Consider the following 63,419-nt stretch of genomic DNA (forward strand, 5'->3'; position numbering starts at 1 on the left):
TCCTGAGCATGGCTATTCCATTAGTCCCTTCTGCACACACAGTTGTGGTTGGTGCAAATTCATTTGGATGACAGGTTATTCCAAATAGCCTGAATTATGAACTGCTTTGCCGTGTGGCCTCTCTACTGTGTCTGTCACGGTTTGCATTTGTCTGCCGGTGTTTGGTAGACAGGAACGTGCACTTAAAAACACAGTACAAACACCTGAACTCTGCCCATCTAAAGTAAGGATGAAACTTACTTGGCCAGTATCACAGGGCTGTGTTGGGATTTGAGAATCTCATGTAAGAAAGAAAAAAAAAATCATACAAATCTCGCTAGAGAGCCCTAGGTAAAGATCCAGTAGTAGTAGTAGCACATGTCTACAGTCCCTTATCTAAAATTCTTGTGGCCAGAATTTTTTAGATTTTAGAGAGGTACTATGTTTTAAAGAACATCCATAGTCAGGTCTAGAACCTATGGTAAAAAAAAAAACACTTTTGTCCACCATAAAATGTATTCATATTTACACACATTCCAGGTCAGATATTGCTACTAAATGAGTTTGACAAAAAACTCAAGAAAAAACCTTAGATTTCAGAATTACACACTTACAGTAGCCTTCAAATTTTGCTAGCACTCACTTGGCAGCTGAGTCCAATTTCCTCTACTTTGCTAGGGAACTGGCAAGGAGACCTGTAAATAGAAAGCCAGACATAAACCAGCAGGTGTGTTTTGATATGTACACAGCTCCAGCAGAACCCTGCAGACCCTGGGACTTCTAAAGCACCAACAAGTACCCTGTAAATGAAGCAACTGGTGAGAAGAGCCTGCCAAAGTCCAGATGGGACCTGGAGCCTCCCACACAGTCCCCTCATTTCACAGAAGGGGAAAACCTAAGACCCAAAATGGAAAAGGGATTTGTCTGACAACCTCAAACTCGGCTACTTAGGCAAAGTCCAATTCCTCTGTTCTTTTCCTCCATGGTACTTACTAGTTTATAATTCTGTATTCATGGCTAGAGCTGGGGCTTGACCCTTGAGCTCAACCCCTGAGCTTGAGCACTGGCCCATCAGTCCCTGTGACCATGAAAGTGAATTACTACCCACCCTTTAGCCAACCCATCATCGTGGCTAGGGAAGTGGCTGTCAAAAGGCAGCAGCTCTTTTGGGATTCATTTGGCTTCAGCAGTTGGGGAAGAGGCATTTCTTCAAAAGGAGCATGTGTTGATCACAGAGAAAGATTCGTTTAGGAGCGAAAACAAGTCTACTGCGAGTAATATCATATGCCATTAATTAATAATTCTTGTTACATGCACTGTGCTAAACACTCATTATAAACCAATCTTCACAACATTACAGATTTTTACGAATGGGGAAACTCAACTTCTTGGGAAGTTGAAAGACACACTTTCCAAAGGTCTGCATTTGTTCACCTAGTTACCTAAGTTTGATCTTTGTGTTCAGGGAAGGTGTGTGTGGCGTGGCAGAAAGCAGATGCTATTTGCAGACAACCTGTTCTGCCCTTTTTTCCAGTCAAGTCTGAAATCTGGAAAGGAGAAAGTCCCCCAAATTGGGAAAAACCTGGTCAGTAGGTTCTGAAGAATAGTTAGAATGTGAGTTCTTTCTCTAGCAAGACCTCAGAGGAATGGTTGCAGGGGGTGTAGGACATACTGGACTCCAGGCATTGAGACCTTCCGGTAGTAGCAAGCATCACTGTGCCAAAGTTTGGAATCTGCAATGCCACTTGCCTTCAAAGGATACCATGGAGATAGTCAATTAAGTTAGTACTTAAAAGCATTGACCATCAAGGACTAAAGAAGATCCCTCTTCTGTTTTCCAGGCACTGTGCAATTCCCTTGAATCTGGGTTAACCTTAGGGAAGGATCAGGATTGAATTACCTTCCAGGTGGTAAGATGGGGACTTAATCTAATTTAATTTAAAAGAATTGAGTAATTTGATGTCTCCTCCATACTCAAATATTACACTGCACTGCTTGTTCTAGAAGGTTCTACAGACTCAGAGCAAAAAGTAGGCCAGACAGGAAGGCAAACTTACATTCTGTTAAGAAAATACTTTTTCACAATGACCACTTGTTCAATAATGGAAATTTTCTGTGCCTGTTCCCTTACCTCTAAAATAAGGATAATAAAACTTAACTTTAAAGGAAGCTTTAAGGGATTAAAATGTATCCACATATGTAAGGTACTAAGAAAAAATTGCCTAGCTAGCAGGTAGCAAATGCTTAGTAAATTATTTTTACTGTGGCATAGCAAGTATTGTTTGCTATACTTCAAATAATACCTTTTTAGAAAACACTGGAAACCCAAGTTAAATACCTTTAAAATGTTCATCTTTGGTCTCCTGGAGTTCAGATAGTCAGTCTCCCTGAGTATCACAGACTTAGGCAAAAGGCAAATTCACCACAGCCTTAATTATAAACAAAAATTAGAAACTGATTGCATTATCACCGGTTAATTCTACCTCCCAAAATAACTCGATGTTTATTCTCTCTGCTTTCACAACTACACTTTAGGATCCATCATTTCTCAGCAATTTTCTGTAGCTGATGTATTGATCTAACAGTCCTCTGCCTTTCTTTTCCCCCTCCCCAACCTGACAGTCATCTGCACAGCATCTTCAGTGATCCTGTTAGTGTGCACATCTGACGTACAGCAGTTCCTTCGTTTAGGCACACCAACAGCCAGTAGGCCAAAGCTGCCTGGCAACTTTTTTCTTTTGTTCTAATTTGAATGCCTTTAAGCGCTGGGTACCACAGGTCCCACCACTAACTACTGTAAGTGTTGACTACATTCATTCAGATTCACACTTTTTACCTGCCTGTAAGATACGAATTTGTCAACTCCTGATCTGCAATCCCAGCACTGCAGCTGGCATGATCTTTCTAAAATGAAGACGAGGCCATATTTCTGCTGTGCTATGTTTACAAAATATAGCCATCAATCGGATACTCTTTGTCTAGATGTGTTCATTCAGTAAATATTTATGGTGTACCCGCAGTGTGCATAGCGCTGTTGTGCCAGGGATACTGCAGTGAACAGAACAGACCAACATCTGTGCCTCCACAAAGTTTAAATTTCATCAAAAGGGACATGTGCCACAGAGATAAAACACAAGAGAGGAATAGGGACAGCGGTGGGGTGCAATTTCAGATAAGCTGGTCGGGGAAGGCCCACAGACGTGAGGGCATCTGCTATAAAGACAAGGGGTTGCATCCCAGACAGAAGCAGATACAGTGGCTAGAATGCTAGAGGGCTGCCCCTTCCAGTATCTCCTCCGTTGAATACTAGCTGTCCTTCAGGAATCAGCTCAAATGTCATTTCTCCAAGGAACTTCTTTCTACCATTCTTGGGATAATAGTCTTTGTACACATTTTTATATCTCAGATAGTTTCATCATTCTGTCATTCATAGAAATTGTTCTCAAAAGAATACACTGGAAAAAATTATCTGAAGGATAAGCTCACATAATGAGGCATTCCTGATGACAATTCTCCTTTGGAATTCTAATATAGGGATGTTATCTGGGATTCTTTGGGAAGAAAAGATTTTAGAATTTAAGTCCATATTTAAACTTATCAGCTGAAGGAGGCTGCACAAATTCCTTAGCTCTGCCTAAACCACTATTTGTGCAATAGTAAAGTGTTGTAATTTGAAAAGACACTGTGAAGGTCTAACTCCATGAAAGAACACAGCAGACCCTCAGTAAATTGCTTTTCATGCAAACTGCTTTCCATCATCTGTTCCCCCAATGGCCACTGCTGCCACAAGAGGGCCCCATCAGTAAGGCTGGAAAGGCCTGTCTGCTTTACCTTTGCAGTTAACAAGCTACCCCAGCTCCTGTCCAAAGCGCTAAATCCATGGTGTATGAACTGTGAAGGAAGAATGGCATTCAAAAGGCATACAGGGATGATGAGTTTGGTACCACCAAGGCTATTACAGACAGACTTGGAAAGACAAGAATCTAGTGTGCTGGTGAAGACCAAAGGTGTTTCGAGCCCAGCTGACGGATTTGAATGTGGGTTTCACAACCACACTGGACAATTTACCTTACTCAGCTCCATCTGTTAAATACGGTTTTGCTGGGTCTCTGCTAGGGGCTGGCTGCCAGCCCCAGGAACTCAGTCTAGCTTGATGAATGGGTGAACAATTGCTGTGATGAGAGCTGTAGGGAAGTCCTGGGTATACCCAATAACTGCTCACCTGCCATGGACACATGAAGGTACCAGCTCTGTGCTCTGCTCCTCTCAGCAGTGCCTCTTGTCTGGTGCTCCCCAGTAATGTCAGGTTTGTGCGTGGAAGGCAAGGTGAGACGAGAATCCTCTGGCTGGATTCATCTGGAGCATTTATCTCACAAATTATAAAGTCAAATTCTACAAGGATTTTTAGAACTTGATTAAAACGTGCCTTAAAGGAAGTCTCTTCAGCAACGATGTCAGTAAAGCTACACACAAAAGAATGAAGTTGGACCCTTATACCATATACAAAAACTAAAAATGGATATAGGACTTCTATATAAGACATAAAATTACAAAACTCTTAGAAGAAAATATAGGGGGAAAACTTCGTGACAATGGGTTAGACCATTACCTCTTGGATATAACACCAACAAACACAAAAAAACATAAAACTGCACTACATCAAAATTTAAACCTGCATCAAAGGACACAAGGATGAAAATGCAACCTACAGAGTAGAAAAAAATACTCGCAGACAACGTATTTTATAAGGAGTTGAAACTCAGAACATATAAAGAATGACACATCAAGAAAAAAATCCAAGAATAAAATGGACTTGAATAGACATTTCTCCAGAGAAAGCATATAAATGGCCAACATGCATATGAAAAGATGCTCAGCGCCACTAATCATTAGGAAAATACAAGTCAAAACCCCCATATGATCACCTCACACACACTAGGCTGGCTACTTTCATAAGTCTTAACAAGGATGTGACGAAATTGGGACTGTTGTACACACTGGTTAAAATGTAAAATGCTGGGGGCACCTGGGTGGCTCAGTGGGTTAAGCCTCTGCCTTCGGCTCAGATCATGATCCTAGTGTCCTGGGATTGAGTCCTGAATCGGGCTCTCTGCTCGGCAGGGAGCCTGCTTCCTCCTCTCTCTCTCTCTCTCTCTGCCTACTTGTGACCTCTGTCAAATAAATAAAATCTTTAAAAAAAAATTTTTTTTAATGTAAAATGCTGCAACCATAATATAAGACAGTATGGCAGTTCCTCAAAAAAATAAAAATAGAATGACCAAATGACCCAGCAATTTCAAAAGAATTGAGAGTACCTCTGCACACACCACTACAGATTTTGTGTTCTCCCCACCTAAAATTTGTGTGTTAAAACCCTGTTCCCCAATGTGATGGTATTTGGAGGTGGGCCTTTGGGAGATAATTAGGTCATTAGGGTAGAGCCCTCATAAGATTAGTGTCTTTATAGGAACAGGCAAGACAAAACTTCCTCTCTGCTCTCCCATCAGGTGAGGATAAGAGAAGACAGATATCACACAAACCCGGAAGCAGGCTCTTACCAGACGCCAGATCTGCCAGCACCTTGATTTTGAACTTGCCAGCCTCTAGAACTGTGAGAATAAACGTTTGTTGTCTAAGCCACCCATTCTATAGTAATTTGTTACAGCAAACTGATTAAGACACCCAATGTTTGCAGTATTATTTACAATGCCAAGGGTGGAAGCAGTCCAGTGTGTCCATCGAGAGATGGAATGGATAAATGTGCTATATACATACAATGGAATATTATTCAGCCTTAAAAGGAAAAAATTGTAACAGCATGCTGCAACATGGCTGGACCTCAAGGACAATACGTTATGGGAAAGAAGCCAGGAGCAAAAAGACAACTACTGTATGATTTCACTTATATGAGGCTATCTAGAGTAGTCAAATTCATACACCGTAGAATCGTGGTTGCCAGGGCCTGGAAAGAAGGGGGACATGGGGAGCTGTTTAATGGGTATGAATTTCAATTTTCCAAGATGAAAAAGTTCTAGAGACTGGTTGTACAACAATGTGAATATACTTAATACTACTGAGCTGTACACTTAAAAATGATTAACATGGTAAATTTTATGCTTATAGATATTTTGCCAGTTTGTTTTTAAGCCTTAACATACTCCTAATTCTGTTGCGTTTGCCTGTACCAAAATGCCTCTCGAGTGTTGTTTTATTTTAGGGTTATTTCCTGGTCAAGCTACTTAGAGGCTTCGACACCTGATTAAGTAGATGAAATATTTTAGAAGTAGAAAGACTAGCATTTCTTTCCTTTGATTTTAGCACAAGTATGCCAGAGACACTGGGTATTTAATCCTATGTGCTACTGATACAAAATACTTGTATGGTTATAAAGGAAAAATTCCTCCTGTGTCTTCTCTCAGTACTATACTATGTACCAAGCAAATCCGTAACACCGGCTGCATCAGCTACAACCCAGTCCTGACACTGTGTGGCGTTAGCATCAGGTCCTGTAGTTCCCACAAGACCACAGGCTCAGTCTCACATGACTATTACCGCACGCCCCCCACTCCTTCTAAGTAAATCCCAAGTCCAGGTGGTTAACCTGAGCATCTGGCCAACCAGCTATCAACCAGAGGTTCCCAGGACCTGCTTAGGTTTGAATACTGAGTTCAAGGAGCTCACAGGACTCAGGAGAACAGTTTATGTATTAAATTATCTTATAAAAGGATATATCTCAGGAAGAGCCAGATGGAAGAGATGCACTGGGCAAGATGGGAAGGGGCGCGGAGCCTTCCGGCCCTATCTGGGAGCACCACCCTCCCAACACCTCCACACGTTCAGCAGCCTGGAATCTGTCCAAATCTTGTAGTTCAGGGATTTTTATGGAACCTTCCTTATGTTGACATGATTGATTAAATCACTGGCCATCAGTGACTGATTTAACCTCCAGTTCCTCTCCCCTTCACCTAGGAGGGTGGGGGAGCAGCCTGGAAGTTGCCAACACAAATCACTGTGGTTGGTTCCCCCCACTACCAGCTCCTGCCCATCCTTTCAGATTCTCCAAAGGTCATCTCATTAAAAATTCAGGTGCAGTTGGTTGAAAGAGACTCATTATGAATAACAAAAAACTCCCATTTCATCTTCATGGCTACGGAACTGTTTCAACTTTCAACAACTCAGAACAAAAATTTTAGCGCTATAGGAACATCTTTTGTTATAAAGCACAAGAGTTTTAGGAACTGCGTGCCAGGAACAGGGACGAAGGCCAGATACAAATTTCTCTCATAAATCACAGTTTCACGATGACAAACAGTATAACAAGGCTTCAGTCACCTGGATGCCATCCTTTTAGATGTGGGCAGATTTCTAGCTCCTTGCATGCTCTTAGAAAGGAATGTTAATACATGTGTTCAGGAAAAAGTATTTATTTGACACCTTTACAAAAATATTTAGGCACATAATTTTCATGTTTATGTCACCTGATTTACATATCTCAATCCTTAGTACCTTTTAAAACACTAAAATGGTCATTTCGTAAATAGGATCTGTAGTGAAAAATACTGTGATAAGCCAACATTTGTAGACAAAAATCAGTTGATCGGCATGAGAAAGAAATATTTATGAACAAAATAATCTCTAAAAACATTTTTGTGAGTTAATAAATCTAACCAGTAGATTTCTTTTTAAAAAGTAATTCAAAAAGAAAGTTTAAAAAAACCCACCAGTGAGTGTCTCTTCTTACCGTCACGAAGTGGCGCCCTCACGCAAGACCTAGCAGACCAGTTCAGAACACAGTCCTGGCGCCAGAGGCTCCCGAACCCCAACCACGGAGAGCTGCACCGACTCAGAGCGCAGAGCCACTGTGTTTCACTCGGAAAAAGGAAGAAGGAATGTCTGGCCTGTGGAGCCTGTAGAGGAGCTACACCTTAAGGAGACAAACTGGGAAAGCGTAACCAGCATCACCATTCTGAGGTGAAGACAGAAAATCAATTTTTCTTTTGAAATTCACCACCAAAAGAAAAGCAACTTTGTTCTTTTTTTTTTTAAAAAAAAAATAGGTGGAATGACCTGCATCACATAAGGGCCACAATTGTATCCAGTAGGTACTTTAAAAAAAAAAAAAAAAAGAACCTGTTATTTAAACACTCCAGAGGCAACAAAGTGCAGGATCAAGTTTTTCAAGACATATACCCACTGCCCAGGCCTCCAGCGTTTAAGGAGCAGAGATGAAGGACCTAGTTTGCCTACGGTCTCCCCATGATGTCATATGACATAATGACACTTGCTGGGCGCCTCATATGTATGAAGCATCGTGCTGAATAGTTTCACATCCGTTATCATTTATTGTGACTATTACTGTTTTCCCATCAATTACAGCCTTATTCAGAGGAGGAGCTGATACATTAAGTGTCCCCCTTTATTCACAGGGGATATGTTCCAAGATCCCTAGTGGATGCCTGAAGCCACAGAGAGTACTGAACCCTATACATGCTTTTTCCTAGATGTACATGATAAAGTTTAATTTATAAATTAGGCACAGTAAGGGATTAACAATAATAAAATAGAAAAGTTATGCTGTCATAAAAGTTACATGAGCGTGGAGTCTCTCAAAGTGTCTTATTGAACTGTATTCCCCTCACCCCGCGATGACGTAAGATGATAAAATGTCCACGTGATGAGATGGAGCCGGGTGAATGATGCAGACATTGTGACATAGCATTAAGCTACTACTGACCTTCTGACCTTATGTCAGGAGGATCATCTGCTTCCAGACCTCAGTTGACCACAGATAACTGAAACCGAGGGAAGGGAAACGGAGAAGGGGGGACCTCTGGACTACATAGTTATGGGGAACAAAGAATATGTGACATAGAGGGAGAGGAAGCCAGACTAGTCACAGATTCTAACCGCCGGACACTTCTCTCAGAACTAGAAGAGTAGCAGGTGTTGAAAAAGTCCTTTTAGATGAAGAAAACGCTTTGGCTCTATGGGTGGGTGGGACACCCGTAATCTGTGGTAACTGCCAACTGCTCTTCGTTACAAACAGCTGACTCCTTTTACCCTCTTCCTCTTAATATGCACCTGGCTAAAGAATTATACATTCTTTGAGAACAAGAACTGTCCTATTTACGGTGGTTTCCCCAGAGCTTGCCATAAGGCTCTGGCATAAAAAAGATGCTCAATAAATCTCTGTTCACCAATAAGACCACAATAACAAAAATAGGTCCAAAATACTAAAGCACTATTCCAAACCAGTCAAATATGAAACTCTGCTAGTATTTCCGTGAAAAACACATTTCAGTGTTACTGACCCGAACTTTCCATGGATTCTTGATACAATAGGACTACAGAAAACTTGCAGATACGTGTTTTTTTAAACCAACTTGCAAGTTGGAGCCTAGCAATGACTGACTTATAAATCAACACCCATATGAAGCAATTACAAATCACCTGACACGCTGACAATGAACAGTCTGGTCAGCTAGGGTTCTCTGAATCAATCTGGCACAGACTAAAAAGCAGGATGGCCAAAGAGGACTTTGGTTTTCGTTGACTCAAGAAGAGAAGCCACTAGTCAGAATTTCGTTTTCAAAATTTGCACCACAGCTTATCTGTCTCCAAGGGCAAATGAAGGGTTTAACTATAAAGCTGCCTCTCTTTCCCCCAGGAGGTAGTTAGTAGTTCACAGAATCTTTGCCTTGTAAAATATCAACCTTGGGGCAAAATCCAGACATTCTGGGCGATGTCAGAGCACCAGGTAAACCTCTAGTTCATTAAAACCAAGCCTGCATATAATTGAAAAACTCCAAAAACAGTTGGCCAGTCTCTTCAGTCCTAACTTTCCCAGGCTGCTTTCCCTTATCTTGACATGTTGGTGGAAGTCGAAGGGGGGAATCTAGGAAGCAGAACCTGGACAAGGCAGAAGATGAAACTCTCTCTGCTGTTTCTGGGCAGTCAGCAAGTTCAGCACGGGCTGGGGGGGTGGGAGGGGATGCCAAGGTCATGTGCATTCAGTGAGGCTGTAATGAGACACTATTTTCTCAAACCTAGAGAAATGACAGATCTTCAAGAACCTGACCCCCAAGAAGCAGTTTGACCCCTCCTGGGGTACTAGCCTAACAGCTCTAGACACATCCAAAGGCCTTCCATGACAAGAAATTCTACAACACAAATTATCTCTAAAGTCAAAGTTCCCTCCATGTGCCTCAATAGAAGGAACAGAATCACTAAAATTAACTCTCACAATGCCTTTCCACCTTATCCAGGCAAAACCAGGCAGGGGCAGGCAACATTCACAGCCAGAGTTTATAGCAACTGAGGCCAGCCTGGAAATGAGACAGAAGCTCTGGCATCACTGTCCTCTCTCTGCAAAGCCTATCCTCTCTGAGTCCAAATTCAACCAAGCACTTGCCTCCTTTGAAGATCTCAAGCTAACCCAGCATCTTCATTTCCTCACTCTCAGAGGAAAAGGAAAGTTTATCAATGGCAGCATGGTATAACAGAAGAAACATGAATTTTTACTTCTTAACAAGTCACCTACTTCCTGGGAGTCTTGTCTTGTTTTGGTAAAACAGAGACCAGAAAAACCATCTTACAATAAGAAAATATCCTATGTACCCCCCCACACCCCCCGCAAATTTTCTCAGATCAGATAACCCTGAAAAAAGGGAGCCTTGGGAGCTTTTAGCTTGGAAGTTGGCCATGGGGCTAATTCTAGGGACCCAATACCACTGGTCTGGCTTTACTAAAGACAAATCCAAATACAGGAAACACATGGATATGAAAATGACCTCCATTTTTTAAAAATAAAAAGAAATCAAAACCTTCCAGGCCTCCTGTTAAGTAAGCCACCAAAATACTAATTGTTTGGATCAGTAGAGCCCTGTGGATTCCAAACCCAGTGAAAGAGAAGTTAGTGTGGACCAGTGCAAAAGTACCCAGCCTCTTCTGCACTGACTGCACAACCGGCCTGTGCAAACACTCAGACCCAAAGTCAGTGGATGTCTCTGAGCCGGCTCACAGAGCTGTGTGTGAGCGAAGCCCCTTCCCATCCACAGAGACAGCGCAGGCACCGCCTATTCACAGCTGCTCTCCCAAGATGCAGCAGAAGTCTTGTGAGAAGCTGCCACGCCCAAGGGGTAGGGGCTGTAGGTGACAGTACCTGAGGAGACCAATATGCTCCTGCCGTGTAAACTCTAAGTGGGGACTGCCACACAGAGACTATGCCTGGACAACACGGAGACATCTCAGCAGGCCTGCCCTCAAACCAGCACACTCAGGAATGGAAGACCTAGCTGCAGCAATTCAAAGAGGAGTGAAAAGAATAGCAACCAAACCCAGAAGAGGGAAGCACAGCAAAGAGATGGGGGCCACCTTACGGGCCGGCCATTCTCCCTCAGAGAAGAAGGGCTGGGCTGCATGGTTTCCAAAATGCAGCTCTTCATATGACTCTTGATCTTGGGGTCAGGAGTTCAAGCTCCACATCGGGCACAGAGTTTACTTTAAAAAAAAAATTAGAATGAAACAACTGTTTAAATAAATAAAATGCAGCTCTTCACATGCATGTCATCTCCTGTCGTAGCTTCTGGTTTCACCATTGTGGGGCAGACAGGGGCGGGTGCTTCTAAGCGCATTCACAGACTCACAGTAGCTAAGAGCTGAAAGAGTTCCTGTGGCTTGTTCAGGGTCACAGCATCTCCTGAATGGATTGTAAAGTTAAGTCTCCTCTCTTAACCCTCAGTCACAATAACAGGAGTAAGATCATTCAGCTACCTCCAAAAACATCCCTGTACCCTCAGCACTTAACATAATGCCAGGTACATATTATATACCCGGTACCTTTGAGTTGAATCAATGAATCCTACAGATGAATAAATGAGAAAGGGGCCTACTTTCTCCATCCCTTCATTATCGCCATCCTACACAACAAAGAGGGAATATAGCATAACTTCAAGGAATGCACTGTGCCTGTCCCAGGAGTCCTCAGGGAAGCCAACGTGGAAACCCATACAACTTCAAAGCCCACATGATTTTTTTAGTGCCAAAGCTGTCATCTTAAGCAAATGCAGTGATACTACTACCCTTACGAAGGAAATGCAATTGTTAAGAAACAAAAGTCAAGAAGGAGAAATTGCAGATACTTGGCTGCATTTCCAGCAGAAGGCAGGCTAACCTGCCTCTCTGGCCGCAGCCATCCAACTGAGGCTCCAGCTGGGGCACTATGTAAATGCAGCTCTAAGGGACACCTGGATTTCAAACTACAGAACAATATTTTCAAAACACCGATGTTTCACTGTCGACATAAAAGAAATAAATTAAAAAGTCCGGTACATTTTCCAGTTTGATATAAATTATTTCCAACGGCATATTTAAAATAGAGTCAATTATAAGTTTCTCTCATAAAATTTTAAAAGGCAGCAATCAATCCTCAGATTGTACAAGTGCAAAGGAATGGTTATTTTCTCCATAATCAAGACACCTCAGTGTCTGTGTACAAATTGCCAGTGTTTTCAGTTGATCAAAAACTTGGGCCTACGTCATCGAAGCAATCCTCTGGTCATACTGCTCCTTTCCCCTTAATGTCCAGCTTGTTACTGGCCTCTGACTGTTTGCTCAGCTGCTCTTCAGAGAAAGTGATGTAGGAATACACCAGGCTCCCTGCAATGCTGCAAAACAGAAAACCACCATCAGGGAGGAAAGAAGGAAGGAATGGTGAAGGTATGGGGCACTAGCGTTGAGGGCTGGAGTTACCTTCATAAATCAACAGCATGTAAAATTAAAACATACAGTGTTTTCAGCTACCGAACAAGAGATGCTCCCTCACCATTGTATCACGCCCTGCTGCCGATGCTTTGAGGAAATAAGTGTTTCCATGTACCTGCTGGCAGGAGTGCCAATTTTATACCACCCTTCTGAAATACCATTTGTTGAAGTAAAAAAAAAAAAAAAAAAGACCTTAGGATTCTGCTTCTCCTTTGACTGAGCAATCTACTTCATGGAAGAATTGTATACCTCTCCATAGACTTACCAAGAAAGTGTCTGCCACAAAATTTATAATAGCAGAAAATTAGGTAAAGGATAAATGTCCCAAGAGAGAATTACATAAATGCATACATTAGAATATGATGTATTTCATAAAATAATATAAAACAAAAATAGGAATGACATCTTAAATGGAAAAATAATCTCACAAAACATGAAGTACTGTCTAATCCCATTATTTAAGTACACACATACACTAATAGGCATCAGAATGAAGTCTAGAGACAACACAAGAACATTTATGGTTTTTACATCTAGATGGTGAGATCATAGGTGATTTTTTAATTTCTATTTTCTGTATTTTCAAAAATAATCATTCAAGACAAAGAAATGTAATTTTTAAGGATAAAAAACATCTCAATTAGTAAGTAAACATGCAGACCCTGAGAAATTCATAGAGCTAGTTTCTCTCTGACTAGAATCAAGTTCACAGTGCAGAACCTCTCATCTGAGCCCTCTGCCTCTGAGCTGCTTTCTGGTACCCCTCACTTATCCACCCCACTGACCACCCGGAGGGAAGGCATGCGTGAGGGACAGCGATTACACTTGCCAATTCTCTGTAGTGACCTCAAATCCACTTGGGATACACAGCCCCCTGCCCCAGTCACCAACGGAAAGTAAACTGGGGGAGCTCATAGAGACACTAGAGACTCCTCTGCTAAGCCTGACACCTTTGACTCTCTTGGATCTCCAGTTGGCATCTTGGCCCCACTTCTGCTTTCAGATGTTCCTGTCCAGGATTTGGCTCCCCACCTTTTGCATGACCACTTGACTCATGAACTTCTTTGAAATTGGTTCTATTCTCGGGGCACCTGCATGGCTCAGTCAGCTGAGTGTCTGCCGGGTCGTGATCCCAGGTTCTGGAGATAGGACGTCCCACCTGGGGCTCCCTACTCAGTGGGAAATGACAGAAGCTCAACATTCTTTGAGATTCACATGTACATCTACAGGACAAAGTCCCCTTTGCCTCCAACCCTGCCCTCCCCTCCCCACAAAGTAGGACTGCTCCTTCTTCCTTTCATTCTTTCCTCTAGGGTCCTCCTTCCACAACAACCTCAAACATAACAACGGTTTCTTTATTTTTCCTGTCAAGACATTCTCTGATCTTTACATTAAGCTGATTTCACTTGGAGAGAAATAATAGAGCCGTGGAGGATTGAAGAAGACAAAGAATACCCTGGAAGTTCTTCTAAGCCTCATCCTTAAGATGACCCTGTACCCTACATCCCTAGCATACTTGGTGTAATGAAAAAACATGGACTTTGTGGAGTTAGGTCTTGAATATACTACTAGCTCTGTGTCCCTTGTTAATTTCTCTGAGATTCTATTTCTGTATTAATAAGAATAATACTCTCTATAAATAAGATCATATACATAAAGAACCCAGGCCTTGATCCTGGCACATGGTAAAACAATCAGGAAATATATATTCCTTCCCCGCCCTTCCCTGTCAGCCCCGCTCTTCAGACTAGAGGGGATACACCATTAACAAAGGTAGGGTGGTATCATAGGGAGACTTGACCTGATTCAAGAGGAGGGTACACTGTTGCTACAAAGCTGTTTGAACAACCAGAGCAAAACCAAAACACAGAGACTCCTATTCTAAACTCTGGAGAAAGGGCACAGACTTTTCAAATCCTTACACATTCCAACATGAGGCAATAATAAAAGATTTTTCACCTCATCTTTATTCCTGACTTTATCATTATCAAATATGCACATTTTCAGAAATGGTCATTTCCAAATGGTCTGAAGAGAACTAGTATCCATCCACAAGGATCCTGTGAGCCGAGCAGTGGGGAATGAATGCTTTGGAAAGGAATCTAAATTGCTTCATAGCAGCTTTGGGCATGTGAGCAAACTTCAAGGAGGGGGAAGAGGAGGGTGGAGAAAAGAAAGGGAAAAGCCCAAGTTGGGGGTGGGGGGTCTATGTGAATCTTTTTTTTTTTTTTTTAAAGATTTTATTTATTTGACAGAGATCACAAGTAGGGAGAGAGGCAGGCAGAGAGAAAGGAGGAAGCAGGCTCCCTGCCGAGCAAAGAGCCCGATGCGGGGCTCGATCCCAGGACTCTGGGACCATGACTGGAGCTGAAGGCAGAGTCTTTAACCCACTGAGCCACCCAGGTGCCCCTATATGAATCTTTATGCATCAATACCAAATGGCTGGGAATTTGGATCTTCTACAGATTCAAACAAAAAACTTCTCCATCTATTGGTTCTGTAAATGTTCACATTAAAGATAATGACTTCGGATACTCTGGACTTGTTATTTATATATTTGACCATCCTATATACTCATTTTTTTTTAAAAATCTCAAGCAATTTTCCCCGTGCCTAATACTCAGATCACGGTACTACCATCTCTGAATTCACTGAACCTGTGAGAGACACAGCCGGGAGCTGAACAGGAGAGAGAGACCAGGCTTCAGTTAGAATACTGCAAGACTGGGCCACTCCACCCGCTCTGACCTCATCTCATCTTCCCAGGCCAGGCAGACACAACCTACCTCTCCTAGATCCATAGCCACGGACCTATTTACCAGCCTCACTTAGATATCCATTCTACAAACAGATGCTGAAATGCCTTCGATATGGCAACTCCATGGTCAGGGAGCAAAAGTCTAAGATGCAGGCTGTCTCCATCTCCTCTCATAGCTGACATGTCTGCTCATGTCTAGCCAGGCAGCTCTGCCTCTCAGACTGGACTCTGCCTTCTGTATTTCATATGTAAAACATGTCAATCTATACCAAAACCTGTGACCCAGGGCAGTGTGACTTTTACTGCTATTTCCCAACATACAGTAATTCTGCCGTGGAACATCAACTGTACCTCTGGCTACATCCTTCCTATACCCCATCTTGACACCCCACACAGCAGCTGCTGGGAGCCTTCTTTCCTCTTTCTCACCAGCCAAAGAAAGCAGAGCTGTGTTACCTTTGTATATATAACCTTCCAAAGCTTTCCAATCTGAACAGAGAGAGGCACAGAGGTGAACAGGACTGACTGCTGACCTGGACATTCACAAAGCTCTATGATGGGGGACAAGTTACTTACCCTCTCAGAGCCTCAGCTCTGTGAAATGAACCCATTTGGGAAATGGCGATTAGAATACCACTCTTAGAGGACTGATTAAGGGCAAAGTAAATTATATAATTTATTTACATAACAAGAGGCTAAATAAAATTATGTGTTAATTTTAGAATTCAAATTCTATACTAAATTATATAATGGACAATAGATCATTTCGAAAAGCTAATTAGCATACAGTAAACATCAGTCAAAGTCAAAGTTGAAATGCCAAGGCACACCAGGAGCTAATACTGCCAAAAAGCAAACAGAAGTAACAGGTTTTGCCAACTGCGGCTTTTCTTTATCTTCATTTTCTGTTCACCCAGAAAATCCAGGAGTCCTAGGTGTAATAAGGCCTCTTGTCTTTGGTCATCCAAAGAGGCCTTACTTGTACTGAGTGAACAAGCTTTGACCTCACCTCTATGACCTGCAGTTGAGCAGTAACTCGCACAGTGTCTAGCCGAGTATTCCTCATTCCCGGGTTAGGAGACACTCAAGGCACCTCACACTTGGGGGCAGGTCTACACCACCCTTGTGAGGTCCCTTACTCCAGCCATCCCGGAGTACCTGTTGCCCATCCCCAGTCTCTCATCCAACATCTGCACGGCTGGCTCCGTGCTTTTGCTCATGCAGTACTCAATGACTGGAATAAGCCTCTTCTGTTTTCTGCCTCCTCAAATCCTACCTACTGCTCAAGGCTGCCCCGAAGGAGCCTTTCCTCTATGCAGCTTCCCAAGCACACTAGCACAGCCTGATGACAGGTACCAGTCTGGACAGCTACTTTGTGACACTTGTGTGATGACAGCTATGGAAAGGTCTCAAGAGAATGTAGGGAAGTACCTCATCATTGCTGTTGTTAAGGCCACACACATTCCTAATGTTGTAAGTGTTTTATGATTCCTACATGCATCAAAGCCATCACTGTTAACAAGCTTCACTCCTTCCCTCCTCCTTGCACCTCATCTCAACTGTGGGCAAAGGAGTCCTGCTAAAACTAAATCAGATCATGTCACCCCTTTATACAAAACCTCCCATCTTCCCCTCTCTTAAAAGCAGCCCCCAATCTGTCACCCCACCCCATGACACGTATGGCCCCATCTCATCTCATCCGTGCTACTCCCACCAGACTGGCCTCACTTATGCCCGGAACTCACCAGGCTACACTCCCACTTCAGGCTCTTTTCACTTGCTCTTCCCTCCAGAAATCCATGTGGTTCATTCCCTCCATTTTATAGGTATTTACAAGTATCCCCGTCCCCTGCAATATTCTCTAATCCCCTTCCTTGCTTTATTTTTCTGCATTTATCATCACAGCTAACACCGATTACCAGCAAATATTTCACTCATTTATCTCCATTCATGTTTTGGTCTCCTCTACTAGAAGGAAAACTCCATGAAGGGCAAGGGTTTTGACAGCAGCTCTATCCCCAGGGCCTAAAACAAAGTTTAGCAGGTATCAACCACATATTTGTTTATGAATAAATGAATCTTCCCAGCTAAATTACAAATTCCCTGAACAGAATTAGTCTATGGCTTTGTATACACTAAGTCATCACTTTAACATAGGCACAGACTGGGTTCAAGAATTCTGATTCTTACTCTGCCTACCAAAGGAGACAGGCGAATAGAGACCAATCAGTGGTAAGCAGGAGGTAAGCAAAGAGGCTCTGGGAACTTTTGAAAACAAAGGGCAGGCCATTTGATACCTTACCCACGTGGCCTCAAATGGCTAAATCACCGGGCCTATTTTTCTAGTCACTCAGGGTTAGAATCTCAGTTCTGCTTCTCACTGGGGCAGCTGTGTGCCCTTGGACAACTGACTTTACTGGAGTCTCCATTTCACTGTGCTGTGAACCAGAGACAACTAGATGAGACAGCGTGGAAAGACAGCATCACCACCTAGGTACTCGGCAAACACTGACTCCCTATCCGCTGCCTTCCCACAAGGGTATTTGTACCTTTCCACACCAGAGTAAGTGCTGGTCCGTGCACATACTTTATAAATAGAAGTACCTTAGTCACAGATGTCTGGCCAGGACGTGAACCATTCCATCTGCCTAAGAGTTTTAGGAATTTGCCCAGGAATAAATTTAGAAACAAATAAAAGGCTCCCAAATCCTGTTGTGATGTTGTTTGGAACTCAGAGACCGTGAAAAGGGTATCATTTGCCTTATTAACTGATATGAATGAATCAGGCAAACGCTCTAAGATCAGAATTCTGGGGAGGCCCCAGACAGTTAGATAGGTTTGTTGTTGTTGTTTTAAAAACAGCACTAGAGAAAAGTTACAGGAAAACAAAAAAGAATATAAGCCTAGAACTTGTTTTCTACCTAGTCTTATTGTTTAGTGTTGGTTTTTTGGAAAGGGAGATTCTCTTCCATATTCACAAAGAGCTTTTTGCTTTGTTTTGTTTTGTTTTCTCGACATCTCTGATACTGTTCCTCAACTTGGGGCTGAATCCAAACTACTTCAGCCCATCTACCATTTCTTACCCTACATCTGTACTTCTTTTGCTTTTCTGCCTCTTTAAAAAATTTAGGATGTGGGTGGAGGACTCCCATCAAAACTAAAAGGACAGCATATTTTCTGTATCTTCCATACCAGGAGGAAGTTCCTTCCAATGTCATAAGTCTCCTGTCATAAGTCTCCAGACCCCCTGAGCATGGGGCACAGTTTCTACAGGACTCCCACAAGGTGAAACAGAGAAGTTTAGTGGCAGAATTAGGATAGACAACTCGAGCTCAAAAACTGAGAGCAAAAAAAGCTGAGGTTGCAAAAGGTGAATTATAAATAGCTCGTGGCAGTCCTGCAACAGAACACAGATTTTTTGCCATTTCCATTTTGGTGATCTTCTGTCAGGAATTATGATATAACCAACAGCTAGCCAACCTCCCTAGATCCTATTCGAAGTTACTCAAGTGAGATAGCTGCCAGTTACATAATTCTATAAATAGCCTAGTGGAGATTACATCAGCAGCAACTAACTGGTAGCACAAAACATGTCCTTCTCTTTCTCCAAATGAGAGAATCACTAAGCAAAGGAAAAGCTTATGACCTTCAGGAGAAGTCTGGAACCAGAACAAAATCTACTAGGATGGAATTAGGCAGGAGGAAAAACAGTCTGAAAACCAGAAGCAACTCATCTAAGAGGCTAAGGAGTCCCAAATGAGGGAATGGTGCTGAGCAGAGTTAGCTAGACCAAAGGCCTCAGGAATCAGCTCTGAAACTACTCTAAGCTACACCATGTCCCATTCCAGAGACTGTGTAGACTGTCATGAGGCCTCAGAAGCTATAGTAAAATGAGTTTTGTGGCCCTAAAGGAGGCTGCCTTAAAGGTATGTAACCAGTATGATGCTGTATCATGAAGGGATTATGAAAATAAAATTAATCCATTCATCTACGCACTATTTACTAGACTGTGGTTAAGAATGAAAACCTGGAAGGCAAATCATGGATGGAATACTTTCCAGCTGGGTACTATGGTACAAGCTTTTCAGCCTGTACCATATGGAATAGCCACAGGATCTATCTCACAGGGCTGTTACAGAGATTAAGTATGGAGTACTCAGCACAATGCCCAGTACAAGTTCACATAAAAACTATTGGTTAAGGGACATCTGGGAGGCTCAATCGGTTAAGCGTCTCCCTTCAGCTCAGATCATAATCCCAGGGTCCTGGGATCGAGTCCTGCATTGGGCTCTGAGCAGGGAGCCTGCTTCTATCTCTGCCTGCAGCTCCCCTTGCTTGTGCTCGCTCTCTGACAAACAGAATTTTAAAAAAAAAGAAACTGGTTAGTATTTTGTTACTATTACCAATTGAATGCTTAGTATGGGTCAGGGGCTGATAAATACTGGCACAACTATAAATTAGACAAGTGATTTCTGCCTTCACTAGCCAAGATTCTAAAATGGTGATGGATACATAAACAGTTTACTAGGCTACAATGTAATTATTCAGTCATTTGCTGAATGAGGGTACATTAAGGAATGAGAACTTGGATTCTGGAGTCCAACCCATTTGGGTTAAAATCCTTGTGACATGACTTACTAATTGTGTGACATCAGCAGATCTAGGAAGGAATGAATGCACCATGTCCCCCTAGAACATAATGCCTGGCATACAAACACATGCTCAATGCATAACTTCAGAATGCACTCAACTTACTTAGCCTTTCTCTAGGCTCAACCTCCTCATAAACCTCCACTATAAAATAGTGATAATAAAAAAAAACTTCCAAAGAGTGTTACAAAGAATTAGGCAATTCAACAGAGAAAGAAGAGCATTCTCATTAAAAGGTTCTAGAACAACTGGATATCTATATTAAATACACACAATATAAAAAGAACTTTTTATCCCAATTTTAGACTATATAAAAATTAATCTAAAAATGGGCTATATACCTAATTGTAAAATAAAACTATAAAATGTCTAAAGGAACACATGAGAGACAATCTTTATAATCTGGTTTACACTGAAGCACAACTCAAAGAGGAAAAACTGATAAAGAAGTCTTAAAAGTTGTGCTCTTCAAAAGAGAGTACTAAGAAAATGACAAGACAAGCTACAGACTGGGAAATAATACCTGTAAATAATATAGCTAAAAAAGGACTTGCATCCACAATAAATAAGGAACTCTCAAAACTTAAGAAAGCAAAACAAAATTTAAAAAAACAGCGGGTGCTTGGCTAGCTCGGAAGAGCATGTGATTCTTGATCTCAGAGTAAAAAGTTCAAGCCTCAGGCTGGGTGTACAGATTACTTAAAAATAAAATCTTCCTGGGGTGCCTGGGTGGCTCAGTCATTAAGCATCTGCCTTCATTCAGCTCAAGTCATGATCCCAGGGTCCTGGGATCAAGCCCTGCAGGGGGCTCCCTTTTAGGCAGGAAACCTGCTTTTCCCTCTCACTCCCCCTCCTGTGCTCCCTCTCTGGTTGTGTGTCTCTCTAATAAATAAAATCTTAAAAAATAAAATAAAATTTTCCAAAAAAAAAAAAAAAAAAAACCAAAACCCAAATAACCCAATTTTTTAAAAATTGGGCAACATACTTGAACAGACTTTCTACCAAAGAATATATACAGATGGCAAATAAGCATGTGTAAAGATGTTCAACATCATGAATCATTAGGAAATTAAAACCACAGTAAGGGGTGCCTGGGTGGCGCAGTCAGTTAAGTGTCCCATGACTCAGGAAGTGATCTCACGGTCATGAGTTCAAGCCCTGTGTAGAGCTCCAGATTCAGCAGAATCTGCCTAAGTCTTTCTGTCCCTCTCCCTCTGTCCCCCCACCCACTCTTTCTCTCAAATAAATCTTAAAAAAAATAAAACTATAATGAGATACCACTATATATCTATTAGAATGTCTAGAATTTAAAAAACAAAAACTGACAATACCAATTGCTGGGATGTAGAGCAACCACTCATAGAATCATATGAGGCTGAGGGATATGCAAAATGGTACAGATATTTCTTGAAAATAGTTTGGCAATTTCTTATGAATTTAAACATACATTTACCAGACAACCTAGGAGTTCCACTTCTAGGTATTTACCCAAGTGAAACGAAAACTTATGTTCGGAGTCAAGATGGCGGAGAAGTAGCAGGCTGAGACTACTTCAGCTAGCAGGAGATCACCTAGATAGCTTATCTAAAGATTGCAAACACCTGCAAATCCATCGGCAGATCGAAGAAGAACAGCAATTCTGGAAACAGAAAAACAACCACTTTCTGAAAGGTAGGACCGGCAGAGAAGTGAATCCAAAGCGACGGGAAGATAGACCCCGGGGGGAGGGGCCGGCTCCCGGCAAACGGCGGAGCAATGGAGCACAAAATCAGGACATTTAAAAGTCTGTTCCACTGAGGGACATCGCTCCAGAGGCTAAACCGGGGCGAAGCCCACACGGGGTCAGCGTGGCCTCAGGTACCGCAGGGTGACAGAAGGATCGGGAGTGTTGCAGAGCTTGCGGGTATTGGAAAAAGGAAGCCGGCTACAGAGACAGAGGCGACAGTAAGATCACAGCTAGGGGTTACTTGAACCAGTCGCAGGCTCGGTGAGCTCGGAGCGCAACCGGTGTTCAGGCAGATGGGAGTTACTGGGCTCTGTTCTCTGAGGGCGCACTGAGGAGTGGGGCCCCAGGCTCTCAGCTCCTCCGGGCCGGAGACCAGGAGGCCGCCATTTGTATTCCCGTCCTCCGGAACTCTACGGAAAGCGCTCAGGGAAAAAAAGCTCCTGAAAGCAAAGCCGAGCAGATTACTCAGCCCCTGGTAAGGGTGGTACAATTCCGCCTGGGGCAAAGACACTTGAGAATCACTAACTACACCAGGCCCCTCCCCCAGAAGATCAACAAGAAATCCAGCCAAGACCAAGTTCACCTACCAAGGAGTGCGGTTTCAATACCAAGGAGAGCAGCAGAATTCCAGAGGAGGAGAAAGCAAAGCATGAAACTCACAGTTTTCTTCCTGTGATTTTTTAGTCTTGCAGTTAATTTAATTTTTTTCTTTTTCATTTTTTTCTCTTCTTCTGCTAAATTTTTTTAACTTTTACCCTTTTCTTTTTTAATGTTTTTTAAATAGTTTATTATTATATATATTTTTCTTTTTTATACTTTTCTTTATTCATTTTCTTTAATTCTTTTCTTTCTTTTTTTTTCTTTCGTTCTTTCTGAACCTCTTTTTATCCCCTTTCTCCCCCCTCACGATTTGGGATCTCTTCTGATTTGGTTAAAGCATATTTTCCTGGGGTTGTTGCCACCCTTTTAGTATTTTACTTGCTCATTCATATACTCTTATCTGGACAAAATGACAAGGCGGAAAAATTCACCACAAAAAAAAAGAACAAGAGGCAGTACCGAAGGCTAGGGACCTAATCAATACAGACATTGGTAATATGTCAGATCTAGAGTTCAGAATGACAATTCTCAAGGTTCTAGCCGGGCTCTAAAAAGGCATGGAAGATATTAGAGAAAGCCTCTCGGGAGATATAAAAGCCCTTTCTGGAGAAATAAAAGAATTAAAATCTAACCAAGTTGAAATCAAAAAAGCTATTAATGAGGTGCAATCAAAAGAGGCTCTCACTGCTAGGATAAATGAGGCAGAAGAAAGAATTTGCGATATAGAAGAGCAAATGCAGCGAATAAAGAAGCTGAGCAAAAGAGGGACAAACAGCTACTGGACCACGAGGGGAGAATTCGAGAGATAAGTGACACCATAAGATGAAACAACAATAGAATAATTGGGATTCCAGAAGAAGAAGAAAGAGAGAGGGGAGCAGAAGGTATACTGGAGAGAATTATTGGGGAGAATTTTCCCAATATGGCAAAGGGAACGAGCATCAAAATTCAGGAGGTTCAGAGAATGCCCCTCAAAATCAGTAAGAATAGGCCCACACCCTGTCACCTAATAGTAAAATTTACAAGTCTTAGTGACAACGAGAAAATCCTGAAAGCAGCCCGGGAAAAGAAGTCTGTAACATACAATGGTAAAAATATTAGATTGGCAGCTGACTTATCCACAGAGACCTTGCAGGCCAGAAAGAACTGGCATGATATTTTCAGAACACTAAACGAGAAAACACGCAGCCAAGAATACTATATCCAGCTAGGCTATCATTGAAATTAGAAGGAGAGATTAAAAGCTTCCAGGACAAACAAAAACTGAAAGAATTTGCAAACTCCAAACCAGGTCTACAGGAAATATTGAAAGGGGTCCTCTAAGCAAAGAAAGAGCCTACAAGTGGTAGATCAGAAAGGAACAGAGACCATATACAGTAACAGTCACCTTACAGGCAATACAATGGCACTAAATTCATATCTCTCAATAGTTACCCTGAATGTGAATGGGCTAAATGCCCCTGTCAAAAGACACAGGGTATCAGAATGGATAAAAAAACAAAACCCATCTATATGTTGCCTCCAAGAAACTCATTTTAAGCCCGAAGACACCTCCAGATTTAAAGTGAGGGGGTGGAAAAGAATTTACCATGCTAATGGACATCAGAAGAAAGCAGGAGTGGCAATCCTTATATCAGATCAATTAGATTTTAAGCCAAAGACTATAATAAGAGATGAGGAAGGACACTATATCATCCTCAAAGGGTCTGTCCAACAAGAAGATCTAACAATTTTAAATATCTATGCCCCCAATGTGGGAGCAGCCAGCTATATAAACCAATTAATAACAAAATCAAAGAAACACATCAACAATAATACAATAATAGCAAGGGACTTTAACACTCCCTTCACTGAAATGGATAGATCATCCAAGCAAAAGATCAACAAGGAAATAAAGACCTTAAATGACACACTAGACCAGATGGACATCACAGATATATTCAGAACATTTCATCCCAAAGCAACAGAATACACATTCTTCTCTAGTGCACATGGGAACATTCTCCAGAATAGATCACATCCTCGGTCCTAAATCAGGACTCAACCGGTATCAAAAGATTGGGATCATTCCCTGCATATTTTCAGACCACAATGCTCTGAAGCTGGAACTCAACCACAAGAGGAAGTTTGGAAAGAACCCAAATACATGGAGACTAAACAGCATCCTTCTAAAGAATGAATGGGTCAACCGGGAAATTAAAGAAGAATTGAAAAAAATCATGGAAACAAATGATAATGAAAATACGACGGTTCAAAATCTGTGGGACACAACAAAGGCAGTCCTGAGAGGAAAATATATAGCGGTACAAGCCTTTCTCAAGAAACAAGAAAGGTCTCAGGTACACAACCTAACCCTACACCTAAAGGAGCTGGAGAAAGAACAAGAAAGAAACCCTAAGCCCAGCAGGAGAAGAGAAATCATAAAGATCAGAGCAGAAATCAATGAAATAGAAACCAAAAAAACAATAGAACAAATCAACGAAACTAGGAGCTGGTTCTTTGAAAGAATTAATAAAATTGATAAACCCCTGGCCCGACTTATCAAAAAGAAAAGAGAAAGGACCCAAATAAATAAAATCATGAATGAAAGAGGAGAGATCACAACTAACACCAAAGAAATACAAACTATTATAAGAACATACTATGAGCAACTCTATGGCAATAAATTTGACAATCTGGAAGAAATGGATGCATTCCTAGAAACATATAAACTACCACAACTGAACCAGGAAGAAATAGAAAGCCTGAACAGACCCATAACCAGTAAGGAGATTGAAACAGTCATTAAAAATCTCCAAACAAACAAAAGCCCAGGGCCAGATGGCTTCCCGGGGGAATTCTACCAAACATTTAAAGAAGAACTAATTCCTCTTCTCCTGAAACTGTTCCAAAAAATAGAAATGGAGGGAAAACTTCCAAACTCATTTTATGAGGCCAGCATCACCTTGATCCCAAAACCAGACAAGGATCCCACCAAAAAAGAGAGCTATAGACCAATATCCTTGATGAACACAGATGTGAAAATTCTCACCAAAATACTAGCCAATAGGATTCAACAGTACATTAAAAGGATTATTCACCATGACCAAGTGGGATTTATTCCAGGGCTGCAAGGTTGGTTCAACATCCACCAATCAGTCAATGTGATACAACACATCAATAAAAGAAAGAACAAGAACCATATGATACTCTCAATAGATGCTGAAAAAGCATTTGACAAAGTACAGCATCCCTTCCTGATCAAAACTCTTCAAAGTGTAGGGATAGAGGGCACATACCTCAATATCATCAAAGCCATCTATGAAAAACCCACTGCAAATATCATTCTCAATGGAAAAAACTGAAAGCTTTTCCCCTAAGGTCAGGAACACAGCAGGGATGTGCATTATCACCACTGCTATTCAACATAGTACTAGAAGTCCTAGCCTCAGCAATCAGACAACAAAAAGAAATTAAAGGCATCCAAATCGGCAAAGAAGAAGTCAAATTATCACTCTTCGCAGATGATATGATACTATATGTGGAAAACCCAAAAGACTCCACTCCAAAACTGCTAGGACTTGTACAGGAATTCAGTAAAGTGTCAGGATATAAAATCAATGCACAGAAATCAGTTGCATTTCTCTACACCAACAACAAGAGAGAAGAAAGAGAAATTAAGGAGTCAATCCCATTTACAATTGCACCCAAAACCATAAGATACCTAGGAATAAACCTAACCAAAGAGGCTAAGAATCTATACTCAGAAAACTATAAAGTACTCATGAAAGAAATTGAGGAAGATACAAAGAAATGGAAAAATGTTCCATGCTCCTGGATTGGAAGAATAAATATTGTGAAAATGTCTATGCTACCTAAAGCAATCTACACATTTATTGCAATTCCTATCAAAGTACCATCCATCTTTTTCAAAGAAATGGAACAAATAATTCTAAAATTTATATGGAACCAGAAAAGACCTCGAATAGCCAAAGGGATATTGAAAAAGAAAGCTAAAGTTGGTGGCATCACAATTCCGGACTTCAAGCTCTATTAGAAAGCTGTCATCATCATTGGGGCACCTGGGTGGCTCAGTGGGTTAAGCCGCTGCCTTCGGCTCAGGTCATGATCTCGGGGTCCTGGGATTGAGTCCCGCATCGGGTTCTCTGCTCAGCAGAGAGCTCAACCACAGGGAGCCTGCTTCCCTCTCTCTCTCTGCTTGCTTCTCCATCTACTTGTGATTTCTCTCTGTCAAATAAATAAACAAAATCTTTAAAAAGAAAAAAAAAAGAAAGAAAGCTGTCATCATCAAGACAGCATGGTACTGGCACAAAAACAGACACATAGATCAATGGAACAGAATAGAGAGCCCAGAAATAGACCCTCAACTCTATGGTCTACTAATCTTCGACAAAGCAGGAAAGAATGTCCAATAGAAAAAAGACAGCCTCTTTAATAAATGGTGTTGGGAAAATTGGATAGCCACATGCAGAAAAATGAAATTGGATCATTTCCTTACACACACATAAAAATAGACTCAAAATGGATGAAGGACCTCAATGTGAGAAAGGAATCCATCAAAATTCTTGAGGAGAACACAGGCAGCAACCTCTTCGACCTCAGCCGAAGCAACATCTTCCTAGGAACATCGCCAAAGACAAGGGAAGCAAGGGCAAAAATGAACTATTGGGATTTCATCAAGATCAAAAGCTTTTGCACAGCAAAGGAAACAGTTAACAAAATCAAAAGACAACTGACAGAATGGGAGAAGATATTTGCAAACGACATATCAGATAAAGGACTAGTGTCCAAAATCTATAAAGAACTTAGCAAACTCAACACCCAAAGAACAAATAATCCAATCAAGAAATGGGCAGAGGACATGAACAGACATTTCTGCAAAGAAGACATCCAGATGGCCAACAGACACATGAAAAAGTGCTCCATATCACTCGGCATCAGGGAAATACAAATCAAAACCACAATGAGATATCACCTCACACCAGTCAGAATGGCTAAAATCAACAAGTCAGGAAATGACAGATGCTGGCGAGGATGCGGAGAAAGGGGAACCCTCCTACACTGTTGGTGGGAATGCAAGCTGGTGCAGCCACTCTGGAAAACAGCATGGAGGTTCCTCAAAATGTTGAAAACAGAACTGCCCTATGACCCAGCAATTGCACTACTGGTTATTTACCCTAAAGATATAAACGTAGTGATCCGAAGGGGTACGTGCACCCGAATGTTTATAGCAGCAATGTCCACAATAGCCAAACTATGGAAAGAACCTAGATGTCCATCAACAGATGAATGGATCAAGAAGATGTGGTATATATACACAATGGATACTATGCAGCCATCAAAAGAAATGAAATCTTGCCATTTGCGACAATATGGATGGAACTAGAGCGTATCATGCTTAGCGAAATAAGTCAAGCAGAGAAAGACAACTATCACATGATCTCCCTGATAAGAGGAAGTGGTGATGCAACATGGGGGCTTAAGTGGGTAGGAGAAGAATCAATGAAACAAGATGGGATTGGGAGGGAGACAAACCATAAGTGACTCTTAATCTCACAAAACAGACTGAGGGCTGCTGGGGGGAGGGGGGTTGGGAGAAGGGGGTGGGGTTATGGACATTGGGGAGGGTATGTGCTTTGGTGAGTGCTGTGAAGTGTGTAAACCTGGCGATTCACAGACCTGTACCCCTGGGGATAAAAATATATGTTTATAAAAAATAAAAAACTAAAAAAAATGAAAACTTATGTTCACAAACTTTTAAGCAAGTTTTTTAACAGCTAATATAAAACAGCTAAAAACTAGAAACTACCCAAACGTCTTTTATTTTTTAATTTTATTTATTCATTTGACAGACAGAAATCACAAGTAGGCAGAGAGGCAGGCAGAGAGAGAGGGGGAAGCAGGCTCCCTGCTGAGCAGAGAGCCCAATGCGGGACTCGATCCCAGGACCCCAAGGATCATGACCTGAGCCAAAGGCAGAGGCTTAACCCACTAAGCCACCCAGGTGCCCCAATACAATTTTTTTACATCATGAATGTGGTGGTGGTAGTTACATGACTGTAGGCATCTGTCAAAACTCACAGAACTTTACATGAAAGGGGGTGAATCTGACTGTACTTAAACCATATTTTTTTCTTTTTTTTTAATGGAAGGAAGAAAAGAATCACAGATGAAGATGAGTCTCAGAGATTCTAGGAATTCTAGCCTGGGCAGTTAAAGGATGATGATGTCATTATCTGGAAAAGTTACATTACTTAGGCCAAAGGCAAGGCCAAGTCCACCAACTGATGGAAGTACAGAAGCAGGCTCTTGTCACCACCATTTGCTAATCATTTCCTACTCTTGGCTGTTGCCCTTTTGGGCTGGGGTGAGCACTCACTAAGTGGCTACTGGAAAAAGGCATTTAGAAGACTTGAAGACAGCCAGGCTCTCAGCAGAGCCCTACTGAGGAAAAAAAAAAAAAAAAAAAAAAAAAAAAAAGCTGCCTAAATCACAGAATCAATGTGGATGAAGTCTGAGTAGCTCAGTACAAACTTCCTGCTTCTTGCACTTGAATCACAACAGAGAGAGGGCTACTTTTTTTTTTTTTTTTAAGATTTTATTTGACATAGAGACAGATCACAAGTAGGCAGAAAGGCAGACTGAGAGAGAGGGGGAAGCAGGCTCCCCACCGAACAAAGAGCCCGATGCGAGGCCTGATCCCGGGACCCTGAGGTCATGACATGAGCTGAAGGCAGAGGCTTAACCCACTGAGCCACCCAGGCGCCCTGAGAGAGGGCTACTTAAACTTTTCTTAAAACAACAAAGAGGGCACCTGGGTGGCTCAGTTGGTTGGGCGGCTGCCTTCGGCTCAGGTCATGGTCCTGGAGTCCTGGGGTCAAGTCCTCTGGCATGCTCCCTGCTTGGTGGGGAGTCTGCTTCTCCTGTTCACCTCTCTCCTCTCATGCATACTCCCTCTCTCATTCTTTCTCTCTCTCAAATAAGTAAATAAAATCCTTAAAAAACAAAACAAAACAAAGAATCTAGGCAGGGTGGAGGGAAGCTAGATGTATCTGGGTCTAATCACAGAATCTTTTTCTTTTTTTTTTTTTTAAGTAGGCTCCACATCCAAGGTGGAGCCCAGCATGGGGCCCACACTCACGACCCTGAGATCAAGACCTGAGCTGAGATCAAAAGTCAGATGCTTGGGACGCCTGGGTGTCTCAGGGGGTTAAAGCCTCTGTCTTCGGCTCAGGTCATGATCTTGGGGTCCTGGGATTGAGCCCCGCATCGGGCTCTCTGCTCCTCAGGGAGCCTGCTTGCCCCTCTCTCCCTGCCTGCCTCTCTGACTACTTGTGATCTCTGTCAAATAAATAGATAAAATCTTTACAAAAAAAAAAAAAAAAAAAAAAAAGCCAGATGCTTAACTAAGCAACGTAGGCGCCCCTCATCATAGATTCTTTTAAGAATACGGTTTAATTACTGATCTCCTTCAACGTGCAGTCAGCCAAAAATGCATTGACACCATTTCCAAAGTGAAATATGACAGCCACTTTACATTTGGTTTTTACATTAAAAAAAAAAAAGGAACGTCCACAACCTGTGAGTCTGCTTACTAATGAGTAAAAGAAGTAAAAAAATATAAATAATAAAACCATAATTTTCATTTTAAAGAAAGTAAAAAAAAATTAGTTAATATATACTTTTCTCTACAAACATTGAAAAGCATGCTGTAATGGAAACAGTATTCAAAAGGAAATTCACCTGGATTTTAATCCCAACTCTGCAACTAATTTGGCTGATTAAGTACATCAATTATTCTCCTCAGCCTTGTAATAAGAGAGATTAAAATGACAAGATATGTAAAATTTATTACAATAAAATGTGAAAGCAATTAGAAATTGTTAAAAATACTACCTAGGGACAGAGCACCAATGACTGTCATAATCATAATTACCACTATCAAGTAACATTGCTAGCAAAACGAGACTGTTCAACCAGAACTAAAATGCACTACCTGATGCAAAAAGAAATTCTACTGGAAGAATTTTCAAGATGTTGGATTTAATTATGTTAGACTGACATACTTCATAACATTGCAACATTTCATACACTTTAAAAGTTTTTTAAATAGCCTGCAATGTGAAAAAAGATACCTAAGGCTTCTGTAAGAACTTTGTTACTTTATGAGAGATTTGAACTGCAGAGATCTGAAAATGCAAACGGAAAATTATACTTCATTTTGGCTTTACAAGCCAAATAACCTTACAGGTTATTTATTTGAAGGGAACAAAGAGAAAACCAAAGCACCTCTGAGTCAGGTCTATATGATGCCATAGTGCTTCTTTAATCCAAATTTTTAGAAGTGAATGAAATGGAGTCAAAGTCAATGAATCCAAAGTCAAAACTGTTCCACCAGGTTGTTCCTTATATCCTGGCCCTTTCTCACAAATATTAATGAAAGAAACTGATATTTACTCAGCACAGATGTCAAACAGTGAATTGGGTACTTTATATTAGATTATTTCATGCTAACAACTCTAAAGAGATATGGATATCTTCATTCCCAACACGTAAGAAAACTGAAGCTCAGGAAAGATAAACAACTGGAGTTCAAGACAGGGTTCTGGCCCAAAAACAAATCTGAGAATTTTTAAGCATACATACAGCATTTAAAGCCATGAAATTAATTCTGGAACTAATAAGGATCTTTCATGCAAGTTACCCTCATCACTGATGAAGTCTGGACTAAAGCAATCCAGTGATATGTCCAGGGTCAGGCACATATACAGCAATTCTAATAGAGCTGCTCTTCTTTAGCCCTGAATTTACCCGAGAACAGTGTACTGCCATCTAGCATAATAAGTAAAAGACTGTCTTTGAAGGCGAGTAAGTAGAAAGGGTTTAACTTCCAGAAAAGATTCTCTAAATACTGTGCATAAATACGGAACCATCTTATCCCCATTTCTTAAAAAGCATTATGTGAAGACATTAAAAATACAGTATACTGTAGGTGTTCAATAATTGTTTAATAAATGAACAAATTTTCAATTAAATAGCCCCCTACTATGACACTATTTATGTATCCAAATCCCACTTGTCAAAGTGGTTACATTTAAATATTTTTACTTACCTGATATTTAAGCCAATGAAGTTTGTCCATGTGAAAATATAATCTCCACCAAAGACCATTCCAATATAAGTTATTAATATATTCTACAAAGAAAAATGGCAATATGCTGTAACACAGGTTTAACTGAGATTTTTCAATGTTCATATTAACTCATCCACAGAATGGCCCAAATACCTATCCTTAAAATACAAAATCAAATAAACAGACAATAACAAAAACCCACCAATCCTATAATGAGTGTAGTAGGAAATAAAAAATAAGAAAGGACATTAACCTCTTCTCAATCTAGCCCTCCAAAAGCTAAATGCTTTCATCAAGAATTATCACCAGATTATCAACTTCCTGTGTCCCGCGGTATGGGCTGACATTGTAAATCTAAACAGAGAAACACTGCTGTCTGTAGGGGTGGAAAGCACTAATGCATGTTTAGCAGTCTTAGACAAGAAGGCGTCTTCCTCTCACCGAAGTAACCATTGACTTTTGAGGCGAAAGTGAAGAAGAAAAACCTCACATATCAACATCTTTACCTCTTTTTTAGAAAGGAAAAAAGGGATGACAGGGAGTTTACCAACATGAACACTGTTTTTAGAGACATTCTTCTTTGTATTCTTAAAAAAAAAAAAAAAAAACATGAAAAGTCATCTCAAATTCCCATACTTAAAATTATTTCTCCTCACTCCCTTAAACTCCTAGGTGTAAACATCTGCTTATCTAGCTCCCTTTTATTTATCTTCAGGTCACAGAGGTGAAATAAACTTTCCCAAAGTTCAAGTTACTAGTCAATTCTTCCCTAACCTCCTCGCTTTTCACATTCAAAGACACCACCTCCCTCTCCGCTATGACAGCTGACAGAAATGGTAAATGTCACAAACATTTTTAGAACCTGGGCTCGCCTAGATCAGGTCTACGAAGCAGAAGTAAAGTGCCACAGTGTGGCTGAAAAGCCAAAAAGAAACTTCAGAATTATTTTTATAATGGGCGTGCCCTCTGAGAGAGCATTTGGAATTATGTCAGCCTCTTCTAGGTCTAAGGATGGAGACAGCAAGTTACCACGGAACAGATTTTCTTATTATTTTGAGGGGAAAAGGCAAAATTAAATACCATGCGACAGTAAACAAGACTAGTAGGTAACTTGGGAAAACGTGTGGATCAGTTCAGAGCACAGAGATGCAGAGATGGCAGGTTCATTTCCATGAAGTGCCCAGGAACTACAGAAAGGGAGAAGACTGACAGCCCAAATCCTGCCGTTCAAATCAGTCAGGAAAAGACAGTGATGCCCTGAGCAGAACCTACCAGCAAGCACAGAAGAGACCATACTAGTACCTCAAAATTCAGACTGTGATTCTCAAACGTTAATATACCTTGTTAGAAATGATGATTTCCAGGCTCTACTTGAGATTCTGATTTAGTGTATAAGAGGTGGGCCTAGGAATTGCTATTTGTAAGTAAGTATCCTCAGTAATTTTCCCACCATGCTTCAGAGAAACAAGAACCAGTGACAGCCCCTTGGGGAACAATGACTGAGCTAAAAGGGTTGTATCTGGGAGGCTAATGAAAGAAGCTGCACTGTGGACCATGAGACTCTGAACGGGCAAGAGCATCAGCGTACTCCCATCTGTCTGAAGACATCAGACAGCCTTCAACAGCAATGCCACGAGACAGTGAGAAGCAAGAGCAGCTGTAAACTAATCAGACAAACCGATTTTTTCCCGCTCTCTCTAGGGTTTGGAAGTAACATTGATCCCTTTGGACAGAATAAATCCAGAGGGCTGCATGGGGAGGAGGATATATCAAAAGAAAAGTACTGAACTTTCTGTTAATCTGACCATGATTATATTTGTACCCCATGCTCTTAAATATAAAGAAAGTACCCTATGAAATCCTAAGTAAATAGGTTATTAAAATTAAATAGTGGCCTTTGGGCAGTATCCTTTTTGGAAAAAACATGGTAACAACTGGCCCATCTTTCATGTTCTTGCTCTTCTTATTCTGAAGAGGCAAGCCATTCATTCACTTTGCTCTTGAAGCCTTTACTTCACAAAACCAAAACAGAGTGGAGAGCTAATTTGAGAGGCTAAACCTGTCTTAGCAAGCCCAGGCCTGAATGTAGATTAACCGCCTCTAGCCTTCATGGGAATTCACACAGCTAATTCTATTTACACCAAACACTCCAATTCCATGATTTGAAGTCACAGACCTGAAATTTTAACCCAAATCTAGTTTTTAAAGTGAGGGCAGGTGGACACCACTGATGGGGGTGCAAAGGGAAACAGAGCAAGGCAGTAAAAACTTTTCAATCCCTTCACTCACTATTGACAAATGGGGAAATCTGAAAGGAAGTCCCAAGGGCAGGCATTCTATTTCCCAAAGGATCACAGACCTATCTCTCTCTGTCTTACCTTTTTTTAGAAGGCAAGCCTACCCTGCTAATTCATTTGGAAATCAGGCATGCTGTGGCCTCTTGGATCTTAAAGCACTAGAAGCACAAAGTCAGATAAAGAGGCCTCAAGCATCAAGCCACTAACTTCAGCTCTATATTCAAGTCAACTTGGCTCCCCTGGCTGAAGACAAATGAGCCTCCCTCAAATAAAATGGATCAGGAGGAAATGACATCACTGGAAATGTCAGACACAGCTTTTAAAAGTGGGCCATTTAAGGTTTGGCTCATGCACTGGAAAACTCCCTTGATGAACTTCTGGCAGGCATCCTTTCCCTACAATAGCCAGAACTCAGTAAAGCAGCGAACAGAACAGTTTTCTTTGGGGGTTAAAGGGACAGGCCTATCACTCCCAAGCTAGCCACCTATCCTGTCTGAAACAAAACTAATTCCTCTTCCTCTACTCTAAGGTAACCCATTCTCCTTTTCCTATATTCCCCAGAGCCAAGTTGCCTGGAAGTAGAGATTATGTCCTCCCTGAGTTCTTGAAGATAGTTTTAGAAACCAGCACCACAATCTGTCAAACCAAGACAATCTGTGAGGAAAGAAGGATGAGGGATTTAGACCACAGCAAGATTTAGAGTCACAATTTTTAAATAAAGCAGGTACCCAAAAGATAACAGTATTTTTTCAACTCACTTTAATACAGCCAACTATTGTAGTTGTAAGGGCAGAATTATACTGCGTGCAGAGTACTGTGGCGTACATCAAGATAAACCTGGAACAGAGAAGGAAGAAGTTTAAGAACTGGTTGCTTACTTTAGAGCAATCTTCAGCCAAGAGAAACAGCATTGGCCATGCTAGCGCATTGCAGTCACTGACTCTGAGCTTTCCCCACCTCACCCCTGCTTGTACTGCAGCTTTAGATTTTTTTTTAATTTCATTAAAGAGAATCATGTGTCCATTTACTGACCAGGTGTTTTCCCCCAACTACCCTTACCAAAACCTTGCAACCATTCCTAATCATGAGTACTCATATTCCCACTAGTTCACCTAACCCTGAGAGAAAGCTGAGTTCACAGACCATGGCTCAGCAGTGCACCTCCCATGAGGTCAATGCAACCTCTGGACAGGAGGCAAGGGAGATTCTGAAAGATGGAAGAAACCCAAATTAGCACTACTTTGAGAGGGAACATAGGTTCACTTAACAACTAACTGGCAGCAGTTGGAACAGAGAGATTTACAACGAGGGCTCGGAGCTTGATTCAGTACCAAGGCACCGTGTTAATTTTCCTTTGAAGCACTCCCTCACTGGGCACCTAGCCTGTGCCTGATCTAGTCATAAATACTAACCAAACTAACTGGCTGAGGAAAACAATTCCTCATGGAAATATGAAGGTGAAGAGAAGAGGCACGTTAGCAGATACCCCTTTCTTACCTTCCACATATACTCTCCTAGGAGGAAGACAACCTTGTAGAGAGAGTCAGACAGCCTCAAAGTCAAAAGCTGCCAGTGCTAACTGTGCAAACTTAGACAACTTACTTGAGTTCCGGGACTGCTTCCACACAGGTAAGAGGACAAAAATATGTGTCAAATAATCAATGTAGAAATAAATAATGCATTTTGAAATATAACAGTGCTTATCACATACTAGGTTCCTATGTTAATAGTTTCTTGTCCCCATCCTTGGAAACATGACTTTGGAATTAGTTTAGTAGCCCTAAGGGTACATTCCCAAGGGCTATGAAACCACCTGAATCTGGAAGTTTAATCATCCTATGCAGACACACTCAAGAGACAGAACAGGATACTAAGAAGCAAAAGGACCCAAGAACAAACTTCTCTAGGAAAGCGATCTGCTAACAAGGCAACAAAGGCTTACCCCATCACACAAGAGAGGGTAAACTGCAGAAGAAAGAGGGTGTCGGCCCAGCCTTCAAAATCCATTGCCTGTAAGACACAAGAAAGTATCTGATTTTAGAGCAGGCCCTCAAAATCAGCTGTTCTGTTCTTTCATCAAAATCCTGGGTACTCACTCTCACCACACATACACGTGTATACATTCCCCTACATCACTCCCAGGATAGACAGCGATGTTTAAGAATCTCATATATATGGAGCTGAACCCAAAAAACAGTTCCAGAAGGCTTTCTCTTTCTAAAATGTAATGTGAGGAAGATTTTGTACCTCTCTCCTTGGGTTAGAAGAAACAGATATTTGCTTGAAGGCAGAAGCCATGTCTGGCTAATCTCAGAAGTTCACCCAGATGGCTAGATTAAAAGCTTTCTCAAACATTAAAACCTACTTCTTCCCCGTAACATGTGAAAGCTCAAGTGCACCCTTATTTACACAAATTCAGCTGAGGTCTACCCAGGGAGAATTACTCTTTAAAACAGTTGATGGTGAAAGCAAGGTTTTGGGGTTTTTTTAAGATTTTATTTATTTATTTAACACAGAGAGAGATCACAAGTAGGCAGAGAGACAGGCAGAGAGAGAGGAGGAAGCAGGCTTCCCGCCGAACAGAAAGCCCGATGCAGGGCTCAATCCCAGGACCCCGAGATCATGACCCGAGCCAAAGGCAGAGGCTTAACCCACTGAGCCACCCAGGTGCCCCGAAAGCAAGGTTTTGTTGCCATTTTGTTTTTAAGCCAAACGCAAAGGAAGGAAGAGAAATGAAAGGGTGCATTGATCACCTCATTTCCCATCCAGGATGGAGGATTTTTCTCTCAAGAACATAATTTCTGTTGCAATATCAGTTTGTTAAGCAAATATGAGAAACAGTCCACCTTTTGATCTTTCTGCCAACCTATCCAGCTTCAAGGGCAGGGGGTGGAAATTTTTTGACATGGTTCTTCTATTTCTTATTAATTTCTTATTAATTCTTACTAATATGGGGAATTACACTGATTTTCAAATGTTAAACTAACCTAATCCCTGATTGATAAACACAGCTTGGTCACATAGTGCCCTTTTTATATATTGCAGGATTTTTTTTTTTTTAACTATAATTTCCACCCCCTGCCCTTGAAATTTTTTTCAACTATCAGTACAGGGTATGCTGGCCTCATAAAAGTTGATTAGGAAGTATTCTCTTCTATATTCTGAAAGAATTTATGTAGAATTGGCATTATTTCTTCCTTAAACATTTTGTAGAATCATCCACTAAAGTGATCAAGGCCTGGAGTTTTCCTTTTGAGAAGATTTTCAACTAAAATTCAGTTTCTTTAACAGAGCTAAATAGCCCCATTATCTCTTTAACAGAGCTAATTAGCCCCAGGACTAATTCTTTAATTAAGTAGTGTTATTTAATATTTAGTAGAATGCAGCTATTCATGCTATTTCTTCTTGAATGAGTTTTTAGGTTTTTTTCAAGAATTTGTCCATTTCACAGATAGTTTTCCAGTTTATGGCATAATGTTCATAATATGCCATTATCCTTTTAGTATATGCAAGCTCTGTAATACCACTTTCATTCCTTCTATGATAATTTGTGCATTCTCACTTTTTGTCCCTATCAATTGGCAATGGTTGAGCAATTTTATTGATCTTTTATTGACCTCCAAGTTTTAGGTTCATTGATTTTTCTCTATTGCTTTTCTGTTTTCTATTTCATTGAATTCTGCTCTTAACTTCCTCATTTTTCGTTTGGGTTTAGCCTGCTCTTTTTTTTTCTACTTTCTTAAGGGAAAGGCTTATTAGGTCAATGATTTTTTATCTCTCTTTTTTTCTAATGTATGCATTTAATTAAGCTATAGAATTCCCTCTAAGCATTCCTTTAGCAGCAACCCAGAAATTTTGCTATGTGGTGTTCTGACTCTCATTCATTCTAAATGATTTCTAATCTTCTGCATGATTTTTTCTTGGAAGCAGGTGCTATTGAGAGGTGTGTTTATTTCCAAGTATTTGAAGATTTTTCCATAGATCTCTATGTTATTAATTTCTAGTTTAATTCTGTTCTGGCCAGGGAATATACTTTCTATTATTTCAATTATTTTAAACTATTAACACTTGTTTTATGACCCAGAATATAGTTTATCTTGGTAAATGTCCCATTTGCACTTGAAAAGAGATTTATTTACTGTTGTTGAGTGCTCCATAAATGTCAATTAGGTCATATTAGTTGATGATGGTGTTCAAGTGCTTTACATTCGGCTTCATGAGTTTTTGCTTCATATATTTTGAGGCTTTCTCATTAAGTACACATACATTCAGGATTGTTATGCTACTTGATATAACTCTTTCAGCATTAAAATTGTCCCTCTTTATGGTACTTTAACTTACCATTTTACTATAACTTACCATTTGTTGAGCCTTGTATGTGTGGATTTAGTTTTCATCAAATTTGGAAAGAAAATCTTCCATTAACTCCTCAAACCCTATCCCCACCCCTTGCTCAGGACAATAGTTACTCATATTACACCTCATAGTTATACCTCAGGACAATAGATCTACACATATGTTAGATCTATTGATACTACCCCATGTTACTAGTAATCTGTTCATTTGTTTTCAAGGCTTTTTTCTCCATGTGCTTCATCTTGGAAGCACTAGTTTCTATAGTATCTATTGCTATTTCTATTAGTTTCTATTGCTATTTCTTTAATTCACTGATCTTTTTTCTGCAGTGTCTAATCTGCTTGCTATTTAATACCTTCTGCTTTATTTTCAATTGAGATCATATTTTTCATCCCTAGAAGTTTAATTTGGTCTTTTTTTATATCCCTCTTTTCTCCTCTCATCCTTTCTCTTTCCACAATCCTTTACTACTTGTTGTCCAATGTCTGAAACCATTTTTCACATATATTCAGTATTCTAGTAGGTTAAGGCAAGAAGATAAAGCCTATCCCTATTATTCCATCATGGCTAGAAGCAAAAGTTCAAATTCAATCACTGACACGAATTATAAACCTATCTCTAACAATGCTTCCACTGGAAAGCTCTGCACAAAAACCCACAGTCACATCAGGCGTTCTCCTGCCAAACTGTCCAAAACACTAAGTGCTACTTTTATCACGGACACTGCATATATGTGACTAAGTACCTGCATGTACGTGACTCTCCGTACGTAGATCACCTAACCAGGCACTGTAAATGCCTTCAGGGTTTATCTCTGTAACCATCATGCTTAACGAAGTGACAGCAAATAGAAAGTGTTCCACAACTCGTTGATAGAGAACAAAGAATAAAGGAAAGAAGTCATGCAGAGCATTGTGCTATGCTCTTCCATACCTGTAAATATGGTATGATGAGAAACCATTAAAGCACAATAAAGCACAGGCCTAGAACTCAGGAGACTGCCTCTATCAGCAAGACTATCAATTCCTTGAGAGCAGGAACAATGTCAAATGTCACATCTGCCTTGCTCCCAAGTGTTTGTATGTTGTTAGGCACAAATAACTAAAGTGAATTAAATATCCATGCTCCCTGGCTTAGCATCATTTTCTATAGGCTGAGAAGGTGAATTTACTTTTTAATACACCCACAAACCTACCTGTAATGCTACTAAATAGATTTCAAGTTTCCTACTAAATCTATGTCATTTTCAATTTCCTTAAAATGATAAAAGTCATTTTACTGGCATTAGACTCATTAGTTTTTGCACTGAATTTATTTTTTCTTTCTTGGAGGAGAAAAGGCATAACCCAGCAAACCAGCAGGTGGGCACTGGAAGAAGTCTCTCTGAGAGGCTTACCAGTACCCAGCAGGAAAAGCCATGGGCCCTGTGAAAGCAGCATACCAGGCATCAGAAGCCCAGGACATGGCACGAGCCCACCCCTGCTTCATTACACAGCCTTAGCTTCTGTGAGCAAGGTTAAAGGGGGTGCCTGTTAAAGTTTCTTCCAATTCTAACATGAGTGTTAGATCAGCTTTAAAAGGAGAGACTTTATTTCACTGAAGCTGAAACACATAAAAGAAATCTCAGCCCTAAGAACCTTCCTCAACTCTAAATTACCCTCCTTTCCTAGATAAGTTACTCTTTTACCCCAAAGTCACTAAGAGAATAAAGCCAGTGTGATGGACCATAAGGATTTGCTGAACCTTAGTTGCTGCATAAATAATAAGAGGAATATTAAGGCCTATCTTGTAGAGTTGTTATCAGAATTAAAGACAACATGGATATAATGCCTGATGTGAAGGAGGTCCATCCAGTTCAATAAGTGATGTTAATTATGTGTAAATATTATTTCGAATTCTTTTTGCTATCAGTGACTGAGGAGTGGAAAGAAATCAGTTATTTGGTAAAGGCCTCAAATAAACCTCTCTTTACACCTGAGCTCCTTTCTGCCTTAGCTCTAAATATCTCCTCCTAAATGTACATTTTGACATCTAAGTCCCCAGTCATGTGCCAGGCCCCACAGCTGGCCCAGGGGCACTATGCTGAAGAGAGTTTAGTCAGGTAACCGCTAATAAACGAAGGAACAAATTATAACTACCTTTATATTTATGGAATGCTTTACAGTTTGCAAAATGCTTCTACATACATCAATGTCATGTGATCCCCATGACACCCCTGTGAGGTAGATAGGACCAAGCCTTATCCCCAGAAGACAGTGAGTGACTTACTTTAGATAACACAGTTAATATATGGAAGCCCTGAGTCTATATACACCAAGTCTAAGGCTCTCTACTCTGAGCATTAAATTTTATATACAAAAACACCCAAATACATACTGCACAATCCCCTCTGGGAACATATTAACTGTATCTGTGGAATATTAAAATAAATCCCATGAACATGATTCCATTTACATAAAATTCAAAAACAGTAAAACAATTCTCATGGGATTATTTCCTTCCCTAAATACTAGGCCTGTTTCTGGAGAAAGCCCGTCTGGCACCAGCAGCCTGTTGCATTCCTCTGCTTTGCCACAGGAACGGGCCCTCTGGCTGCAACAGAACAAGCAGCAGCCATTTGAAAGTATAGCTGAAGGAGAAATCTGACCCACCAGTACCACCGGCCAGGGGAGTCTACTCTCCAGGTCATAAAGATGGCATGAAAAAACAACCAAAGCTACTGCCTATTAAGAGCCTATTATGTCCTACACACAGACATGTTAAGTAACTCTCCCAAAATTATCCAGCTACTAGGTGTCTGCTCAGCTCCATAACCCATCATCGTTCCATTAGTTAAGTACTGGGGAAAACCAAAGACAAGGTATATATATATTCTGAATTTTTTCTCCTAGATAGCTTCACATGGCTGCTGTTGGACCCCTGAGTCAAAAAGTGGGTGTTTGAATTCTAAATCTGCTATTAACTTTCTGTGAGTCCATCATAAAGTCACTTAGCCTCTCTAAGCCTCTATCCACATTATGAACATTGAAAACAGTCTGCTCCAGCCACCTCTTGTGAGAAACCAATGGAGGGAGCGAAATGCAAGCACTTTATACAAAATTCACATACAGAAGAGATTATTATTCACTTAAACTTCCAACATTGTTATCTCTCAGTGACAGATTTGCATGCAAATTTTTCTTTTCCCTAAGACAGGGAACACAGAAAGCACAGGGAGCATATATTTTGTTAATCAGGAGAGGAAAAAAAAACAACATTTAAAGCAAAACTTCTGCCTCTAGAGAAAGCTAACAGAAGAGCCACTGTGAAAAGAAGGCCTTGCTGGGTCATTCTGTGTGACACAGGACGAGATGGGCTCCCTGCCACAAGGCCTGAAATCCTCCATCTGGGCTGAGCAGTAGCTGTGACTACAGACAGCACATACAAAGATGTTCAGGCTTTCCTCCTGTTTTGAACAAAGTCTCCATTTCTATAGGTGCTGGTGGTATAATTTAATACCATCGACCAATACACAACATAGGCATGAAAAGATGGCATAATCAACGGGCAAATAGGTTACATGGACCTACCACTTCCTAAAAATAGGCATTTGGTTTGAATGAGACTTTTCAGTTAACAAAAATATTTGAAAAAGAAAGCTAAATTAAAAAATAAATAAATAAATGTGTTCTCTAGTTGCTTAGGTTAAGGAAATTAAGAAAGCGAGTGTCTGTGTAAGATTAGGCACGAACAGCACATAATCAACAACATAATAAAATCTAGTCTAGGGATAGGGATTTTATCTTCTATCAGCTCTACTCAACCAACTCTGGCCATCTGAACTACTATGTGGGTGGACAGTCTGAGGCTCTGTCTAGGTTTAGCAAGGAAGCGTGGGGACTACATGGCAATGTCTACACTGAGCGCAGGAGATCATAAGCACGAATTCATCACCCCTGATTTAGTAAGGATGGAATAATTTCAGGGTACACTTGAGTCTTAGATGTAACATTCTCACTCCCAGGAAAATTTGCTAAGTAAAGGGTCACCAGCTTAATTGAGATTTGAAATAAAATCCAAATGATTATTTTTTATACATTTTGATACCTTAGAAATTTTGAAACCTGCTTACTATAAAGTCTAAAAATAAATCACTTAGTTTTTAAACTTTATGGTAAAGAAAAAAATGTGGATGAATGACAGCATTCTATTTGGAAAATTCTTTTCCCAAAAAACTACTGAGAAAAAACCTGAAACCTTATCCTGGAAAGTAAACTGCTAGGAAAGTTACTAAGGCAGAAGATAAGGTCAGTGGTGGAGCAAATGGCCTCCATGGTTCCCTGCCTACCTTGCAACAGTCAGACAAGTTCACGGAGCCAGTGGTCCTGGGTTACCCACCCTATCCTCTGCGCTACTGTAACTACTGGCCATCGCTTCTGCTCTGCCCTCTCCTGCTCCTAGCTCTGACAAGGAACTAGAACCCAGATACCTTCACTCTCTCTTCTCACTAGGCTCTGCCACCTACCCAAAATCTATGTAACATGGCAAAAACCCCACACTCCAGCTTATTAATAGGGTCATTTACTTTTCTTTGTGAAGAAGGCCTACCCTCGAAGGTAAGGGTGGGTAACCACATTACTGTGTCCATCAAACAACATATAGGGCAAAGAGAAAGTCATTCCTCACTGAAGAATAACTGATGCAACCCACTTGTTTTACGTATGAGGACACCAATGCCCAGAAAGCAGAAGGGACCTGTCAGTGTGGAAAGAATAACTCAGGGTTTGAGAATCGGTCTGTACCATCTCCAGAATGACCCAGAAAAGATTAATAATGGTGGACAGGCTGAACCAACAGCCTAAAATTCTTCATTATCTAGACAGCAATGCTTAGTAAGAGACATCTCCACGTAACCCATCCACGCAGCAACTTTTCCTGTAAAACTCATCTGAGCCATGTAATTTAGCCAGTGATATAATGAAGACATTATACAATGTACCCATGACTACAGTACTGGCCTTGTGAGAGCTACAGCAAGGGGTCTGTTCCTCCATCTCTACGTGAGAACACCTAGCAGGGTATGCTGTCAAAAAGCCAGGTTCCAATTCCTGTGACTGTGAATCACTGGCTTTGTGCTGTACACATTCCCTTTTGGAGGCAACAACTAACAAGTTTAAACACAGTCTGTCTTAACTGACACTCTGGAAAGCCATTATTCAAATGATGCTTGATCTACCTTTATCCGTGTTAACCAGATGTCATTTATTAACACTGAGCTGGCTTTTAAATACACTGTTTTTGTTTTTTTAATTTTTTATTTATTTAATTTATTTGATAGACAGAGATTACAAGCAGGCAGAGAGGCAGGCAGAGAGAAGGGGAAGCAGGCTCACTGTTGAGCAGAGAGCCCAATGTGGGGACTTGATCCCAGCATGCTAGGATCATGACCTGGGCTGAAAGCAGAGGCTTTAACCCACTGAGCCACCCAGGCGCCCAAATACACTGTATTTTTAAGAAAGAGAATGTTTTAAAATTAGAAGACATGTTTTAAAAGAACTAAATGTTGTCTATATTGGTTCATTGGCTTCTGGTAAAGCCAGGACTTTGAGAATCTTGAATAAACTTCTTAAAAAACTACACACACACACACACACACCCCACCCCCCACCCCACCCCAATATAGACATTTGGCTTCTCAGAAAGCTTTGCCAAGGATATGCCTTATGTGCTCACTGGGGTAAACTGTTCGATTGGCTCCTGTCTTTCAATATTTATGATAATTTAGGTTTCCTTCTTCCTTGGCCTTCAATTCTTGCTTAAAGACTGTGTAAGCCCCATCCACTACTCTGTAGAACTCCTGCCTCCCTGGGGAGCTGAACTTTCGGAGCCCTCTTACTGGATTCCTGCCCTAACACAGGAGACTTTTCTCTCCTCTGCCTTCTAAGGTTAACAGTGATATTTTGAGAAAAACAATTTGGATTTTGCTTTAATCTGCATCCTGGATCAAGAGTCTCCAACTCTGAATAATGAGAATTAATTAATTTGTCCCACCACCCCCAGTAATTTTAAACTGGGATTCATCATAGGATAGTCATTATTTATAGAAAAACTTAATCTTTTTCTTGCTGTTCCTTTTATAAAAGGTAATTTAAAATACATTTACATGGCTCCACAATCAAAAAAATATAAAAAGATAAACAGTGAAAAGTTTCCTTCCCATTCCTGTTCTATACTTATCCTGTTCTCACACATAGGCTCAGACACAAATTGGTGGTTACTTTGCTTCTTGCATATTCTTCCAGAGTTTCTTTACTAAATCAGCAAATAAAATGTATACATATATATATAGTCTTATTTTTCCCTTTCTATTTTATTCAAAACATAGCATAACATACACAATTTTACACCACGCTTTAAAAATCTATCTTGTTGATCTTTTCATATAATACATACAGAGCTTCCATGGAAAATGGCTCTGGGTCAAGAAAGCCAGGAGTCCAAAAGAGAAGAGCAAGTTCAGAAGCACTGGTATTCGGGACTCAGGGAGGAGCTGGGCTCATGCCAACCGTCTGAACAGCAGCAGCTAGTCTCCACATGGGCATGCCTTCTGCTCCTCAGAAATTCTGTCTCAGCCCAGGAAAGGGCCCTACCTAGAAAACTAACCAACTCAACTGATACAACCTACTCAGTTTACACATGACACTGCAGGGTGGAGGAGCAGAAGGGATTCATCCAAAATCAGACAGCGGTCAAGGCCAGAACTGGATGTTACTAATTGCTTCATCCAACTGGATGTTTCTTCTGCATTCTGCCCCCAATTTTCTACTCTACCTCCTATGTCAGGAACTTTTAGGGATTCATCATCTCTGCAGAGTAAATTTCAAATTCCTGTATCTATCACTTGTCCCAGCTCAGAGGGAAGGCGGGTATGATACGTGGGGTGGGGGGAACAAGAGTACTAGTTATAGTCAGGAAATCAGGGTTCTAGTCCTGAGCCCAATCTGGGTCCTGACTTCCCCAATGGTGAAAAGAGTCTTAAACCAGATGCTCTCTAAGGTCTCTTTGAAGGTCTCCAACGTCTTTAACTGCCACCCTCTAAGAATACTGATGAGGCTGAACCCACGACTACGTCTGTGCTCATGATATCCATTCCCCCTGGAATGTTCCTTTGGTTTCTCTTCCTCCACATCCTTCAAGGCCCACCTTGATCCTCCTGGTATTCACCTACTCAAAAAATGCTCCCTGTGAAGAAGGTAAGGCACTCCCACTTCAGCACTCAGAACCCACTCCTCCCTCCATCTAGAGGACCCTTCCAAAGAGCCACACAAACTGGTCTCAGTCCACTCAGTCCAATGCCTGCTCAAGTGAAACTAATGAAGATGCTTTCTCTAGCCACCTTATCCCCAGCAGTTCTTCCCCAATCACTCTCCTCCTTGTTCTGTTTTTCCTCCTGGTTCTTATGATACAAATCTAGGTTTAGTTGAACTCACCCACTGGGTTGCAAGCTCCTTTAAGCGGGACATGTCTTTTTTCTTTCTTTTTTTTTTCTTAAATTTAGAACAGCACCTGAGTAAAGCACTCAGTACACTCAGTAAATATTTGTTGAACAAAAGAAATATGATTATTTGTAAAAGATTAAGTAATAACCAGGCCAAGCTGCAGAAACTGCACTTCTGCTACTACTCTGATGACGTTCCTCACATTCAGTAGCTTGTTCTTAAGAGAGGCCTGCATGGAATTCCCAAACGGGGGTAAAAATGGAAGTCAGAGCATGGCTCTGAGAGTACTAATCAGGCCAACAGTAAGAGCTCGATCTGAAGTCAGACAGACTGATTCTAGCTCTGCTCTGTCACTGTGGAGGTTTAATCATGTCCTTAACTTCTATAAGTCAAATAACATACCGATCTCTCAGGTATGTAACGAGGATAAGGGAAAATGATTTATGCAGAAGCATCCTGTTGGGTACATATCTCATAAGTAAAGTCATCCTAAATGCCAGAAGTAGCCTCAAATTGCTAATATGGGAACAGCTTTAATGATAAACTGCCCCATTAAAAAGTGTCCACTCTTTAAAAAAAAAATACACACACATGCACGTCTACTTACACACATATGCATCTTAAAGGAAAAGCACAAGTTTAAAAGATACCTCCTGAAAACGAATCAAAATACTAGAAAACTCTCACGCAAAATTCTGCCATATATCCCCTCTGTCCTAAGAAACCCTTTCTGCCAGGACTTCAGACAGAAAGACTACTGACTACTATGAAAATGAATCTTCCAGCACCGGGAGAACAACCGCAGCCTATCACAGACCACCGTGAGCTTCCTGGATGCATCAGGCCGCCTGTGGCTTCCACACACTGTTTTCTGTGCTGGGTAATAAGAGCAAGCTAGTTACCTGAGTTATATCTCTAACAACTCCCGGCACAGGTTAGCATTTCTTGTTGTACTTGGTGGACAAGAAAACCAAGCCCCATCTGTTCTAAAAAGCGAATCTTGATATTCAATCCACACCCATTTCTTCCTAAATATTTATTGTACTGACTGATGGGCATGCACTTTGGTGCCAGGCCTTACACCATCCCTGTAACATGCCAGCATCTCCCTCGTGTGGCAAGGACTACGTCATATTTCTCATATATGCCACAGAGAACTTAACATATAGCTTTCTTAGCACAATGAAGATGCTGAGAAATACTCATCTCAATTGAACTTAAAATGAAATTGCAGTATATTGTCTCCTAAGGAATTTAGGAACAGAGTCAAACAGAATTCTCACTTCCTAAGTTTCAAATGTAATTTATAACCTACCAAGACAACACTGATTATTCATGTCACTTATATTTCAATTCTGTTTGGAGGCAAAATTCAATGACGCATCTCATCCCCAACCAGAAGACAGAAATGATTCCCTTTTACATCCCACAATGCCCCCAAAACGCTGTAACAGTTTTGCTCTGATGTTGATAGGTCTACTCCCCAAGGAAACTGGATGGCCCTCAAAGGCAAGAAAGCCATCTAATTCATCTTTTTTTCTTATCACCTGAGCCTAACATAGTGAGACATACAGTAACACTTAACTATTTGAGAAGGTCAGAAGGAGAGCATGTGAAGGACAGAATGTTAAGAAAAAAAGTATGATATTATGAGACTGCCAGACAGTGTGCCCATCTACCCCCCAGAAAATGTTTTATAAGAACAATATTAACTAATAATAAGAGTGAGGATAAACAACATTTATGTGAAACCAAAATGCTGACAGGATTTGATTACAGAAAAATAAATTCATCTTCTACTAGTTTATCATCCTAGCTTGAAAGTATTTAGGTGAATTCTGTCATTTTTTTAAAAAACATTTCTTCCAAAATAAACCTTTCTCGACCTTTGCGTGGCACTTTTGTTGAAAACAACAAAAAGATTACTCAAATTCTACTCCTCCACATAAAAAAGAAAAAAATAAGAGGAAAAATCTAAACCTCAACCTATATGTAGATGACATGGCAACTTTTTTCACTCTGATGAAACACTCTCAATCAGCATTTCAAGCTGAATGTTACTGAACTTTCAAATATGCATGAATAATGCTATAACCTGGCAGATAACTTCTAGTTAAATGATCATCCCTTTGGAATGAAGAATTATCTCCTTTGGTCCATTTTTTCAAGTATCTATAAGCTACTCGTCAAAGTTTCCAATTAATGAGAATTGCATCTTTGCCAAGTCTATAAAATACCTAACTACGTTAATTCTTCCAACTTGTCATGTACAGATTGGCCTCAAGATTTGGAACCACCCATGCTGCCATGAGGGGCCCGGCTACTTTACGTTACATCCTTGGCCCAAAGCTAAAGAGTAAGAGGTGCTTCGGCCAGAGTCTCCTAGAGGGAGGACGAACACTGGGAGACCATGGCTTCTGGAGTTAGGCCTGAGTTTAAATCCTGACTCTACCCACCGACAGTATGGCATTGGGCAAGGGACTAAGTCTTAGTTCCACATTGGTAAAAGAGAGATAGTTCAAACTTTCTAGAGCTGTTCTGGGGACTACATTATATTACAACATGAAGTAACTAGCACATAATAGGGACTCAATAAATAAATTAGTTTCTCTTCCCACTTTTTTCACAATCATAAAATATTTATTCAACACTCTTTATTAGTCAGAGCAACAGCTCTATTTCCTACTTTGGAGTCACTTTTAGGTCTGCTGGCAGCCAGGTCACAGTTCATTAAAACATTTATACCTGTTCAAGATGATCTATGCCAGTTTTTTATTATTTTATTTTTAATTTTTTTTAAAGATTTTATATATTTGTCAGAGAAAGACCACAACAAGGGGAGAGGCAGAAGGAGAGGGAGAAGCAGAGGGAAAAAGAGAAGCAGACTTCCTGCTCAGCAGAGAGCCTGATGCGGGACTTGATCTGGATGTCCTGGATGTGGGATCACGACCTGAGCTAAAGGCAGACATATAACCGACAGAGCCACTCAGGAGTCCCTCTGTGCCAGTTTTTAAAAAGAAAGCATTCTTGATGAATAAAACAAAGCACCTTTATAAGCTTTATAAGGTCTTCTATCTTTGAAGAACAATTTTTTCATAATCTAACTATTTTCAGAACTTTTATTTTGGCTCCCATTGGTATGTAGAAATTGTTTCTGTCATTAGAGTAAATAATCAACACATTTGTTCTGAAGAGACTACTAGCCAGAGGACTCATTAGAAGAAATCTTGTTACAGAAACTTGGTAAATTCTAGATTTTTATCTAGTTTGCCAAATTTTGTGAATCCTAACAAAATGGATTATTTATCAATTTTTCTCCTATGAATATGGGTTTCCTTTAAAGAAAAAATGTTGTATTGATTTATTTGCTACTCTATTCTGGGTTTATTTAGCTAATCATTTCAGAAAATGAGTAAAGTATTATATTAGTTCCTATTTACACAGTTAAGTTACCACATGGTGCTAAATACCTCCTGAGGAAAAAACCCAGCTTGGGATTTAAGCCAGCATAATAACTGTACCATAAAACAGAACTTCTAGAAAGCCAAGCATTTTGTTTAGGTTTGAAGAAACCTTACTAATTCAGGATTTTTTGTTTCTTGAGGATAGCCTGCCACTATTCTTATTTTGTAGTTCAGTAGAAATGTAAAAATTTCCTTCCTCTAGCTTTCTGACACATAAGAGAAGGACACTAGTTGGCACGCACTATTTTTACGGTAAGAGCCAAAGCTATTTTGAGCCATTTTAGTACTATCCAATACTTATGCCAAGAAAAAAAGGTTAGCATGACATTAACAAGCTAAAAAAATAAGCTCTCAGTTTTTGGTCACTCAGTGAGCACATTACTTTTTACCAACCCCACAGTCTATCTGTGGACACCAGCAATAATACAGCTCAAAAAAATAAGACATTAAATCATAATTAAGAAGTCTTACCTTTTGCGCATCTCCTGTAAAATATGCAATGGCCAAGGTGGGCAGAATCATGAACAGTGCATTGTAATAGAGCAGGCCATATTTCCCCAGCTCCTAGAATAGTAAATAATTAGGTGTTTCATTTGGTTCTAGCAGACAGACATACACAACTCTATACAGGATACACACACACCCCTACACACCCCTACACACACACACACACACACACACTCAGCTCCCCAACCATACAGACAGCAAATCAGCTGTTTTGCAAACATTAAGAAATAATGTAAGCTTTCAAAAGGGGGGAAAAAAGAGCAAACATACAAGATTTTAAATTTGTCCGAGATTCACTGAGTGCTAAAAATCAGAGAAATAAAAATAGTATCAATTGGCTACCTCCAAGCAGCAAGCAGGGAAGCCATTACTTTGAATATACACAAACCCTTCTATACAAACACTACCCTGAGGCCTTTAACTTTTCAGAACCACAACGAAGTGCCATTTGAGAGAGAGAGATGGATAGATACCAACACACATGCTCCTACCTAGACCAACACAGACAGCTGTAACTTGCCAGTGAAGTATTTCTGAAAATGTTTAAGTGAGTTTCAATGAAGATTACCTACAGTTGGCAAAAGTGTGATTCGTTGTGCCCTCAGCTACTGGGAAACAACAAAAGAACCACGTATGTCTTTAAATACAGGGAGCATATGAGAAATCTGGGTTCACTTTTGATTTGCACACTTCTAAAACATTCAGCCAGAAGCAGTCACCTGAAAAAGTAGGCTAGAGTTTGATGGGGGCAGGGTGGGGATGAAGGACTAGTTATATATCTACTATCTACCTAACTTCTCTGATGTAAGGAGACTGAATGATGTGAAAAGTCAATCTACCTTCTCAAAAGCAGCTTTGAAATACTGGGAACAAATACTCAACAACAGAAAACTAGGTGGTTAGATGAGGATACAATCATAGAAAGAAACATTATGCAACCACTAAAAAGGTTAAATAATACTGACAAGGAAAGAGGTTCATGAAACTGCATTACATGAAAAATATAGGTTAGAAAACATTATTTGTTGCTTTTTCATTTAAAATTGTATAACAGTTAAGTGTGTACACATAAATATGAGTGCACACACTTACCCTCCAAAACTGTGCCAAGTTTTGGAGGGTAAGTTCACTTGATGGTAGAATTGAGGGAGATTTAGATTTTCTTTTTCTTGCTTGTCTACATCTTCTACTACTTCCATCATAAATATGTATTATCTGTATGATTTTTTTTTTAAGTTAAAAATGTTTTAAACTCAATAGCTGCATTCAGGTCAGAAATGCAGCATAAAGTCTTTATACCACGTGACTTAAGCTCAAAGGACCATGATTTTAGCAGTCCTGAAACTATCGGTGATACTAAAACTTCTGACTTATTAACAGCACCTAAGGGTGGCCATACTGCCTCTCAGATAAAACAAATAATTGACTGCTCGTGGTGGCCTTGGCATCGATGAAAAGATGTGCCTCATTTCTAAAGCAGCAAGAAAAAGGCCATAGAAGAAGAAAACAACCTTTAACAACAGATACTCTGTCAGCCAGAGATACGAGTGTGATCTAGGAAGTAGAGGATGCCTACACACAGACACACACCATCCAGACAACTGACAAATACCAAAAACTTAAATGTCAAACTGTTCTTATTTTCTCATCTTAACTATTTTGAAATCTTTTCCCCTGCCTCTTAAACAGAGTAGTACATCAACTAGTACTGAATTTAAGGTATCCTCATAAATACGCATTACTGTATTGTGTTCTTACAGGATATCGCCCATACTGTCATTTAACTGCCCCATTTTTTAGTACTTCCATCTGACTTATAGTTTTCCTGTTTGTATCTTCTGTTGTTAGCCGACCTTTTATACCACCTCTCTGCCTCTAAATTGAATTCTGTCTCCTAGTATGTTGCTCCTAATCCATGAAGTATGAAAAGCAGATCAATATGATTAAAAGTTCTAATGCAAGTGAGTCATAAGTCATTTTTAACTGAAGGACTCTCCTGGGAATAAAATACTCAGAAGCACGCATTGCTTTTTGTAGGTTCTGGGATGTACTCTAGACTGTACTGTCCTATATAGTAGCCACTAGCCATGTGCAGTTATTTCAATTTAATTATGATTAAACTACTAATTTAGTTCCTCGGTTGTGCCAGTCACTTATCGAGTGCTCAACAGCAGCCACATGTGACTAGTGGCTCCCGTTAATGGACAGCAGAAATATATAAGACTTCTATCAACACAGAAAATTCTATTGGACAGTACTGTTTCAGACAGTGGAGGGTGCTGGACAAATGGAATGTTATCACTGGTACTTATTTTCCAAAGCAGCAAATTGGCTGAGGAAAAAATAAAAAACAGAAACATATTAAAGCTAAACCTCTAACTGCTCCCTTTTCTCTAGCTGTTTCAAAAAGATAAGAATTTTTAATAGTAGTAGCTTCCATTAAAATACAATCATACAGTCACCACAGCAAATAAATGGAGAACAAGACATAAAAGTATATTTAAAGAAAATGTGTTGGAAACAATCTACACTGACCCTATTCCCATTTCTTCAAAAATCTTCAAAACAAACCTCTGAGAATAATGAAGGCTACTGGGATGGCCACTCGTTCTATGTGGAGAAGGCAAAGACCCCTACCTAGACAATACAAACTTGACATTAATACTACCACTGAGTAGTTGGGCATTTGTATTTCTGATCTCAACTCAAAAAAATGACCTGAAGTAGTTTCAGAAATATTTTACATATAATAGAGCAGACTAAAAACTTACTCGGTAAGGTCATATGGTTTAGAAAACATGGGTAGGGAAATAAGATAACGTCACAGTCAGTTATAAAATTTAATTATGAAATAAAAAATATACCACTGTTCAGAAAAAACTATAGTGGCATCTGTGAAATCTCATGTGGGTCCTCACGCAAGACACATCATGATAGAAAGGACAGCTCCTTCAACAACAACCCTATGATATATACAGCTGAGTCCTACACAGCTGCTCATTTTTTTAAAGATTTATTTATTTAAGAGAGATTGAATTCCTGCATCTGTGGGGGGGTCGAGGGGAGATGGAGGGAGAGAAACCAAACAGATTCTCTAGTGAGTATGGAGCCTACATGGGGCTCAATCTGATGACCCCAAGATCAAGACCCAAACTGAAGCCAAAAGTCAGATGCTCAACTGACTGAGCCACCCAGGTACCCCTACACAGCTGCTTACAATAATGTGAACTTATGCCATAATGTAGTGAAAGCAATGTGGCTCAAATACTCTGCTTTCTGATGGTCTGGCTTGATCTAAAAATAAAACTTAGTGGGTATATATTTAAAGTATATAGTAGACCGACAAATAAAAAATACCTGTAAAGACTTTGTATGCATGCTGCAAGTTAAGAAAAAAAGGATAGGTGTGGCTAGTTCGTGTGTATGAGATCTAGGCCAAGGAACTCAGTGTTGCTCCTAAGAGGGAGAGCAATTCTAATGCTCCATAAAGTTTCCCACTATTTGGTGGGACAAATAGACAAAATGCATTCTTGATCTTCAGCCCCTTTCAACTCTCACTTCTCAAATCTGCTCAAGAGTTTCCAGATATTTCTTTCTTGCCCAGATTCCTCACCAACCCTTCTAGAATATGGCCATGAACACTTCCCTGTAATGAACAACCCTAATTACATCCCTCTCCCAAAGTCAATAATCACCCAATCCCTTCCGGAAAAGCTAACTATAAAATCTAATTTGCTAATTAATAACTGAAAGAATTTCTTAAGTGGGGAGCAAAGCATGGGCATTTTACCCTCAGAGATCCCTAGGTCTTCCCCAGCTCTCCGAAGTAGTTTTCTTTATTCCCGGCTTTTTTCCTGACAAATAAGCATTACCACTCCCATAACCAATAAACATCTCTTAAGGATTTAGATTGCTACCTACTTTTGAATCTAATTTCTGTTTTACATAGGCGCCATTTGCTGCTGTCAGGACATCATTTATCAGAATGAAAACATATCCTTCCAGATCAAATGCCAAGTCAGAGCTGTAAAACACAAGCAACACTTTAATAACTTAAAGAACATGCAAGTACTTTTAAAAAGATCTGAATGTACAATAAATAGAAGAACAAAGAAGAACATATTCTTATCTAGCTAAGTGAACATTAGGCATTTTATCAGTGATTAGTACTTCTTGATTCTGGTTATAATGAGCAATTTCATACTCAATAGGGAAGTCTTCAGAAATGAGAAGTACTAACTCTTAAACACAGTCATTAGTAATAATTAGTCATGTCAGTTAATAGCACACCGCTCTGAATTCAAAGTCAGACAACAAGAACAAGTAACCAAATTTGCCATTATAATACGTCTGAAGCAGGAAGAAGGCATCAGAGCTCAATTTCCAAGAGAAGGAAACCAAAAGGATGAAGTTCTTAACATGTCATTTTCCAAGGACTCATTCACACAAAAGGCAGGTTGTACAGGTGGTTGGGTTAGTCACTGAGTGGAATTTCTGAAGTATAGATTATAGTTAGTTCTGAGATCAAGCTACAGCAGTGTTTAAGCACACACTAGGAACTCAAATACTTAAACAATTACTTAAAAAGCCTATAACTAGCAGGATTAGGGAAACTGGTGTTTTCTAGTATTTAGCTGAACACCAGGCTCAAGAACAAAACTTAGTAAACTGAACAGAATAACAAAAAACCTAAGAAAATATGCCTTCAGTGTACTTCAGCACTCTAGCTAAAAATAGGGGCCCAACATCCTGTGATTGTGTGAAAATACTATGTATTCATAGCTAAACCAGTGCATGGAATGGGACTTCTGAGAAACATGATACCCCTGCAATTCCAGGCAGAACTAGCTTTATGTATAACCCCTCTTCCAAGCAGCCTGACAACCTTCTAACTTCAGACTCCCTTCCTCCCAATCTTTTTCCATAGTAAAGTGTTCTGATTAGATTAAGTCTCATCCCAAGAAAATCCTCCTTAGAAACTTTATGTAGGTCAGGGTTGGTTGGCCCTGAGCACTCCTGTTTGGTTCAATTCTGAATCCCACCAGCTTTACAGAACTGCTTCAAAAAGGTCAGAGGCTCACATAGAATTTTTCAAGAAGGCCATATTACCTAAAGGAAAGCCATATAATCAAATTCTAGTAACCAAGTTTTCTATCCTTTTTCGTCTTTTTTATTATTTTTTTTAAAGAATGCAATTTCACTTGGGAGATTTGGGGTGGAATGTGACTTACAGTATTTTACAGTATTTCCCCCCTGCCTATACTACAGGAATGATGAAGGTAAATGAGCCAGTCCAAGAAGCACACTGAACCCCAGACAGAAAATAAATGTCAGGCAGAATTTGCGACATTAGCAAACCCATACATGCATGCCCTGGTCAAAGTAAAATGTAGAAGGCTTCTAGCCATCACTTTAATTTTCTTAGTCTTTGGGCATATATTTTCTCCCTGCATTTTAAAACTGAAACTTAAAAACAATGGGGAAATTTTCATTAATTTAATAGAATATATAAGTCATGGTCCTTGTGTTGTATCTTAAGTGAAGCCAAATAAAGATATTCTATTATTTATTATTCTACCACAAGGAAAGAATTCATTATCATTTGCCTTTTCTGAGCACTATTTTCTTTAGCACTATATAAATAAAGTAAAAGAATACCACATGATTTATAGAAGCGCACAGGCTCTGGAGTTAGGCACAAATTCAAATTCCAGTGCTGCCATCTACGAGCTGTGTAACCTCGACCAAATTTCTGAACTTAGGTTTCCGTTTCCTCAACTGAAAATAGGAAAATTATACCCACATCTTTCAGAGGTGTTGTAAAAAATGCATAAATATGTGTAAAATTCCAAACATACTGTGTTGCATATAGAATGTGCTCAATAAGTAGAAGAATCAGATTTTGCCAGCCTTGACCTAGAAAAATCTAACTTCCCAAAGAGTCTTTTTGATGCCTCCCAAAGACAGATTCTTACTCAGCCTATACAAAATTCTTTTTATTAGTAATTGATTATCAATAACTATAGATAATTTCCTAATGTGGAAATACATTCTTACCTGGCAGCTACAAAGGCTCCAATAATCATTGCAAATACAGTCATCTTAATACCCCAGGAAAAAGTCTTCCTACAAAATAAAATAAAGTGCATACATGTACCTGTAGTTATTCACAAAGATTCATTCTGCAATATAGACCAAAAAAAAAAAAAAGTTTTCCTTAAAAAAGCTATAAGCAATTGTAATTTTAAATGTTTTCAAGGAATTGGATGTTTCAAAGAATACTTTTGAGAAAGCAAAAACTTATACAAAACAGGAATTTTTTTCTTATTCTTTTTGTTTTCTTATTCTTATATTTGCTATTATTATTGAGTTTGAATTTTTGCAAATCAGAATTTGTTTCAGTAGAAAAAGGTCACACACATTTGTAGTAAAGTAGCCAAGACAGGAACATTATGTAAAACCTATACTGATGTTTCAGACCCAGCATCACTTGTGGCAACAGTAGGTACAGGAATTCTGGAAAGTGTATCTCATGTTCAGACAGATTCCAATTCCAATTCATAATCTTCCCAACTACTGATCCCATAAACTATCAACTACTATAGCAAAAAAAGAAAGTCCTTAAATTTCTTGAAAGATAAAGCAGAAATAAGAGAAATAATTTTACTATTTCACATATGCTGGCCCCTTTTCAAGATGACTAAAGTCTGTTAAAGACTAGATATATACATATATATTAGAAATTTAGCTCACTTGAGTAAAACTCCTTCAGCAAACATTGTAAACAGGATGGAGAACCTTCTCAGAACTGTAAACATGGGCAAGCTGCAGAAAATTTTAAAACAAGAAAAAATATAATTAGGTAAAATAAAGTTCAGTGATTGACTTTTTGAACTAAGATTCTCCAAATAAGTACCTTAGAATAATGCTAGTCTCTTCCATACATTATGCTGATTAATTTCATTCCATGTTGGTTAATCTGTGATTAAATTAAACCTTTATTCCTCTCTAGAAGTAATTCTTATTTGAAAGCCTGAAAGAGTTGCTTTTATAAAACTACAAGAAGTGAAAAACTTCAGGCTACCTATAAAAAATGGTAGCAATCACATATCTATGATCAAAGACTAGTAACAGCCACTTTTTAATTTTACACTCCTTACTATACAAACACCCTGAACAGTGACCATGTTAGTTTTAAAAGAAAAAGACCTCTTTCGTCCTTCTTTACTAGACTGATTTTATTTCCCACCCACCCCCCACAAAACGACATCTCCAACCCTCCAAACAGCATCTATGATAATCTCACCCCATGAAATACTCCTTTTTGTGGATGTACTTTTGTCTTCTTCTAAATTATCAGAGCACTCTGCTTGCACTAGTCAAACACAGTCTCTTGCAATATCGTTATTTCTGAATACATCCCATCTCACTCCAAAGTGCCTTATACTTAGCTGGCAACCAGAGATAGGGTGTGAATGAATGGATGGATAGATGGATGACAATGGATGAAAAAGAGCAAATTCTATACAAGCAGTACTTTGCAGCAGGTCTACATTTCTTCCTGAGCAGGTAATGAGATGGAAAAGGATGCCCCACCCATGCATGATAAATTCGACTTCCAGGAGCCCTGCCTGAGAGATATCATCATAGTCACTCTGTCACATTTCTTGGGTCTGAAGAAAGAGGAAATGAAAAACGCTTTGTCTCTGATCCTCAGAGATCTCCCCATTCTGTTTTACAATCATCTAATATTCCGGGGGTTAGCTTAAGTGGAAGTAGTGAAACCACGGATTTCTGTTAAATGGCTTCTCCATATGTATAACTTTAATATCACATATACCTAATACATACTACACTCCTCAAGTGGAGAAGTCAAGAATTAGGAGGTTAGAGGATAATAAAACAGTATTGTCGCAGAGCAGAAAACTACTGCTTCTTTGTAAAAGTGAACATGCTGCCTCTACAGTGGTATGCTCATGGTTATAATATTAATCGTATTTGTATTGGAGTTCCATCTGATGTTACTTTAACTACCTCATGTTAAAAGAAAAACTACAAAAGTTCTCCTACCCACCCTCTGATTTTGCTTATAGAATTTGCCTAAAATATAGTATTTATAAATTGTGTTAAAGAATTGAAATCCCAGGAACCTAGCATATACTCTTCACTACAGTAGCTCTGGAAAAATAATAAAAATCTCCTATAACAGCATTTTATAACATTTTAAGACTCCTAGTATCAAAGTTGGGGGGTTACCTAAAACAAACAAAAACCCCTTGTTTTCAAACTCAAAGAATTTAAATTAAAACCTCTGGTGTAATCTTATTTAAGTAACAAAAGCTTTCTGGTTCGTTCATTTTTTTCCAATAACAATGTGTTAAATATTTGACATTCAAGTACAGTTTTAAGAATACATCATATTAACCTCACTAGTAAAATAAAGTTATCCATACTTCAGTTTCTTTGTGCTGAACAGTCCCGTGATTTGGTTCCCAAAATATAGTAGAGGTAGTGGAAACGTCTAGAAAATTTAAAAAGGGATAACAAAGCTCAATAATAAAGACAGCTAAAACAAGGTCCTTTCAAACAGAAACAGTTGTTTATATGATCAAATTCTTTCCACTTAAAACATAAGATTAGAACTCATATACAATTTTTGGCCCCCATGAAGCACCCATAAAACATTATTCCTGGATAACAGCAGTACTATGGCAAAGAGCGGGAAGAATGGAGAAGAAAAAAAAGAAACAGAAATATGAGTATGATCAAACCATAGAAGACAGAAACATCACTTGCTTTAAAATATGATAATGTAATAGCCCATGGCTCTAATGTCAGCAGAAAAGGGAAAGGCGCTTCATCTGCACGTGGAGTCAAGCAGAGCCAGGCAGAAGAAGAAAATAAACCCAAGGAATAATGGATGTAGGATACGTCGGCTAGATTAGATGGATGTAGAAAATGCAGAACAGCTGTACTCCCAACAAGTCTTCATTAATTAAAACAACACAAGATATCTGGGGGCCTTTTTCCCCTTAATTTTAAGGAGTTGGTAGGACTTTTCAAAACATGTAATACCACATTTATTCTTTACCTTCATTATACCCATTCTGGGCAACTTCAAAACGGCAATTTTTTACATATGCAGAGGACTGATAAAAATATAGAGCGACTTGTTTTCAGAAAATAAAGATTTTATTATTTCTATTTTATTTTACCTTTCGAGGTACATTTCTGTCAAGGTCAGGAAACTTGACTACTCTGAGTGCCTTTCCCACCCAGAGAACTGCCACTGTGGCCACCATCTGCAAACAGAGAACACAGATTCACTGTTCTACATATAAAGACACACACAGAAGTTCCAGCGACATAAACCACGTAATGCTGAAGATTCCAACTAACCTGGCCAAGTCCAACACATAGTGAGGAGGGAAATCTACAAAAAAGGTAGAGAGAAATAGAGGGTCAGAAAAACTCAAAAGCAGTTCTGTGAATTCAATTTGCCCATCTGCAACCTTAAAACGTATTTTGAAACAAACACCAACGTCTCCCCAAATGAAAACGTGAGAAAAATCCCTGCTGGTTGTCAGGCCACGCCGCTGATTGACGCTGATTTTGTAGCCTCCGGCGGCCACTTGTCTCATCTTGTCCGCGTCCAGTTTCAGCCAGCAGCCTGCAACGGATTTTTCAACCAGTAGAAGACATAGGTCTCCTCAACGGTTTCACATCTTTACAACAAACATGCTTCTGCTTCTGCCTCTGCCTCAGGGTCCCAGTGACAGCGGCAGAACGGTCTTAAATGAGCTTGATGCGCACTTCCCCAGAGGCTGTCAGCGACCTCAGGGACCCTTGAAGCCCGGGACCCCGGGCCAGGCTGCGGGGAAGGGAGGGCATCCCTCGCTCTGCTCCCAGCCTGGCATGCTCAAGAGCCAAAAGTCACGAAGCAACTCCGCTCCATCGCTCTGAAGGGCAAAGGTTTCCAGAGCGCGGCTCGATGGGCGCTTTCCCACCGGGGTCGAAACGTGCACGGGGCGGTCCGGAGCTCCGCGCCCGGAGCTGGAACCCGCACCCCGGCCCGCGCGCCGAGCCTACCCCGCAGCCCCGGCCGCTCATTCACCGCCCGCCCTCCCCAGCTCCCGCCCAACTTTGTTCAGCTTTAACTTTAGCGGCGCAGGTCCAGGGAGCCGGCGCCCTGCCGCCGCCGCCGCGCGCTCCTCCCCCGGCCTCGGCCGCTGCAGCCGCCGCCGCCTCGGCCCTACCTGTAGTTGGTGAGCACGCTCTTGTTGACCACCACGATCAGGAAGGAGCTCACGCCGTAAAAGCCGGCGGCCAGCAGCTTCAGGAACACCGTCAGCGTTTCGGCCGACGCCATCCCCAGCTCCTCCTCATGTCTGTGTGTGGAGGATTTCGCGGGGGCTTCTCCTTTAACCCGGGCATGCTGACGTCTATGAACTTCCGCCATGGCTGCGGCGGCGGCGGCCTGCGAAGGGAGCGGCGGGAGGGCCTGGCGGTGGGGCCGCGCGGCGCGGGGGGCCTACTCCCGGGAGACTCGCCGGGCCCTGGCCGGTAGACGGTGCCGGCAGCGCCCTCGCCGCCTCGCCTCCCCGCACGGTCGCCGCCCGTCCCCGCCCAGGGGCAGGAACGCTGGGTTTCACACCCTTGGGGACTTCGCTCCGGCATTATGCAACGCAGGGTCAGAGGGTAGGGGGCGCGCCGGGATTGGCCTGGGCATGGGTTGGAGAGGGCCTGGAGAAGGGGCAGGGGCGACCCTGAGCTCGGGCGCGAAGGGAGAACAGGCCAAGGCGGGGAAACCACTCGGGGACACCGGGGCGCCAGGCTGCAAAGCCCAGACTCTGAACGCCGCTGCCGCCTCGCGCCTGCGCGCGAGTCTGCTCTGGGTCTCTCTGCGGCCGCGTATCTAAGCCGGGGGAGCGGGCGGCCGGGGGCCCAGAAGCCGTATTCTCCAGATAACAGCCGCAAGTGAAGTACGGACCATCCTCCCCTCGGTAACAGGTGGCTGGCGAAGTAGTTCTCTGTGGTGCGAGCGTCTAGACTCACTTTGCATGCTCTTTTGGTCTCTCTTTCAGAAGGTCAAAGCCCTTCAAAAGTATCATACGTGGATAAAAGGAAACACTCAACAAACATTTTATTCTGCATTGCCTTGGGCTTCTTACATTTTCTGAACCCAGAAAACAAACAGTACATTTTTGCAGATCAAGGGAAAACTTGCTTAAGCAAAATGAAGGCGTATCTAAAAAAGTAGTAAGATAATCAAGCAACTTGGGGATTGGTGACAGAGCAAGTGTTTTGAAGCCGAGTTCGGATTCTAAGATTCCTAGACATGTCCCCTCACCACCACGTACTCTTGGGTCAATTAGTTGACCTCTCTGGGCCAGCATCTCCTTATCTCTATGGATGTAAAACTAGCGCAGAGCTAGTTTTCAGTAAGTGACAGCCATTATTATATAACAGAAACAAATCATCATTATCAACTTGAGCAAAGAAATGACATACCTAATTTTAATGCCAAAAAGAAAAAAGAATTGAATTTGAATTATGTATCTATTTTGTCTATTTTTTTATTTCTCTTATCCCATATTTTGTAATTGTGGTAAAATACACATAACATAGAATTTACCATTTCAACCTTTTTTTATTATGGTAAAATATGCTTAGTATAACATTTATCATTTTACCACTGAGTGTACAATTCAGTGGCATTAAATACATTCACATTGTTGTGCAATTTACTACTACCCATCTCCAGAACTGTTGCATCATCTCTAACTGAAATTATTAACCACTAAACAGTCATTCCCATTCCTCCTCACCCCAACATCTAGTAACCCTATTCTTTCTGTCTCAATAAATTTGACTATTCTGGGTACCTCTTGTAAGTGGTATATCATACGGTATTTGTCCTTCTGTGTCTGACATTTTCGAATAATGCTTTCAAGGTTCACCTGCTTTTAGGACATGTCAGAATTTCCTTCCTTCTTAAGGCCAGATAATATTCCATTGTGTATATGTATATCTTTTGATCCATATCCTTTGATCCATATCTTTTGAGTTTTTCCATGAACACCTTTGTTCTTTGCATATTCCTTAGGAAACATTGGTACATGGATGAAGTTCTTACCATGACCCACAAGGACTTACAGGATGTTCCTTCTGCCCGCATTTCCAGAGGCATTCCTCACATTTCCCTCCCTAAGCTGTAACCAAATTAAACTCTGCCCAGTCCTGTGAAGAACAATGTGGTTTCCTGCCTTTGTGACATTACTCCCAATTTCCTGAAGGAAAAGGGATGCTTTTTCTCTTCCTCCTCTCCCCTGTTTCCTCAAGAACTCCTGCTTTTCCTTTAGTATTTAGGCAAAGCATTACCTCCTCTTTGCCAGCCTTCTTTCACACTGTCCCTCCATGACTCCACAGAATTGTTATCTCTCCTTTGTGCCCCTTCCACCCCGTGCTTGTACAGCCCCATTATAGAAGCTCTGGAATTACATGTTTATATGTCAGGCTGTTCCAGTAGGCAGTGAGCTCCCTAAGGACAAGGACAGGCAGGGACACCTAGCACAGTTTAAATGTTTTTGCTGAATGAATAACTTTTTAACAATGAGGGAAAATGGGCAGATGTCTTCCTTAATTGCTAGCAGCAGAAGAAAAATAACGAGGTAGTTATATTTTGGGAACCACCTGTGAAAAAACTACTATAAAAACAATACCTCTCATAACAAAAGCAAACAAGCAAAATAAACTTGTGTCACATAAAAAGTATCTTTTCCTCTTCCTCTTCTACCAACTCTTTAAAGAAAGCAACTGCTAACAGTTCAGAGATTGTATTTAGTGCCATGTTCCATGCAGATATGAATACATACATGCATACATATGTATGTACATATCCATATCTACATATGTGTATATTTACACACATAGATTTTAAAAGATTTTATTTATTGATTTGACAGAAAAAGAGATCACAAGTAGGCAGAGAGGCAGGCAGAGAGAGATGAGGAAGCAGGCTCTCCGCGGAGCAGAGAGCCCAATGCAGGGCCCGATCCCAGGACCCTGAGATCATGACCTGAGCTGAAGGCAGAGGCTTAACCCACTGAGCCAACCAAGCACCCCTAGACACATGGATTTTTATACATTTTTTAACACACATAGAATAGAACCAGGTAAGAACACTGAGCCTCAAGCCAGACACTGCCTCTGACACTAATTTTGTGACTGGTCAAGTTACCTGACAATACTGTGCTTCAGTTTCCTTCTCCATAAAATGAGGATCTCAGTAGCACCCACTTGAGAATTGTGGTGAGAATTGAATGAATTAATAAAGGTAAAATACTTAGAATATAGTCTATACTTCACAATATTTATAATAGTAATAATTTTTTTAATGTTTTTTTTTTTTTATTTTTATCCCCAGGGGTACAGGTCTGTGAATCACCAGGTTTACACACTTCACAGCACTCACCAAAGCACATACCCTCCCCAATGTCCATAATCCCACCCCCTTCTCCCAAACCCCCTCCCCCCAGCAACCCTCAGTTTGTTTTGTGAAATTAAGAGTCACTTATGGTTTGTCTCCCTCCCAATCCCATCTTGTTTCATTGATTCTTCTCCTACCCACTTAAGCCCCCATGTTGCATCACCACTTCCTCTTATCAGGGAGATCATATGATAGTTGTCTTTCTCTGCTTGACTTATTT

The 63,419-nt window shown here is 40.5% G+C and overlaps 1 protein-coding gene across 1 annotated transcript; it reads right to left on the minus strand.

The window, feature by feature from the left end:
• Window positions 1–7,387: 7,387 nt before the first annotated feature.
• Window positions 7,388–60,587, minus strand: SLC35D1 (solute carrier family 35 member D1). The gene is made up of 12 exons (XM_059375068.1): window positions 59,967–60,587; window positions 59,110–59,143; window positions 58,926–59,012; window positions 58,164–58,231; window positions 56,464–56,535; window positions 55,768–55,836; window positions 53,632–53,734; window positions 49,675–49,767; window positions 35,848–35,915; window positions 34,664–34,742; window positions 31,588–31,670; window positions 7,388–12,644 (listed from the first exon to the last, which is right to left on the minus strand). The coding sequence occupies exons 1-12, from the start codon at window positions 60,167–60,169 to the stop codon at window positions 12,536–12,538; spliced, it is 1,068 nt and encodes a 355-aa protein (XP_059231051.1). The 5' UTR covers window positions 60,170–60,587; the 3' UTR covers window positions 7,388–12,535.
• Between the last annotated feature and the right edge of the window lie 2,832 nt (window positions 60,588–63,419).

This window comes from Mustela nigripes, chromosome 14, assembly GCF_022355385.1.
Source record: "Mustela nigripes isolate SB6536 chromosome 14, MUSNIG.SB6536, whole genome shotgun sequence".
Lineage (NCBI taxonomy): Eukaryota > Metazoa > Chordata > Mammalia > Carnivora > Mustelidae > Mustela > Mustela nigripes.

Coding starts and splice junctions, on each gene's coding strand:
- SLC35D1 (XM_059375068.1), bottom strand. CDS start 60,169: ATGGCGGAAGTTCATAGACGTCAGCATGCCCGGGTTAAAGGAGAAGCC. Junction 59,144..59,966: donor AGCGTGCTCACCAACTACAG/GTAGGGCCGAGG, acceptor CCTTTTTTGTAG/ATTTCCCTCCTCACTATGTG. Junction 34,743..35,847: donor ACCCTCTCTTGTGTGATGGG/GTAAGCCTTTGT, acceptor TCTCTGTTCCAG/GTTTATCTTGATGTACGCCA.